The following is a 71,122-nucleotide window of genomic DNA, read 5'->3' as shown; positions in this document are numbered from 1 at the left end:
TGGTGACCATGGCTTTGGAGAGCTCGATCACCTCTGTTGTGTGATTGCGACACACCAGTCTCAGCTCCTGGTGGACACGCTGCTTTGGGTATTTCTCCTCAGCCTTCTTTACCCACAATTCTACCTCCTGCATCAGCATCTCGGCATTCACCCTCTTCTGACTGAACAGCATAAGTAGTGTCTCCATCAGGCACCGGAAACTCTCTGTGTAGGTGGAGCCCACATCGTCCAGTTCTATGGCTCGCTTGAAGCACCCAATGGCATTGGACTCCTCATTTTTAAGCCGCAGGCATTTCCCTCTAAGCAGCTGTATTTCCGGTAGTGTATCTCCCAGGTCAAACTCCATGGCTTTCGCAAAGAACTCCAAAGCATTGTCCAGTGCCGTCTCATCCACTGGGAATAGTTCCCGCATGGCATCAACACCCATGTAATAGTAGACCTAGAAGGACATGACAGAATGACTGCAGATTCACAACCATGGTTTACAAGGAAACTGCAGAGCCTTTTACTACTGCCTGAGATGACTGTACTACGCCGGGGTAACATTCGTTAGCAGAATCCACCAGTGGACCATGCAAAGTGGCCACAGCATAGTCGATGCTCTGGGCCAGTCTGCATACATTATACACAACCATCATTTGAGCACTCCAGTTCACCTCCCTCCACCTCCAGCTCTTAGGGTACGTCTACACAGCAAAAGCTGGGCACAGGCTAGCTTGCCCAAGCTAGCGTGAATCCAGCTAGCATTGGTAACAACGGCAGTGAAGACAATGCGGTGTTGGCTTCAGCAAAGGTAGTATAAGTCCAGCAGGGACCCTGAGTACATACATGGCTCGCTAGCTCACCCAGGACCCCACGCTGTGCTATCTTCACTGCTAATTGGATTCAAGCTAGTTTGTGTAGGCTAGCCCTTGTCCAGCTTTTCCTGTACAGACATACCCCAAGAACCAGGACTGAGCCTTCAATGTTTCTACATTCTATTTTTCCGCTTGTTTCTTTAAGTAGTGAATGTAAATAAAAACATGAAGACATGAAAAAAGCAGCAACTGATCTCACTGGGAGAGCATCTGTGTATTTACTCACCTGGCCTATCTCCAGGTATGTCTTCAAGCACGGACAAACCTTTACAACACTTTCAAGGTCCTCTTTAGCACTGGTGAGATTTTTCCTGTCTGGCATGCCTCCCAAACCCATCTTTGCACGTTCCAGATCTCGCAGATATAGCTTAATGTGGATCTAAACACAGGAGGAAACTCATTCTGGTATACATCCAGTTTCAATGTTATCCCTCCTGCCACAATATTTGGGGTTAGTTCATGCTTGTAGGGCTGTTTTAACATATATAGCACTAAGTATATTAATATTAGTAAAGAAAAAATGAAACACATTGGGCCAGATCCTCAGTTGGGGTTAATCAGTGTAGCTCCACTGCAAGCCAGGTTACATGAGCCCAGGAGCTATCTATCTTGACCATTACCAAAGTGTCTGAGTGCCTAGGACAACATAGTTCCACACACCTCCTGGAGATGTGTTGACCAGTTACTGGAATTCCCTTTCACAGTGATGAGGATGTAAATACCAATTGATCTAACGATACTATTATACGAATAGGAATTGGGGAGCACTACAATGCTTCTGTCGGTTGCACCACTGCACCCCATTGGCGACCCTAGGAGTTTTACCTGAGTAAGAACTGCAGAATCAAGCCCTTTGTTTTATATTGTTTTGTAGTCTTCTGAAGCTGAGTCTATTTAAGACACAGTCTGGCTTTTAGAAACCCCCTAATGCTGCATTTTTTGACCTCATACCTGCATGCAGCTGAGCTTCAAGAGAAATTAGAAACCTCCTTTGAAGGATAGGTCTAGTCACATACTAAAGATACCCAGGACAGCCTGAACATTCACTTGTGAGGCAACTTATTTCTTAAGCAATTGAATATTTCTTGTCTTAAAAAATAAATAAAGTGAGAATTAATCTCAGGTTTATTTAAAAACCAACCAATCAACTCCCATTTCAATACTTTGCTGCTGTTATAATAGGAAATAACCAGTAACAATACTCCTGGCTATTTGAGGTAGGAATCATGAACACCATTGTACAAATAAGGACACCCGGGTACAGACAGGTAGAGGGTAACACTTTCAAAAGATCCTAAGTGATTTAGGAGCCTATGTCTCATTCAAAGTCCATAAGACTTTGGCTCCCAAATGCCTGAAAATTAGACTTAGGTAGCTAAGTCACTTATTAACATTTGAAAATGTTATCCTAGGTGACAAGGAGCCTGAGCAGAGCCAGAACTGAACTCAGATCTCCAGACTGGCTCCTTAACTATAAGACCATCCTTCCTCCCCAGCTTATTTTCCCTTTGGGTGACTGCTTTGACTATCACATAACATAGCCCAGGACAATGATAGCCGAAGCTAAACACTAGAAAAGAAGCTATCGGGAATCCCTAGTGGAATCCCTTGGCACAGACAGAGCCATTTCCAGGAGCCATCTCAGTGAAAGGCTCCTCTGATCATGAAGAGGAATTTGACTCCTGAGTACAAGGCCAGGCCTGGTGAGCCCCATTTTCCAAGAGAAATCTCCCCTGGGGCCTGTATCCTGGGTGAATCAGCTGGCAAGCCACTCAGGGATGAAGATGCTTATTCAAATGATGCCTCCAATATTCACCAGTGGCACGGAGAGGCTGCAGATCTTGGCAAATGCCCTCTCCAGTTGGCTGACTGCACACTGAAAAGCAGATTAATGGTCTTACACAGGGATTCTGCATTTTGGAAGTTCATAGATCTTCTGTCAAATAAAGCCCTTAATGGAAACACACAGAGTCAGGCTGGCTCCTGGAAGGAGGGAGGCAGCGGTAGGTTTTTATTCTGGGTGGAGAGTGGCAGCAAACCAGCATTACCTTCTGCTGGAACTCAAGCACCTTCCTGAGATTTGGGGCCCCATCCGAAGGCCACTGCAGTTAATGGGAAGATTCTCATTGACTTCAATGGGCTTTGGATCAGACCCAAGAGTCCACCAACCTGCTCTTGTGTAATGACAGCGTAGGAGAAATGTTGATACCTTGATGGGCCAGATCAGTTTCCATAATTATTAATATTTACAGCAACAATGTACATCTCCTATGATGCCTTTTACCTAGAAGCAACAAACTAAACAGAGGGATCATTTCACCCACCACTGATTATACAGCCACCTCTGGGGTGGAACATGGCCGCTGTTTCACACCACAGAGCAACACTGTACAACAGGTTAGAAGAGGAAATGAAGGGTTCTATATGCACATGCTTACTTAGTTTCTTAAATTAGGCCCCAATTCAGTGGAACTTTAGGCACCTGCTTCACTTTCAGCAGAGCACATAAGCACATCTTTCACTTTCAGCAGGTGAATAGTTCCATTTCAGTCAGCGGCACTGCGCATGTGCTTAAAGTGATGAATGTGCCTACGCACTTTGCTGCAGCGGAGCCTTACTTTTTTAAGGTGAGGATGCAGTCCCTTTCAGAAGAAAATTGTATGTTCCAATGGGCTTCCCAGGATGAGCTGAAGCCTGTGCAAGGTGCCACTCCAGAAATCAAAACAACATAGACAGAAATGCGAGTTATTGCGTTTGTTTGGTAAGTTTAGCATAGGCTAAAATCTTGTGCAAATGACGAGGTTGCTAGAAATATTGCCACAAGGCCAGTCCCTGGCAAAGGTAGGGCTGCTCTGGCTCTGGTTCAGAATGTAGCATGGGCCCTTGAAGATTTGGTGTCAAAGACAAGCTACGTACCTTGGCCCGCGTGCAGTAGGCCTGCCAGTTGAGCTCTGGATCTTGTAGGACATCTAGCGCCATATTGCAGATTCCCATAGCCATTTCTTGCTTGCCCAGGAAGTGGAAAATTTTTGCCAGTCGGTTTAGTGTGGGAGGATTGTCATTAGCTATTTCTATTGCCTTTTGAAACCAAGAAAGCAAAACATATTTCCATCAGTGAACTGCCCATTACTGTACTGATCAAACATCCCTGAATTCAGTTGGACCGTCTGTGTTATTCACAGACTGGCTTTTGTGACTGACTGACTGTAATTTGTTGAGACTCAGATGATGAGTCAAAAGCTGCATGGGTACTGACTCACAATGGCGTGGTATTTTTAAATATGCAGATTCCTGCACTCTGCTTTACTGCTGTGTCAAGGTTCCTTCCCCACTCTGAACTCTAGGGTACAGATGTGGGGACCTGCATGAAAACCCCCTAAGCTTATTTTTACCAGCTTAGGTTAAAACTTCCCCAAGGTACAAACTATTTTACCTTTTGCCCTTGGACTTTATTGCTGCCAGCACCAAGCGTCTAACAGATATATAACCAGGAAAGAGCCCGCTTGGAAACATCTTTCCCCCCAAATTCCGCCCCAAACCCTACACCCCCTTTCCTGGGGAAGGCTTGATAAAAATCCTCACCAATTTGCATAAGTGAATACGGACCCAAACCCTTGGATCTTAAGAACAATGAAAAAGCAATCAGGTTCTTAAAAGAAGAATTTTAATTGAAGAAAAAAGTAAAAGAATCACCTCTGTAAAATCAGGATGGTAAATACCTTACAGGGTAATCAGATTCAAAACATAGAGACAGGTTTCAGAGGAACAGCCGTGTTAGTCTGTATTCGCAAAAAGAAAAGGAGTACTTGTGGCACCTTAGAGACTAACCAATTTATTTGAGCATGAGCTTTCGTGAGCTACAGCTCACTTCATCAGATGTATACCGTGGAAACTGCAGCAGACTTTATATACACACAGAGAATATGAAACAATATCTCCTCCCACCCCACTGTCCTGCTGGTAATAGCTTATCTAATGGCCCACCTGTTGATCACTTTAAATAAGCTATTACCAGCAGGACAGTGGGGTGGGAGGAGGTATTGTTTCATATTCTCTGTGTGTATATAAAGTCTGCTGCAGTTTCCACGGTATACATCTGATGAAGTGAGCTGTAGCTCACGAAAGCTCATGCTCAAATAAATTGGTTAGTCTCTAAGGTGCCACAAGTACTCCTTTTCTTTTTGCGAATACAGACTAACACGGCTGTTCCTCTGAAACCTATTTCCCCTTGTTTATTCCTCCTCCCTCCCCCCCCCCCACTGTTCCTCAGACGTTCTTGTTAACTCCTGGAAATGTGCTGGAAATGGCCCACCTTGATTATCACTTCAAAAGGTTTTCTCTCCCCCCACCCCACTCTCCTGCTGGTAATAGCTCATCTTAAGTGATCACTCTCCTTACAATGTATATTTTTTCATGTTCTGTGTGTATATAAATCTCCTCACTGTACTTTCCACTTTATGCATCCGATGAAGTGAGCTGTAGCTCACAAAAGCTTATGCTCAAATAAATTGGTTAGTCTCTAAGGTGCCACAAATACTCCTTTTCTTTTTGCGAAAACATAGAGAATCCCTCTAGGCAAAACCTTAAGTTACAAAAAGACACAAAAACAGGAATCTACATTCCATTCAGCACAACTTATTTTATCAGCCATTTACACAAAACAGAATCTAACGCATCTCTAGCTAGATTACTTACTAAGTTCTAAGACTCCATTCCTTTCCTGTTCCTGGCAAAAGCATCACACAGACAGAGAGAGCCTTTGTTTCTCCCCCCCTCCAGCTTTGCAAGTATCTTGTCTCCTCATTGGTCATTTTGGTCAGGTGCCAGTGAGGTTATCCTAGCTTCTTAACCCTTTACAGGTGAAATGGTTTTTACTCTGGCCAGGAGGGATTTAAAGGTGTTTACCCTTCCCTTTATATTTATGACAGCTGCCCTCAGGGCTTGGCATCCACATGCCCTCAACAAACATGGTTGCCTCAACTTCTCATTTCACCTAGCCAACAAGAGGAAGAAGAAAAAGCTGGTCATTTCTCCTAAATATTTAGGGGCAGATTCTGATACCCTGTCTTATTGAGTAGCACCTCTCTCCATGCATGATCCAGCCCCATTAAAGTCAATGGGATCATTGGCTGAGCATAAGCTACCCATTGTAAGGAGAGGCATTAGATTCTGACCCAGAATAGCCACCACCCAATGATTCCTTCTGCTAACTCAGAAGTAACCATAACCTGTGTCATAACCCCTGGTCTTCAACCCAGGCCCATGGGAGCAGCCACACTTCAACCCTCCATTTGGCAGCCTGCTGACAAGGTCTGACCCAGGAAACACAGCCCCAGTTTGAGGGCCCACCCCTGACATCCTATTGGTGGAGTCCCAGAGCAGCCGATTGGCCCGCTGGCCCTACTTAAGTCAGGAACAGGACAGCTGTCTGAACAACTGGGATTCACCTTTTACTGGATTAGGTGCTTCCTGCTCCCCTGGCTTGGCTCCTGACCTCTGGCTTGTGATTCTGATCTCCCGGTTTCCTGACCCAGCCTGACTCTCAACTCCTGACTTTGGACTCCAGCTCTGACCACTAGGTCTGGCTGCTTACAACTTGGCCTTGACACCCTGGACTAATAAACACCTCAGTGTCTGCATTATTTAAGACAGGACACAGCTACTACCTCAGAAACAGGAAGCACCTTAAAGTTTCCATATCATGTGCTCTTTTTTTAAAACTCCAAAGTAATTGGCTTAGGTTAATGCACCAGGCCCATTACCACAGCATCTTGGCGCCTGATTAAGGGCTGCACAGATACAGGTCTGGAGCCACACTATCCCAGCAAGGAACTCTGGGAGGCAATGCATGGAGGGTATGGTTGTGTATGAGGTGAGCTTTGCTGGCCATTGTGGAATGGGGACTGGGTTATAGCCCTGCCTCCTTGCCAGCCCTCGATAGAGTGGCACGTGCAGGCACTGGAATTGTGCCTGCACTCTGTATAGGGCATTGAAAGGGGGAGGAGACTCCTTCTTCCTCCCTCTTCATGCACTCCCATAAGGCTAGACCCAACTAATAACTGCAATAGCCTTAGCCGCTGTTCTTGGTAGAGGTGGATGTCAGCCCAAACCATGGCTCAAGCCACCCCTGAGTTCTGGGAGAGTTTAGCTCTGGATCCTGACTGGGTGGGTGGCTTGGGCCTGTACATGCCAGCACTGCCTTGTGTGATTATAATCTTAACTGAGAGCTGGCAGGACTACTGAGTTGCACATGTAACCCAGGCAGGGCTGCCAGTGGAGCATGTGGTTCCTCGGCTTCTGTGCTGCATTGGGAGCAGGGGTGTAGTCAGAGGGAGGCTCAGGTGCTTATATAAGGTGTGGAGGCTGGGAGGGGTAAAACAAACACCCGGCCTAATCCTTCTCCTTTCTCCCCATTCCTTGGGACTCTCCCATCCCTAGAACTTCTGCACCCTTAACAAAAATTAACTCCTGGATGCTTCCTCCAGCCTCATCTTACAGCTTGGGCCCCTGGGCTGCAGTAAGGGGTAGCTCTTGTTATCAGTGGAACAAGGCTGATTCACATCACCTGAGAATCTGACCCAGTGTCCTTGATGGTGAGGTCTGCTTGTGTAAAACAGAGATCCTAAGCTCTGCTGGCTTTGCCTGATACGTACTGCTCATTCTGGAGTGCCTCAGAGTAGGGAAAAGGAGGCATGAGGATGGAGTGACGGGGAAGGAGCAGATAAGAAGGGAATGCAGAGGAGAGAGATGGCAATCTGCATGGCTTATGGGGGATGTAGGTATAAAGGAGTGAGCAATGGGGACTTCCACAAGTCTTCTCATTACACCCTACCAATGAAGTAAAAAAGCACCTTGCCAAAGCAATCAAGGGGCCCAGTCCCAGAGTAACCACAGTCATGGATCCCCATTGGGGTGGTGGAAAACGTCTCTTTCCTTTCCAGCAGCATCCCGAGGTAGCACCAGGCCAGAGCTAGAGGGGGTGGAGAACAAAAGTCAGAGCAGGTTAGCAGTAAAGACACTAATATTAGAAGCTATCCATCCTGCACAATCAGGCTGAAGGGACATTTCACTTTGGCAACAAGAATTCACTGAGCCGCTTTGGCAAAAGATGCATTTCAAAGTTAGTTTAGTTTAGTGAATTTAGTGCTTCTGAGAAGTGCCCAGGAGCCTGGAGTACTTGGTTTATCTGCAGCATGAAGACTGACAGTGCAAACTGCCCACGCACTGCCCTGCCCATGTACTTCAACCCCACCCCAGATCTCTAAGGGGTCAGAGGTTAGGTAACTTTCCAGGATCTGCCTGCTCTCTGGCTTCTCTGCTGAGATTGCCAATAAGCTGCAATTGTGCTGCTGTTGAAAATGTTATTTCCCTGATCTCTGTTGACTAGGAACTGGACTGAGACCATCAGTTTATTTCACCCAGGCCACCCAACAACCATTGTACGATAACTTTTAGACCTTGATTCAGCAAGGTGCTTCAGTACGTGACTAACTTTAAGTATGCGACTAGTCCCATTTGCTTCAATGAGACTATTAATGTACTTTAAATTAGACACTTGCTTAAGCACCCTGCTGAATCGGGGCCTTAGTTGCTACCAGAAATGGGATCTGTAGGTCCTTAGCTCTTCTGCATATAAGGCCACGTTCATGTATGAGCCTAACCTTAGGCAGGCAGGTGTGAAAAGCTTGGTGAGTTGCGGTCTGAGCCCTGCTTCTCATGCAGAGGAATGGAGTGTGCCTGGAATGAGCTGGTTCTCATACCTCTGTAGTGAGAATTTGAGGACTTGGTCACTTGTCGAAGCAGAGCCAGCGTTCTGTTAAAGGAGGGCAGCCGCTTCTGCTCATCATTTCCCTTGTTCATCAGGATCCCATCTAATCTGTAAGAGCAGGAGCAGTTTGGTTACTGGATCCTAGCTACACAAACGCCTCTATCAATAGGACTGCTTTCCTTAGCAAATAGTGCTTTGATTGCTCAGTATTACGGTTCACTTCAGTGGGGGTGGCTTACTAGTCACAGCTCATGTATCACACCCCTAGAACAACAAATGCACGATATTAATTAGACTTTGCAGTTACACAGCATCCAAGGATCATAGAGGTGGATATTGTTCTCCCTGCTTTACTAGAAACCGAGGCGCAGGGAGGTAGAGCAAGTTGTCCAAGGTTACACAGCGAGTCAACAAAGAGTCAGGATTGGAACTCAGGGGCCTGATTCTCCACTGCATTGCAACTGTGGAACATAGGGAGTTGCCATACTGGATCGGACCCACAGTCCATCTAGTCCTGTATTCTGTTTCTGACAGTGGCCAGCACCAGACACTTCACAGGAAAGTGTACGAACCCTGCAGTAGGCAGATCTGGGGTAATCTGCCCCCCACAAACATCTAATCCTAATCCCTACTAGTTATAAATTGTTTTGAGCCCTGAAACATGAGGTTTTATCTCCCACCTGATGCTCTTTTTGCTAGTTGTAACTATAATTAAGGCTGTGAATCTGTCACGGAGATCATGGGTTCCATGACTTTCCGTGACTTCTGCAGCGGCTGGTGCTGGGTCAGCAGCAGCAGTTTGGGTGTGTGGGAGGCGACTCAGGGCTAGGGGCAGAATTTCAAGGCCCTTTCTTATGGGCTTAGTTTTATTTCTCCAAATCAAACAGCACAACGCAAATCTACTCATGAAATCAGGCCCAGACCCAGAGTCTCCCCTGGGTCTCGCTCTCAGCGGGGCTGCTTGTTTGGCCTGTTATCTAAGGGCCAAGGCCCAGAATTTAGGAGCCTAAATACCTTTGTGGATCTGGGCGCAGTGACTTGCAGTCTATCACCTGATCCCTGGCCTCAGAGCCATCACTGGAGAGGCAGGTAACTAGGCAAAGGAGGGCTAGGCCCAACTCCTTTAAAGGGCCAGCCACCCTATGCCAGGTAGAATGAACTCTGCCCTCACTATTCACTAATTCAGTGCCCATGGCCATGGTATCTGAGTTTCTCTATGAAGCCCATTCTCCTACCAGGCAGAAAGAAAGAACGAGTCTGATATAGGGTGAACTCCAGGCCCCACTGAGATAACTGGGAATTTTGCCACTGAGCTCAGTGGAACCAAGATTTCCCTCCCGGTCGTTTACACAAGTCCTCCTCTGTCTGTGGAATCCACTTCCCCCTGGCATTTGGCGCCATTGTACTGTGATGCTAAGTTGGTTTCAGTTCCCCTGATGCATTACCTGTTTTCCACCGCTTGCTAGCCCAGGCCTCGCTAGAGGGGTGTGCTTTGGTTTGCTGTGCACTAAAAAGAGAGTGAAAAAAGCCACTCATCTCTACATAGAAAATCCCTTTCTCTGCACCAGGGGCAAATCCTGATCCGACTGAAGAAATGTCTCCCATAGTGCACCACAGCCAGGGACACACCACCTCCCCTCCATGGTCACCAGAGAACAGGAAATGTTGGCCTGTGAGGAGTTCCTACAGGGAATCAAAGGTAAAATGCCCCTGAGAAACCAGAACAAATTAAACATGCTAGTAAGGAAACAACTAAGGAAACTCCCTGGCTTGTGGCTCAAAGAGATCGTTCTAGGGGATCTGTCACAGGGATTTTGATAGTGTCCTGAATGGGGTCTGAACAGACTGGCTGTTTAATTCACCTGGAGAGAGGTTAACTAGCACCTATCACCTGGGGCAGTCACAATCCATTCCAGACTGGAGCTATCGGTCCCTGCTCTCAATGCTTTTGCCTTGGCTGAGCCAGGCGTAGGCATCTCATAGTCCTTGCTACAACTTCCCAAGAAACAAAGCAGATGGTCTGCCAGGGTGCAGGCAAACTCCCCCATTCCAGTGTAATCTGCCACTGTTTATTTCTCATGGCACCCTCGGAGAAGGTGTTTGGTGCTGTTCCGCTCTCTTATTCCAGCTCCGCGCCAGGCACTCCCTCTCTTACCTGATGTACAGAGTGGCCATAGTGAAGTACCAGCTTCTCTTCTCCTCCAGGGGGATCTGAAATAGGGAAAGGTTTGTAGGAAAGTCATCATTAACACCTGAAAAATCGCCCTCCCGAATCCAGTGGCCTATGAAACTAGACATCCAGAGGCAAGACGAACGTGCACTTTGCCAGGAAAACAACACTCAAAACTTTCTTACTTCGCTACTCAATAAAAGACGCCGGGCCAGATCCTCACCTGTGTAAATCAGTGTAGTGTCATTGGCGCGCCATGAGTTTTTACCAAGCCAAAATCTGACACAACGGCTCCCTCTGAAACAGAGGCGGTCCCTTTCAAAACCCATTCAGTATGTCATGCAAACCTCTGCCCTTTCACGCTATCCTTTAAGTTCCACAGTAGACGTTGCACTTTCATCCAGGGATCTCAAAGCACCTTGTAAACACGCAGGAGTGAATCCTCAACCCACTGGGGGAGTACCCCACAGAGAGTAACAGCTGCAGTCTAGTGCCTTGAGCCAGAGCGGGTAGTCAGGAGTCTGCTTATGACTCTGCCAAAGACTAGCGGTGAGACCTTGGGCTTATGTGCCTCAGTTTCTCCACCGGTAAGAAGGGACAGTAATGCTTATCCACCTTTGTAAAACCTTTTGAGGTCTATAGTGTCAATGGCAATTGGTTCACAAGCAAAGCACTAATAATTCCATTTTATAGAGGGGGGAAAGGATGGTCTGAGGAGTCTGTGGCAGAGTGAGGACTAGAACACAGGAATCCCGACTCCCAGGCCACAGGGCTACCCATTAGAAGGCACTTCCCTGAATGCAGGTGTCCTCACAGACACATGGATTTCCTCTCTTCCCCCTATTTCTGCAGCCGGGCTATACCATTCCACTCAGGGTGGTTTATTAGTGCTTACTCTGTTCTGTGCAGATTAGAAGAGGGTTTCCATGAAGTGTGTGTCTGTATAAGTCTGCATCCTATGAGGTTGTTGTATACATTACTGTGTTTAAAAATGGTACATAGCAGAGCCAGTCTGGGCCAGCAACATGGAGATAAGGCTTGTCAGGTTCTTTGCCTGCAGCACAGTCCCCTCACTCTGCTCAGAGAAGAGAGGGCTTTCTGTTTAAATGGGAATTGCACAGGACAGTGCAATGGGGTAAGTCTTGGTGGACAGTACATAACGCAATGGGCAGAGGGATTGCAATATTAGCCAGGTTAGCAGTTTCCAAGAGGTGGATGCAGGTACAATTAAAAGGAGCAAACATTCTCAGTATTACTTATATTATTCACACTGCGCTCAGCACTGCATAGGGCACACAAAGAAAGCAAGCCCCTGCCCCAGAGAGCACAAGTCTCCAAGGCTGACACACAGAAGATGGCACATGCTGGGGGATCAAGGGGTGGGGATGGTTTAGCGTGTTCTTGTGATGAAAGCCGAAGGTTGAGGCAAAGCAATGCCTTACAACAATCCTGGCTCCCGCTTATCGTATCCAGAACAGAGCGATTCCCTACTGTAGCTGCTCACTGCGTCATTGGCATGGACAGCGGCTTAGCAAGCACAGGCCCAGCCAGCCAGTTGCACCAGTGAGGTGGAGAAACCAAATGGACAGTTTTCCCAAACAAAGTATCACCTTCCTGCCCTGTGCTGAGGATTCAGGGAGGAAGGAATTGGGGAGGTTAGCGAGGGTTACACACAGTATTTTTGCTGCCTCATGCAGGCGCACAGGGAGCAGGAGGTAAGGGCCGATTTGTCTCCACTCACTTTGCTGAAAGGATGGTCTCATGAGCACAACACAGTGCTGGTAATCAGGAGATTTTGGAGTTCTGTTCTCAGCTCTCCCAGAGGCCTTCTGTGTCGCCTGGCTCAGTTCAGAGTCTTCTTGGTAACTGCACCGTGCACGCAGTGTTGTTGGTACTGTATTAGTCCCAGGATAAAGTCTGTGCTTGTCTCTCTCCCCAACAGAAGTTGGTCCAATAAAAGGTATTACCTCACCCACCTTGTCTCTGCATTGTGCAGGCTTTCACTCTTGTGCAGAGTCACTATAAAAGTTACCAATCTGCTCCGATTGTGTTTGCACCCACTTTTCACTGGTGTAAATAACACACAAGGTGCAAGGCCCTGGAGCATCAAATCTGCAGTGTTAAATCCTGGCCCCCCAATGAAGTCAAAACTCCTACATACTCTGTAGGACAAGGATTTAACTCATGTGCCTCAGGTTCCCTATCTGCTACAAGGGGATAATAATAATGCCGTCCTCAGAGAGGGGTTGATGCTAAATTTATTCATGTTTGCAAAGTGCTTTGAGATGCTCAAACAGCAGCAGCTGCAGAGGTGCAGAGGGCTAGCATCTTTCGCTGGTGTGTAAGGGAAGGACAAATGGGGACGTACGACAGGAATAACAGACGCACAAATATAAAGCCTTCAAAATAGCCAGGAGATTCTGTGGTGAAGAGCTGTCGGCTTGTTGGATCTAATACCACGTAGGTGGCAGAAATATGTTCCAATGAAAGAGAATTCTCAGTGCACTATAAATATCTGAAAGCACTTGGCTGATATTTAGCCTGCTGCTGTAAGCAGAAACGCCAGCTCACTGCAGAAACGCCAGCTAACAGTGTTCCAGGTGCGTAGCTGCCCTAAGGGACAGTTTTGTGAGCCAAGCGACTGGTTCCAAATGTCTAAACTCCGAGAGCACAGCCCCACACCGTGCCTGCAATGACCCTCTCATCCTGTTGCGGCCAAGGAACTGACTGCCCTTTGGGAGGATGCTTAGACATCAAGGCTGTGAGTGTCGTGCATGGGCAGCCTGGGGAAGATGGTGCCGGGCAGGTGTGCAGAGGCGGAGCCTTTTCCCCACAGCATCATTGCAGTTTTTGTGATCTCCCAAGTCCAGAGATGTCTCTGGGGCACTAGGCTCCTGAGAGGAGATGGTGGTGGTGGGCAAGAGGTGAGGCCACTGCCCTGCCCACCCTCTGCAGCCAGCCCGCTCTGCTAAAACACAGAATAGCAGATGTGCTCACATTGTGTGCTGGGAAGCTCCAGGGAGCCTTATGTCTTCCTGCAGCACAATGCTTTCCCCCCGTGGGGCAGGAGGCTCCACAGCACCCCAAGGTGGGCTGGTGTCCAGGGGTATGTCTACATTGCATTGTACACCTGGGTCTGTGGGACCCGGGCTTGTGGACTTATTTCCAAGCCCATGCTGCATCCACACTGCATTGTAAACCTGGACCCAGCTCTCACAGCCGTGCTAACACATCCATACTGCACCATGTAGACCTTCTGACTTGGGTCTGTGGCTTGACCTGCATCCACACTGCAAAATGACCGCTTGGACCCAAGTCACAGCGGGACTCAGGCTCTGACCCACTCCACTAGGAGGGTCCTAGGACACTGGGTCCTGAGTGCTTGCTGACCCGAGTGTGCGTGTGGACAGAAAAGGGGCTTGGCTGAAACCTGAGTTGGAGCCCGAGCTTAGTATGCATTGTAGACATACCCTAATAGGGCCAACCCAACTTTAAACATCTCATGGCACATTCTAGTAACAACAGGAGTTTGCCCTGCGGACGGTTGTTGGCTAGCATTCCCCAGCCCAGCTGTTGTGCACCATGGTGTGCTCCAGCCGCCTGCCTGGCTGCCACCACTCCCCCAGAGGTGGCTGCCTTTCATTCACGGGAGAAGTGTTTCTGCAGACCCTCGCTCATTCAGCCTCCACTGATACCAACGTTAGGAATGCTGAATCAGGTGCTCCGCACCAGCAACTCCCTTGATTTCAATGGGATTCGTGGGTACTCAGCACTTGTGAAGGTCTTACAGATTGTTTGGGAAGCCTGTGGGGATCCTCTAAGGTTGGAGGGAGGAAACTTGCACTCCTAGTTCATTAGAAGAACTGAATACAATTGGAAAGGCTATTCCTCCTCCCTGGCTGAAGCTGAACCAAGCACTGTTCCTGGTACTTTGCCCATGATCTGTTGAAAGTGAACCAGCTTTGTGATCTATACTCCCATCTGGTGGCTCTGTTCGCATTTAATTGTAATGGGTTGTGGGCAAAGTGCTAATTGCTATTCCCTTTAGACCTGGCGGTGGAGCAGATTTTGCAAGTTAATGGGTTTGGAGAGCGCTGAGCTGGGCTGGATTGTTTAGAAGGTATTCCGTTTAAGTTTCTTTTTTGATTTCTTTGTGGGTTCATTTTATCTGTGCACATAAATAAAATAAACCCATACTTAAATGGCCTAGCAAGACTATGGATCATGATGCAGAAGGAAGCAGCCAGCACTAACTGAGAAAGGAATTCGACACATGATTTTGATGCCTAACTTTTTGGATGCCCAACTTGAGACATGCCTAAGGGGGCAGGGTTCTGTAGAAAGTGCTTAGCACCCAGCCCTCCAAAAAACAGGTCTCTTTAAAGTGGCTCAAGTTGGGTACCTCAAAATTAGAGCTGTGCGGAGAAAGGGAATTCTGTTCCAGGGAGGACTGAGATGTTTCAATTTGGAATGGAACCCAACAATTTTGAAAGTCTCCATGAAAGGGAATGGAAGCCCAGCTGAGGGACATTCTGCCCAGCGGGCTGTCCCTGAGCTGAGGACTCTGGAAGCTCTGGCTGCTGAGGAGCCATTAGCTGGCGCTCCGAACTTCCGGGCTCTTTGGCAGCCACCTGGTGGATTGGCAGGGAGCTGTAAGTCCGGGAGCCCCAGCTGAACAGAGAGCCTTAGAGCTTGGGAGTCGCAGTTCCCAGGGCTTCTTGGCTCCCCACCAGGCAGGCTGCCTGAGAGTTTATAGCCTGGAAACCCAGATTGCCCTGGTCAGCTGTGGAGGGCTGGGTGGGTGAGCTGGCAGGAAACCAGGCAGTTTTCTAAACCTGCCCGGCAGGGCGGGATCCATTGGAACTTGGTCAAAAGGGAGCCATCACCATGAAACTTTTCCAGTTTTACCACTCGGCATTCTAGGAGAAGCATTCCACTGGGGAATGTCTAAGCAGTTCTACTCAGAATCACTCATCACTCCTGACAAGCCGACTGGCTATGTTCTCTGGAGCCAGGTTGTGCCTGACCTTCAGTGGAAGAGCGAGAAAGCAGGAGAGGGCACCAAGACGCTGCCCGCCCCTTGTGCTTTGCTAAGTGCAAGTCTGATAGCCACCATTTTGACCAACACCCCAGAAACTGAACCAGGGATCACCAGCGTTAAAAAGCATAAGCAGCTACAACCTGAACTAAAGACCCAGCCTCTGCAGCTGGAGCTGTGACAGATGCACACCTGCCGTGGACTCAGCGCTGTGCAGAATGCACTGCCCGACAAGGCTCACACTCATGGCTCCAGAGGGGGCAGGTCTATGCCTCCACTCCCTTGTGCAGCAGAGCAGACAGTGCACCCTGGAACAGAGAGATGCCTGTGCTGACCCGGACCTCGGGGAGGCAGAGCACCTGCCTGAACAATGCCTCTTGGCGCTCCCACTGAACAGGGTGTCTCCACCACACAGTGCAGGGCTGGGGCTGGGGCTTAAAGTCTCACTTGAGCTTTTGCTAAGCTCTCCAGCTGGGAGAGCAGATTTGCCATTCAAATCCCTCATTTTTTAAACCGAAACCTGCTCCTTTCCCAACACTTCCAGAGGTGTTAGGTTGGGCTGCTCATCGGCAGGGACACCTACAGGCAGTTTAGACACAACCAGCACCCTCAGGTGCTGCAGAGTTCCTGCATGCACTTTCCCCGCGGCTGCAGGGCTTTAGTTTAGTTACAATTCCACTTGGCCCTATAGTAGATAAGATCTGCCTGAGATTATTCAAGTGAAGGGCATGAATGCTGCTGGACTAGATTTACTAGGAGCCCCTCAGAATCCTACAACCTGCCCACATGGCTCCAACATTTTTGCAGCTGTCAACATTGTAAACACCGCTCCCCTCCTAATGTCTTAAGGCTGGTGGCCAGCACGGGAATGGTTTGAGCAATCCACAGAATAGCTGATAGAAGAGTCAATTATTTTGTATATTCACAACCTTTTTCCTAGGCAGCGTCCTTGCACAGCGAATAGAGTGGCTGGCAGGGGCAGGTACATAAACTGGGTGGTTTGGATAAGAGGATCAGCAGTGCCAGGGCTGGATCTGCAAGTGATGCATGTTGGCATCACTCTCCTGAAATCAATGGAGGGACATTGATTTACTCAAGCTGAGAATCTGGCCCTTAGTGTTTACAAGGGAATAATGTTAGTGGAATCATTGAGCTGGGATTTATTGAGGGGAGAAAGCTCACACCTTTCTGATAATTGCTGCTTCGGTCTGTGTGGCTGCAGACTTGGGACTGGACACTGGTGAGGCTCCATCTACACCATGTATATTGCCGTGTTATAACAATAGTGCCCCATTCATTCTAGAGCATGGTTTGGCCTGGCCTGTGTGGATGGGACCAAACCATGTTAAGAGTCATGTTACTGCGCCACGTTAGAGTTCTGGGCTCTACCATCAACACAGGCAAGGCCAAGCTGTATTATCACCCAGTCAGCGCACCATCCTCAGCCAATACCCTGTGGAGTGGAGTCGAGCACAGTCCGGCTGCCTAGCCTGGAGGAGACCAAAGCACGTCTATGCAGCCTTTCAACCAAGGTTCAATCATGGGATCAACTTAACTGTGGCCGAACCAAGTTCCGACAGGATGAAGCTGTTTCATGGTGGTGTTAAATCAAAGCTTGTGCTAGCCAGGTCTCTGTAATGTTCACTAAGCACTCAGGGGTCAGGTGCGTTGCAGAGAAGGCAGCGCACTTTGACTGCATCAGTGCCCACTGCAGCCTGCGTCTGCTCAGGTGGCTGGAATCACCATTCGGGAAGGGGAGGAAGCTGAACACAGCCATAAGCATAACCAGCCCCACACTGGGAACTTGAGAGCCATTTCTACATCCCAGAGATGGTAGCTATGTCGGCAGGAGAAGCCCTGCTGTCAATATAGCACTGTCTACACCAGGAGTTCAGTCGGTATAACTGCATTGCTCAGGAGTGTGGATTTTCCACACCCTTGAGCAACGTAGTAATGAATATGACATAAATTGCTAGTGTAGACGAAGCCTCTGTTAAAATGTCCCCGAATGTAGGGACCATTCAGATTCCCATCCCAATACAAACCCACTAGCTGGGGCCCAGATACTTTTAATATTTATATTACAGTAGCATCTAGAGGCCGCAACCGAGATCAGGGCCCATTGTGCTAGTCACTGGACAACCACATAATGATAGAGAGCCCTTCCTCCCAAACTTTTAACACTCCAAATAGACAAGACAGTCACAGGATGGAGGGAAGGATGGATTCTTATTCTTCTGATTCTGGAGAACTGAGGCACACAGAGATTTAGGTAACATAGGGAGAACTAGGAGCGGAATCCAGATTTTCACAGTCCCAGTACTGTGCCTTAAAACTCTCCTTTGCCACGATCACTACAAAAAACTTGACACCCGTCAGGCTGAGACCACATTTACCAGGATGACCAATATTGTCTCCTTGTTTCCTTGTGCTCCCCTGTCTGTCTGTGACCATCTGTTGTCTCTGGTCTTATCCTTAGATTGTAAGCACCTTAGGACAGGGACTGTTCTTTTGTTCTGGGTTTGTGCAGTGCCTAGCACAATGGGGCCCTGGTCCTGGGCTGGGGCTCCGGTAATACAAATAAAATAAATAATTATAATTCACCGCAGAACCTTCTTGCTCTTTATACCTTGCCCTTCTAGAGGTGACAAACTGAAAAGGAGACGTTCGGTTCTGAGGTTACTCTCATAGCAGTGGAAGGCTGCAGAAGAGGATTTCCAACTCTGCCTGTGTTGATAGGGCGATTTCCCCAGCTGCTGTTTGCATATTCTTAGGCCCCCCTCTCTGAAACACACACTTGGCCAAGTCCAGCTGCTTTCTGGAGTTATCCTGCTTTCTGCCACTTCATACAGACCGGCGGGGGTTAACAGCAATATGAACAGAAAGCAAATTGTCTCCAGGCTCTAGAGATGTCTATAGCAAGGTGGCTGGGTATGAACTGACCACTGCTTGACTGATCCTGGAGAACCATCCTAAGGGCTAAAATAACATCTCTGTGGGTGGCCTGGGGCTTTGGTGGTGGGCTGGAACCTTTCACGTCTGTATCACTGGCCCAAGCCAAGAGTGTCTGTTTTACAGCATCTGCTGGGCCTGCTCGGTGGATAATCCAAGGATTGTTTATCTGGTGCCTTTCATAAGCATGGCTTTGTCACAAGAAACATCAGCCTGTCTACACTGTCAAGGGCCTCAGGAAAACAGGGCTAAGAGCTGTAATGCAGACAGGTCCACCCCACGTCCTGGGATCAGAAACCTGCCCAGCTATTCCAAGGTTTTCATGCGCACAGATCGCTTTGACTGTGTTACATGTGGCTGCTGACACCCTGGCAGCTCCTGTCTGCTCTGCAATGTTTAGCTGTGATGTCCCTCCATGTGGGGACAACTGTGCTGTCCGTGAGTCCACTTATGACAATAGCCTCAGTGATGCGCTAAATGACATCGCTCAGTGTTAGACCATCGCCTTAGTCACACCGAGCGGCCCTGCATCACTAACCCCCTGCTTTGTGCAGAACGGGGACTGTGAAAAGTTTAATGCCAGACTGCAGAATTTTAAATAGCCGCTGAATCCCCTATAGCGGCACTGCCTACCCACTCTGGCTTCAGGCTAGCGTCTGCCTCAGTTTCCCCCCTCTTGGGCTCCCAGTAAGCTCAGTATAGGCTTTCATGTGTCCTGTAACACCCCTTCTTGGGGTCTGGATACACAAGAACTCCCCTAGCCTTCCTAGGTGGCTCCCAACCCTTGGTGCAGTGATCCCAGGCTGGGCCCTGCTGAGTCTTTCCTCTAGCAGACTTCCTCTCCACCCGCCAGCCATCCTCGCTGGCTGCTGCTCCCTGCTGGCTTGAACCCTCCTGCCTGGGCAGTTGGGAGAGTCTCTGAGCAGCTCATGCTGCTCTCCTGCTCCTTTGAGTCCCTCCCTGCTCTCCATCTAGGAACAGCAGCTCCCAAGGCTTCCTACCTGGAGTCTCCCCTTTGATTCTCTTCAGGCTTCTCTGTTATCTCCACCCCCAGAAGGCCTGATTCTAGCCACACAAAATGTGACACTGCTCATCTCCACCTGGGGAGACAAGTTAAGTGGGTCACAGGTGGGGCCCTGGACCTATCTCCCCTTAAAGGGCCAGTCACCCGGTGACATCCCCCGCACCTAATTAAAATGAAAAAAATGGTCTGATAGTTTTCTTCTTACTGAAACAACAGAACATCCTAGAACAGGGGTTCTAGAGAATGATGCAGCATTTATTCTCTTACTATGCATTTTCATCTGCTTCTCTATCTTAGAGTTCTCTATCCTGCCCTTCACTGAAATGTTGCGAACTCTTGGGATTGTTTTTTTAAAGCCCCAGCTCCAGGAGTGATGTGATTCCATGAGAGTCTCAGCTTGCATTTAAAAGTAAAAGCAAGTTTCTAGCCCTCAGGGTTGCAAAGAAAAGGTTGAAAATGTACCCTGAGTGCAGCCTAAAGGCTCAGGAAACAGGAGGCAAAGAAAAAGAATCCCAGATTAATTAGCTGTACAAATCTCATGATTTGCTAAGTCTATCTCAGGATTTTCTGGGGCTTTACTCATGATTTTTGAATGTTGGGGGTTGGCAACACTATTTGCAGTGTTCCATGTTATTTCCATGATATTAGAGAGACAAGGTGGGTGAGCCAATATCTTTTATTGGACCAACTTCTATGGGTGAAAGAAACAAGCTTTTGAGCTTACCCGGACTTGAAGAAGAGCTCTCAGCTCAAAAGCTTGTCTCTCTCACCCACAGAAGTTGGTCCAATAAAAGTTATTACCTCCCCCACCTTGTCTCTCTGTAATAGTTATGAACTTCCCAGGTAACATGTCTGGGGTCAAGAATTTAAGGAATGAACTAAGCTGTAGCACTACTGAGCATTTTGATAGCACCTTCTAGCTGAAGGCCTTGAAGCCCTTTCCAAACACAGCTGGGAGAAGTATTTGCACTTGACACAAAGCCTTGAGCTGAATGGCTTAAGGAAGGACATTTTCTGCGGCTTTGCCAACAGAACACAGTTAGTGTCTTGAAGCAAATTCAGTGTGTGTGATACCCTGATGCTCCATCCGTTCTGATGTCTCAGAGAGCGTACACCGTGCAATTCTTATTCTAACGATAAACTCTCTCCAACCAGCTCTCCACCCAAGCGCTCCCCTTAAGTGAGCATACCAGCCACCTGCCTTTTATGAGCTCCCAAAGGGCAGCCACACACTGCGTGTGCAGAAGGACGCGCCTTTGTTTGAACAGCTAGAGAAGATAAGGCTGGAAGTGCAGAACACGGTTTATTCTGATCACGTAAGACCAGAGTAACTTAAAACGGGTTTAAAACTTTCCACAATCCCATCCAGCTACAGAATCGTGTTGCCTTTAAAGGGGCTGATCTGCATAGAGATCAACAATTTTAAGTGACACAGCACGAAGGAGGGCGGAACACTAAGATAGGAGCGATTCCCAGAAGCTTTCTCCTGGCAGGACTTTACTCCCTCAGGCTTATACTTGTCTGCACTGTCATACCCAAGCTCAGCTATTAGCTGGTAAATTAGTTCCTACTCTAGGTTCCTGCTATCATAATGAACCCATGATTGAATTGCTCTGCCCAAAGGGTAGAGGGCCTACAAAGACACATGGCAAGTACATCCGGTGATACCAGACAGCAATCTACGCATTGGTAGGAGCTGTGACTGACCTGCTCCCCATAAGCAAGAGCCTTGTCATAGAGCATGAGGCCGGCAGTCAGTTTCTCCATTCGGTCTTCTTCATCCACAAGCCCAATGTCAAAGACGTAAGCGTAGCCCTGCTCTGCCAGGCAGCGGGCCGCTCGGAGCCTGGGATCCCCCTGAGATGCGTCTTCTGAGCCCAGGCCCATTAAGTGGGCTAGTTTCTTGGTGCAGTCAGCCTCTTCCTGCTCGCTGTCCAGCCTGTCATACACACAGGCCAGGTTGGCCCAAGCATTGAGGTTGTCAGGGTCCTCCTGGGAGATGCTCAGGAAGATCTCCTTGGCTTGCTCCATCTCCTCCAGGTGGAAGGAGAAGACCCCAAGCAGGTTCCTGATGGCGAATCGCTGGGAGCCAGACTCAAGCTCTAGCTCATACATCAGGCTGTCTCGCTTAAGCTTCATGTCCCTCCCTCTGAAAGTCACAGCAGAGCAGGGCTCGAAGTTCAGGTTCATCTCCAGGTGGAAGTGACCAGGAATATAGTCCATCTCCTCAATGAGCGTGTCAATATCCACCTCGGCTTCCTCCGGGTTCTCCATGGGGAATTGCTGGGTATATCCCCACGCAGGGCTGCTGCAGTATCTCCCAGTCCCAACCTTTCCCTCCTCCTCTCTGACAAACCTGCAATTCTGCTCTCTCAAACCTGCAATTCTGGTTTAGCTGATTCACATGCAGCCTGGGAGGAGTCCTGAATGGAAGAGGCACCTAGCCACGCCTGTCATTCTTCAAGTGCCTGCTTGGCTAGGACTGTCAGTGAATCTCAAGAGTCCAAAACAGAAAAGTCTGCTGGGTCCATTCTTGCCTGTTGTCCTGGCAGGGGCAGGTGCAGAGGTGGGCTGCTCCTTGCAGTGCATGCTGGAGCGATCAGTCCCATATTCCCATTTCCCTTCTTTGGTTTGTATTCTGCACGGTGTTAACGTTTGTTGTGTATTTTGCTCCAGGCCATAAAACGCCTTTGACAATAAAAAGTCTGGGCCAAATCCTGATTCCCTTACTCCAAATCCCCATCAGAACGGATCGGTAGCCGAGCCTGATCATGGACTGCACAGCGGAGCCGCTTCTGGACCGGATTCAGGTGTTTGAAGCCAGAAGCGCTCCGCTGCAGGAGTGGAGGGGCTGTGCTGCAGTCACAGTCCCTCCCCTGGGGCTCTGCACAGGCTGACTCAGCTGGCCAGAGCAGAGGGAGCAGCCAGCCCAGGCTTTCCCCACCGGCTTCACCCCCACATGAGAGGGCACAGCAGGCTGGTTCAGCTGGGTGGTGTGAGAGAGTGGATCCGGCTCACCCTCGACCTTTCATCAGGGGGCGGGAGCAAGGTCGGGAGCATTGTGGCTGGTCCCCGTGCAGGAACGAAGGAGTGGAGGAGACTCTTGTACTCTTCTTCTCACCCCTTGGAGTATCCATTCTGTGCCAGCCACAGTGTATATTTAATGAGGATCAGCTGCACTCAACTAACACTGCTGCTGGGTGACCCTCGGATAGGCATCTCCGAGTTGGAGCCTGGAGCAATACCTGAACAGGCTACAAACCAGTGTTAAGAAATAGCAATTTGGTCCCAGTAATGACCACAGCCTCCGGCTGACAGCCAGAACCAGTCACAGGGGGGTGGACAAGAGCTCTGCTTTTCAGTCCTATGGGCTCTGTGGGGCTGTACAAGGATAATTAGGGGCTCTGCAACACAGATTTCCTATTAATACAGCTTTGGCTTTCCCCTTTCTAAAAAGGCCTTGTGCAAAGGGTCCATCTGCTCTCCGAGCCCCAGGCCCATCCGCCGAGGGATTCGTCTGCTCTCCGAGCCCCTGGCTCATCCGCTGAGGGATCCGTCTGCTCTCCGAGCCCAGGCACGTCTGGGCCAGGGGCACGTCTGCTCGCCAAGCCCGTGCACATCTGGTAAAATGTAGTGTATCGAAACTAAACAAGGATCAAACAGTGAGCTCAAAACAGCTGCATTCCTCTCCTCTCAGGCAGGGCCTGAACCTGAGCTGTAATGGGTACAGGAGGCATTGAGCCAGAGGCCCCAGCCCCGTGCAATGGGTTGCCTGGAAGCACCGCCTTCATGGGAACAGAAAGGCAACAAGTGTATGGGGTTGTCATGGCTGCAGTATTCCGGAGCTGCTGGGAGCGTGCCAGTCGAGTGGAGGGGGGGGGGGGTGTCCCTCCATCCCCAGGGAGCAGAGAATGGCAGTAAAGGGCTTTACAGGTGCCCCTTTTGGCACTCAGACAGTCAGGTAAGAGTCACCCAGAGGAGGCTCCACAGGGGACGGGCCTAGCCTGCAGCTGACCTGGCTTTCCAGAGTCAGTAGAGAAATGTGCTCAGCCCCTGTCTAACTCTTAGCTTCTGAATCATCTGCACACATATTCTCCCCGTCCCCCAAACACCCCAGCACACAGATATCACACACACACATTCCTGCAGACAAGAGATCACACGCCCCTTGGCATACAGATCACACACACCTGGCCATGCAGAGATCACATACACACATGCATTCACAAGTTCACATGCTTATTACACACGGAGAGTGCATGTACCCACATGCAGGACTGTCAAGCTGTGATACTCCGAATGGGGGAGTTTCCAAGGAAACAGAAATGAGATTTTACATGTCTCTGAAACACACAGCAGACTCCTTCTTCATACAAGGGATATACTTAAAAAATATCTTCATGTTAATGCAAAGTGAAGGAGTCTCTCTGCAATTTGATTGAGCCGGTGGCAAGTCTGAACACATTCATGCAGCTACTAGTCACACACACGCACACGTTCGTACCTATACATTACAAGCTCCTGCAGGATATTTTGCCTATACAGTAGTGGGTTACTGTAATCTGACTGAATGGATCCAACGAGCCAGGACTCCATTCTCTGAGAAGTCCTTTTCTTCAGAAATAAGCCAGCAGGTCTGGGGGGCCCTGGATTTTTGGCTGACCCTGGCTTTCTTTATGACTTCCCCCATTCTAGGTAAAAGTGAATTTCATTTCAAAATACTGCACGTCACACCTGATGTTTTAAATGGTCTGTCATATGACTGACAATATTTTTTAAAGTACACACGCTGATCTCTGCTTCCCAGAGGCTAAGCTTGAGCCGTTAGGCACAGCCACATGTAAGGGGTGGTGCTGAGCTGAGCCATGCTGCCCCAAAGAGCCACATTTCCTTCCCGCTCCCCACTTGCTCCTGCGGGGGAAGCAATCTGCAACAGACCCTTGCCACGTGCAGATCACTTCCCCCACATGCTGGCTCAGCTGTGCTAGCTGGTACCCAGGAGAGTGGAGTCAAGGCATTGCCCACTTCCCATGCATGTCTGCCCACTTCCACCTGCATGGGTGGGATCCAGTGGTCTTACAAAAACTCTGCTCTCTTTCTCTGCATTGAGACTAGTGATCTAGAGAGGCTGCACTGGGGTGGGTTTGGGGGATCATACTCCCCCTTATAGCCCTGCATGACTGCATCAAACTGCGCCACAGTGTGGCCCTGTGTTCAGTGATTTTGCTTTGACTACATTTTTTGAATCGGTACAATCATATGGTCTCCAGTATGTAGTGTATATTTAAGGATTTTGAATCCTGTTTTTAACAACACAATGATACATGTACTGGCTGAGATTTTCAAAGTCAGGTGAGGGACTGAGACACACAACTCTTTGACAAGCTCTGCCATAATATATTTTAACTGGGTCAATAAGCTTTTTAACCAGCTCATTAACCTAAAATACATTGATTGGGGTTTCTCCCTGCTTCTCCTCCTTATTTAAAATGACCTGTGTTATTTATTCAGAACAAACACCTATCCCTTAAATCACACTTAACCCTCTTGGAACTGTGTTGGCCTGCAGTGCCTTTACTAGTTCACAGTTGTTGAACAGCAGGAGAGAGAGATTTTGTTCATTTAGCTCACACAGCAGCAAGTTTTCAATCTGCTAATAAAATACAGAAACATTGCTAGCTCATGATAGTCCCCTGTGGCCTTGAAACCTATGAATCTGTATGCCTAATTCCTGTTTGGGGATTTTCAAGGGTAATACCTGGCACGAAGACTCTGATCCTGCAAACATCTACACAGGTGAGTAACTTGATTCACATGAGCAATCCCTTTGAAGTCCTTTGACTTTTCACAGCTAGGCATTATCGCATTACAGTTTGCAGGCTCAAGGCCTCATATACTGCTTTTCACCTGCAAAGTGCTTTATGAACATTAATTTATTTTAATTAGTTTAATTTGTACAATATAGAAATATCTATTTAAATGCAGAGGAATTTGGCAAGTGAAGGGTCAGATTTCTCAGCTGTTGTAAAACAGAGCTACACCAGTTTACATCAGCTAAGAATGTGGTCTGGATTTTTATTGATATAGTTTGTGTCAGAAATTCTACTGGGAATAGCTGTGTTACCAGGGTTTGAGTCCAAGTTCCCTTTGATTTCTTCAAGAGTGTTGGCTACAGGATTGGGCACTTGGAGGTGGCACCTTCCAGATGAAACAGAAAACCAAGGTTCTAATCATTTGTTGTCATTAAAGATCCCACAGAGAACAGTTGTTAAAAGACATTGACCCCAAACTTAGGTTAAATCCAATGGAATTTTAAAGAAATATTAACATTTCCTTATAGTGTTTGCAATCCAAACATCACACCATTGACTGCTCATTTTAGGGAAATTGACTAGATGCAAATAAAAATGTGGAAATGGCCAGTCTGTTTTCATTGTCTAAGTTGAGAGAAATGGAAAAACAAAAAGCATCCACAGTGAACAGTAAATTTGATTTTTAAAATTCTGTTTTAATAGCCTGAGGTTTTAATAACATTAGGGATGGATATTTGTTTGTTTGTTTTAAAACATGATTTTTAAACTGACAGTGGCCCTTAACTCTATTATCTTGGCCAAATTCCAATTTGGATCATTTGCTTCTGCCTACCTAAAAACTCTCTGTAGTTTCCACTGGAGAAACTTACTTCAATTCCTGTAGAATTACTCTGTGCTGTTAAACAGCTACCATGATTCACACTAGAGGTGGCTGCATTTCAGCAGTAGATAAAGTAGTGTCTCTATGTAATTTGTACAGTACATTAGCTTAAGGGCCTTGATCATGCAAACATTTAGTCTTGGGCCCTGTGCTTACTCTAGTGAGTAGTCATCCCATTCACATCCAGGAGATTACTCACTGCAGAAAGCGTTTAGGCCCCAAACCTGCAAAGATTTATGCATGTGCTTCACTTTAGGCATGAGTAATCCCTCTGAATTTAATGGGACTACTCACAAAATGAAGCACTTGTCTTTGCAGTATTGAGCAGTCCAGTACTAAGGGCCTGATACAACATCTATTGATGTCCGTGAAACCCTTTGTACAGACTACAATAAACATTGGATCAAGTCCTAAATGTTCACAGGACCAGGACCTATGTTTGTAAAAAATTAATCCTGTTTTAACTCAAAATTTACTGTATATTTACATCATCCTTCGCTAGATTTGATGTGTCAGCAGTTTATCCAAAGTGTAAGAAACCTGGTACATACACACAGGCGCCCTACTGCAAAAAGGTCTCTTCAGAGTTGGTGAGTCTGTCTCTCTATTTTATGTACAAAACAAACACCTTTTCAGCTCCATATGCAGAACTAAACTAAAAATTATATGTTTGGATTCTTTTTCCAGAATTCAATTTCCATGAAAAATCTGAATGGATCCATTCTGCTGCTTTCAAATTAATTTGATAATATCACTGAATCTAATCGAATCAGTCCATTTAATGTAGGTCCAATGGCAATTAAATCAATGGCAAAACTCCTGTTGATGTTCATGATATAGGATGAGGCTCTCTCCAATGTAATTTATTTCTCAGTGTAATGTGTACTTACAGAACCTTTGAGTAGATTTCCTGTGTCAGCAATTTATCCAACGTGCTAGGAATCTGTGGGTGCAGATCCTCAGCTGGTGTATCTTGGTATAACTCCACTGACTTTATCTCTCTCTCTCTATGTGCCTGTAGCAAGGAGAATTTGCAAACAATATGATTAGAATTCTTAGGGCCTGATTCACCACTGTAGCACTCCATTTTTCAATGGTATTGCATCACTGTAAAACTAGCTTAACTCAATGGTAAATCAAGCCTTTAGTTTTAACCTTACACTTCATTTTAGGGCAGAAAGGTAGGCCCAGGCACCTACAATATTGACCATGGAAGCTTTAGCTCCTCTGTGCTGCATGAGAAGGCTTCAAATTCTGGCTGGGCCAAAGCAGAGGAAGCGGCACGTCTCACCCAGATGCCCCATTTTAATTTTAAGGAGACATTGAAGAAACGCAAGTATCTGGTGAGATCTGAATTTGACTTTTTTCCCTATGTGTGGACGAGAAATCTGACTGTTTCTTCTGGTTTAATCTTTCAGCTGTTAAATGACACGGGATAGATTGAACTAGAGGTGCTGTGATTTGCATGGGTAAATTAGAATCCTGGCTTTGTTATTAAACTTTTAAAATCTTTTTCTCAATAAGAAAGAAAAACTGGGCCCAGGAACTTACAACATCAAAGATTTTCTGCAAGAAACCCGACCTGCAAGCATCAGAGGTGTTTGTGACACTGGAGAAGAGAGGTTTAGAGACTTCATTAGGGTATGTATCGGATTCAAGCAATAGATACTGCAGTACCTTGACAAGAAACATGTAAGGCAGATAATCTGGTACCTCTTGTTGCAGAGCTAAATATTATTATTGGATCACCTAATAATATGATGTACACTTTTGGGGGCCAAAACAAGTCCCTTTTACAGCTGTGCAAAATTTAAAAGTACAGTAGGTAGTGCAAGAAATAATAAGGGCCAATGCCTGGCTATGTTTCCTGATTGCTGTTCAATCTCCCAGTTGCTTGATTTGGATGATGTTACCACTGATAGGGTTAAAGAAAGCTGCTTTCTGCTCATTGGTGCCTGACATGGTCTGTTGATAGCCGAACCAAAATCATCCTAACTAACAAGGGAGTTATTCAAAGGGAGCAGATCTAGGGAAAAACTGAACCACAATATCAGTGTTTTCTATTTCACATTATTTAGGTGCCCTATTTATGTGGGACCTACACTGATTTCACTGGGGAGTTCTGTGTAAGGTATAGTTCTGGGATTGAGCCCATATGCTTGTGTGTATATACTGCAGGCTATCCAATCAGTGTCTATCGTAGATATTTCTCTAATGCGCACCATCTTACTACCTAAATATTGAATCGATATGCAGTATCAGTGTGTTAATGTACATGGGGCATACACATTTACATATATGTCCTATCCTCTGTGAATCCAGAGTATACACAGGATAGTGATAGTTAATTTTTAAAATAGCTTTTCTATAGAATAATGCTCTGCAAATATTCTACTAGCCCCAGAACTCCCTAATAAAGACTTCTAGTTCCACCAGGATGTGGGACAGAATGCTGGTAGGCACTGGCCGCTTTCTAACCCTTCAGGCTGGCCACTTTTGCCATCCCACCGCCTGCACTGCCTGGTAGAAGAAATTAAAAACTGTGTCATTTTAGTGGAGCATGACTCCTCCTTTATATAGGGCCTGAACAACAGTCAAATATCCTGTGTCGCCCTCACCACAGCCATAGAATGTTGTGTTAACACTCGGATCCGTTGCATAGCCACATGACTGCTGATTTTACAGTCGTATGTGTGAATCAACAGTGACGCGCAGTGGGAGCTTGCATGAATCACAGCTTACTGTACTTGCAACAGATCTGCTGGTGCTGGCCAGGCATCGGGTGGCCAATGAAGTCACAGACTTCCTAATTTCATAGTTAGAGATTTCATATCTAATTCGCTTTAGTATCTTTTCAGGTTTTTTTAATCAAGAACCTTCCAAGAGGCCAGATTTCCCTTTATTTGCTTGGACAGATGCAAAGATTGTACTTGATTGCTACATTCTGTATATGAAGGATAATCTGTACCTGGCCAGAACTGCCAAACTGTAGAGAGGCAGTCTGAGCCAATGCATTGGGAGTGAAGAGGAGATGTGGGGGTGAAATCCTGCTCCATTAAAAAATCAATGGGACTTTTGCCATTGGCTTCAGTGGGGCCAAGATTTCACCCAGAGATTCTATTCTGGGCTCTGCCATACACTCACTTTTTGTCCTGGGACAAGTTGTGTCACTGCTCTGTGTCTCAGTTTCCTCACCTGTAAAAGAATAATCCTCTTTGCAAAGGGCTTTGAAATCTAGGGATGAAACATTCTGACTAAGTATTGGGTAATGGCTGAACTTAGAACCAATTCTCTTTTTAGAGTTTTACCCATAACCCTCATTGATTCCAATAGGAAAGGAGTAAAGGGCTGTATTCACCCCAGAAATACAAAGAGGGTGGCATTTGTACAGGCATCATAAAGATCCAGAACTTAATTCTGTGCTGTAGGCTTCACGGCCTGGAGGCAAGTGAGATTTGACTCTAATCTAGAATTGGGGAACAGCTGCCCTCCAGGTCCAAACGGAGCCAGTTTGCATGGAGGGGATGTGGTACGGCAAGGGAATTGCTGTCTGATCTGCTCTAAAGGGGGAGCTTTGGTATTCCTTACTGGGATTCTCTTTAGGTCATCTAGAGCATAGTGTGCCCGGGGAACACCCCCATGGAACCTTCCTCTCCTTGTATTCCTTCACTTGGGGGCCATGGCAGGAGGATTGTCCAGGGTACTAGGACTTGGGAGACCCAGGTTCTACTTCCTGGTCCTCCACAGCCCTTGGGCAAGTCTCTAGGCTTTTTTGTGCCTCTGTTCCTCATCTGTACAATGCAGATGACAGCCCTGTCCTGCCTCACCGGGGTGTGCTGAGGACATTAAAGACTGAGAAGTGCTTTGCGCTCACCTGATGCAAAGCGCTGTCTAAAAGCTAGGTATTGTTAGTATCACCACCGACAATTGCAGTCCCTAGGCTCCTATGAGGCACAGTGCCTCCCTGGGGCAGCACGTCTCCACAGAGAAATGCCTAATGGAGAGGAAGGTCTGCAGGGCAGAGACTGAGGCTTTGGATGTTTGTGCACTACCTAGCTCCAGAGGGCCCAGATCTCAGGGTACGTCTACACTAGCCGCCGGATAGTGAAAGATCTATCAGGGATCGATTTATCGCATCTAGTGTAGATGCAATAAATCGATCCCTGATCGCTCTGCCGTCGACTCCTGTACTCCACCCCAGGGGAGCAGCGGCAGTCGACCCCGCACCGTGAGGACGCGAGGTAAGTCGACCTAAGATACGTCGACTTCAGCTACGCTATTCTCATGAATCTTAGGTTGATCCCCCCCCAGTGTAGATCAGGCCTCAGTTAAGACCTCTGGGCACTACTGAATTACAAAGAGTCACTGCTTTTAATATGCTTGAAATGGCAGAATCTGGCTCTTTATTGGCAGAAATCCATTTTTGTTCTTAATCCTCTCCCTCTTCTTTCTGCAGGATTGCCATCCTGGCCCTGGGACTTACGGCAAGAATGGAAACCCTTATGCCCTGATTGAGGAGAAGGAGAGACACTCGGCAAACTCTCAAGGGATAATGGACAGCAAAACCGAAAAATCTGTCTTACCTACTGCTGCGGCAAGTCTGCGCTATTTGTTTTTCATTTAGCTCCCTTATTGACTTGCACACCAGCCATTGCCCAGGGCTTGAGTGACCAGGAAGAATGAAAGTGAGGGATCTGTGGGAGCAGACCTCTCAGGGTATTTTGCTGCCTTGTTCATTACAGTGGACCACAGCAGCGTGGTTATGGTCTCCGTCTCTTGGCCAATCAGGAGCCCTCAGGTGTCTCTGAAGGCTCAGGGAGGCACCAGCATTTGCTGTTCTCTCTAGAGAGGATGCAGCCAGCTTGCAGGGGGGACGGGGGAAAGGAGGCGGGTCAAGCAGCTTCCGAAAGGGAAAGAAAAGTCGGTGAGGTTCATCTGAAGAGGTGGAGGCTTCCCAGCCTCACAGGATCTGTAGAGGAGAGAGCCCCCAGAGGCTGGAGCCGACCTGCATCAATGGCTGCTCCACGGCTCCCTCTGGTGGTACTGGCCCTTCAGGGGCTGTGCTGCCATTGGTGGAGCCTACCACAGCTGCTCAGTGGGGGAATCCACAGGAGATCTTGCAGCCGGCCTCAAGCTTCAGTGGAGCATGAACTCGTCTAGATTACTGCCCAGAGCCAGTGGGATGGTGCAGGGGATGGTGCCACAGAGAATGGCTGCTTCCCCTGCTGTTCACTTTCCCACTCTCAGAGGTGCACATGCAGGATCCCATGGAGATGGCACTGTCCCCATTCTGGGTCTCTTAGGGGTGTTCCACCTCCATGCCATGCGCAGTGGAGACTAAGCAAAGGGGATGGTCCAAGCCACTTAGTTTAAAGGCTGCCATGCTGAGGGACCACGCTTTGCATTCTGATGGTGAAGCTTTTAGTTGAGGGTACAGAGAGCAATTTGTAATGGATGATTGAAACAAACAGGCGGCTACTCGTTTATTATTTGACCACTCAAGAGTGAGCAGCATGGGTGAGAGGGAAAAGTCATGGGCAGAGCACAGGACATGGCTCTTTGGGGCAGGGTCTGCCTCTCACTAGGTATTTGTACAGCACTAAGCACAATGGGGTCCTGATCTCAGTGAGGGCCACTGGGTGCTACTGTAATATATAACAGCAATGCTGTAACTGTCTAGCAACTAACCCGTAGTTAGTGTCCGGCTTCCAATTGAGCACGACCCAGGACTCTGCTCCCTAACAGAGCGCTCACTAATGGTTGCTTTTGCTCCCCGTTGACTTTAGGGAAGTGGTTTGGGGCCAGCCACCTACAATCTTAAAAACAGTACAGATGAGATGTTGAAACGTGTGGTCAGTATTCGCGGCCCATATGACACCTTCACAGGAGACAGGTCAAAGCCTATTATCTGTGGACATTACGCTGTGGAAGTACGTACCCTTGTAAGAGTTGAGGTTTTAGTAAAACACCCTTGCCTTGATTAATAACGCAGGAACTCGTCCTGCGGGTGTGACATCTCTCAGAGTGCTGCCAGGAGAGGGGTGCTGTCAGGTTAGAGAGCATAGTTTTAAAACCCGTCCTTGCCGCTATTATTGACAACTTAGATTATTAAAACTGAGGGCCAGATCCACGGCAGGGGTAAAGCAGCACAACTCCTTTGAAATCAGTGAGGCTACAATTTATATGAAAATCTAGCCCTAAAAAACGAATTTCCTTTTTGCGACCTAGGCTGTGTCTACACTACGGAGCTCGCAGCGGCACAGCGGTATAGCTGCAGCTGCGCCGCCGTAAGGTCTCCCGTGTAGCCGCTCTTTGCCAGTGGGAGACAGCTCTCCTGCTGGCGTAACTAAACCGCCCCCAACAAGCGGTGGTAGCTAGGTTGTCAGGAGAGCCTCTCCTACCGACATAGTGCTGGCCACACCAGCGCTTTTGTCGGTGAAACACATGTTGGTAAGGGGTGTGTATGTTTTTTTCACACCCCGACCGACAAAAGTGGTAGCATAGACAAAGCCTTAGTTTGCTTGCTGTTTGCCCTTCATTTGGTAGGGACAATGAAAAGGACTCACGGCTTCCTCTCCCTACTGGCCTGGGACTGGATTCAAACCAGAGACCTAAAATGAACAAGGGTGTCTATGAGCAGTCTTTTTGCCTTGTTCCGGATGGATTCTGAGGAGGTATTCCTTTAAGAACCTCTGTTTGGAAGTTGCCTTCCTGCCTGGCAGCTTGGGGGATACCTCTCACCTGCTGGGGTGCGGAAGGCAGTGGAGTACATTTGTTACACTCTGGAAAGATATCTGCCCTAGAGAGCCCAGGGTGGGGCAGAGATTGTGCAGGGAGGAAGGAGGATGTGATCGATGTCAGTGACAAGGGAATCAAGTAGTCAGTGGACTCTGAATGAGGGTCTATGGACCTTATCCAGCTCCACTGAAGTCCATGGTCTCTCCCTGCCAGGCTTCACCTGGGGGCTGGATTGGACCCGTGAGCACAGAGATACAGGAGAGCCCCTGTGGCTGGCACCAGCAGGGCCTTGCTAGACAACTACGTCACATTTTCTCCAGCAGCAGCAGACGTCCCTTCCTCTCTTTCATCTCTTTAGAAGACATGCATCGAGCTCGGCCCCAGCAACGTCAAGAGCTTTGTGGAAGAGCTGGACACCAAGGACAGAAAGAAAAATGGTGTTTTCAGCACCCTCGCTCGGAACCCCGGCTGCCCCACGGAGCGGATCTTCTGGACCACACTCAGCCAGTGTCCACGCGCCACGGTCAGTGACACCATGTTCCTTTCCTCTCCTGTCTCTGCTGCACATGTTACTGTGCAGGACGCCATCTGCTGCAAATACACCACATGGCACTGAGAGAGACTGTGAGGCTAAAGGGGAAGGCGGGAAAACCACCTGGACCCTAGGACTGGGACAACCCCAGGTGAAATGTGCAGCTGAAGAGCAACCTGTCTGGATTGGGACAAGGGGTGATTGTGCTGGATTGGACTGCAGAGCTCTCACATAAAAGGATGGTCAGCCATTGCCAGGGCTTCCCTTTCCTGGTCACCTGCAGAGGATTCTCCGTGCAGTCAAAATTTGCCATGAGGAGGGATGGGGCAGAGCTGTCCAAAGCCATGGTCTGATTGGCCTTTCCTCTTGTGGGGTCACAGCCATGCACCATTGCCCTGCTGATAGCTCATCACCAAAAGCACCAGGGAAATCCCTGTGCCCATGATGGGCTGGAGCGGGAGGAAATGAGTAGCCTCATGATCTTTCCCTTCTACTTCTCAATTATTATTAACAAAGGCAGCTGAAACCTTTATTCCTCCCCCTTCTCTCATGCCGACTCCTCTCAGCTCTTTGAGTTGGAAGCCAGTTTTAAGGCTCCCAACTGAGTACTTAAACTAACATGGCAATTTTAAAGGAGCCCAGGGGCTGAGGAGGCAGCTGTGGGGAAAACACCTAGAGGCATTCAAAGGCCTCCCTGTCTGCACACACGAGCCTGGCTGCCTTTCAACCTCAATCTGCAACCTCTGGAAACTTTACACTAGTTTAAAAAAATAAATGGGGTTGTAAAATAGCTCCCAGGTGAGTTATTACCCAGGGTGGGGTGAGCGTGATGTGGCCATTATCCCATGAAAGAGAGCACTAGGGCTAGTTGGGGTGGCAGGGAAAAGGGGGGGGCAAATAAAGGGGAAACCTGGAGGTGTGGGTACATTAGAAGACAATGAAAGAATAACAAAATAGCCAAAGGAGCCCTGGAAAGGTGAGTCAGCCCTTTACATTCCCTCCTCCTCCGACAACCAGCTATGGTTCATTGTGGAAGGACTCATTGCATAACCCCCCTAATATTTTTTTGAGTAAAATTTGGAATTAACAGGTAGTACAGTAACAATAACCACACTTGGAGAGCAATAAGCCTCTCCGGGTTGTGTGTTGCCTGGCTACAAGTAAACTCCTCGGGCAGCAGCAGGCATCTGGCAGAACATAGCACCCCTCTACGTGCACTGGTAGCCAACCCCGCTGGGGCTCTTGGAGCTAAATTAAAATGACGGCATCCATTTGCTCAGCCACGCATTTTGAAAGAAGTGCTTCTTAGCATCTATTATTTTTATCACAAGTTATTTGAAAATTTAGCTCTTGTCATTACAATTGGCATTTTTATGGTTCCGGCTGACAGCATCTTGCAATGTGCTCTCATGTTGCTCAGGTAACTACTTACGGCCCCGATTCAGCAGCTTTAAGATGAATTTTGAGTAATCCCAACCCAGTCAGCAAAGCACAATACAACATGCATAACTTTAAACATACGCTTTTCATGGGATTTAAGCATGTGCTTAAAGTTATGCACATGCTTAAGTGCTTGCAGCATAGGAATTAAAAGTAACATCATGGGGTTCAATGGTTAGAGGCGCCCAGTGATTCCAGATCAAATGTGCTTAGATTATAAGTGAAAAGGTAGTTTATCTAACCACCCACATTGCAAACTCACTCTGGGACCTGAAGGTCGAACTGGGTTCTTTCTTCTTCATATATCATCAACAATAAAGATCTATCACTGGACTTTAGCTAACGGTTTTGTTCGTTCAAGAGAAGGATTAGAATTCAGATCACTGTCTCTCAGCTGTGTTGGGTCTTCAGGGCTAAAAGGATTAAAGAGTAGTTAACAATTTGACAGCCATAAACATCAGCAAATATAATTCTGAATTCAATTCACATGGGGAATAAATTGGATGAAGTAAGGAGAACATAAGAATATACATAAGAAAGGCCATACTGGGTCAGACCAAAGGTCCATCTAGCCCAGTATCCTGTTTTCTGACAGTCACCAATGCCAGGAGCTTCAGAGGGAATGAGCAGACCAAGTAATCATCAAGTGATCCATCCCGTCACCCATTCCCAGCTTTTGGCAAACAAAGGAGGTTTTTTGCATAATCCTGTTTCAGATTCAGGCTGCATTGCAAAGCTCCCTCTGAATTCAATGGGAACAGAAGGGTCAGGCCCATACCATGCCTGTATGACAGGATGTTGCGTATCAGTAAAGGTGGATATCTACACCACAGTTGTTAACAAATGAGTGGTGGGTCACTCTATTGAATTCCAACTGCAAATAGCAGGTTGGAGGCTTAGCACAAGCGAGAGTCTCATTTCCAGCATGCTGCTCGTTTTGTCTTTCATGTTTCTGGTGTGCTTATTCCCACCACTGCGGAACAGCAATGACTGTTTCCTGCATTTAATACTTCTCATGAAGCAGCCTCTCAGTGCTGTGGCTACCAGAATACAACAGAATTAACTGAGGCCCCAATTCAGCAAGATACTTAAGCAGGTGCCTAACTTTAAGCACGAGTTAGGTACCTATATAAGTACATCAATGATTTACCGGTTGTCACTTTGTTGTAGTATGCTGTAGGGCCAGGCTCACATGATCCAAAACCCGTGGAGCGATCGGAATACTTCAATCAACCTCCATTTTGGTCATCTGCAAAAAGGGTTGACAGGAAAGCATATCGCCTCTTTATTGGAAACACGGTGAGTGGAAAAATCTATGGTAGGAATAGATGTAGGTGCATGAAAATGTTCATGCTGTCTGCTTCTTCCATGTCACACTCACGCCCTTTACTGATCTTTCCACTGGCGGTCCAAATCCTTCTAACCCAAACAATGCTGCTCTACAGCTTTGTCCATAAACAGGTTTCAGAGACACAGACAAGCTTTCGAGCTACACAAGCCTCTTCTTCAGAGCTGAAGAGCTCTGTGAAGCTAAAAAGCAGGTTCAATAAAAGCTATTACTTCACCCACCTTGTCTCTCTCATATTCTGGGACCAACACAGCTACAACAGCACTGGAAACAACATTGCTGGAATGGACAGTAGAGACTCTGCGGTACTTTTTATAAGAGAAAGCGGTTTAGCTCTGCCTCCTTAGCCAAAATTCCCGGGACACCCTTCTCCTCCCTCATCAGTTATGCCGTGTATCAAGTGGTTACTGCTCTCCAGCCAAGTGATTGTATTTCAGGAATGTTCTAAGTTACGCTGCACATTTTAATCCTTTAGGGGGCAGGGCAACATATACACTCATAAAGTCACATTTCTATTATTGAAAAAACAGAATTTCTTTTAGCAGCAGAGTGCTGAAGGGATGGTGCTGGTAACTGCTCCTTCCCTTAATGCCCTTTCTTATATCATCTGTAGTAATAATCTTCTCAAGTTTCCCTTAGTGAAGTAGAACAAAGCCTGAAGGGCTCAAAGAAGCCAGGAAAAGCTTTAATGTGAAGTAGTCCCTATGGTGAGGGATGAGGAGCAGACTCCCTTGCAGTTTCCTGCCTTTATGCAGAAGAGTAGGCAACAGGCAATTTGAAAAAGATCAAGAATGAAGACTGCTTTGTAATTGATACAGGAACTCCAAAGATTAAATTACAGGGGTAACATTGCTATAACTTGACTAGAGCTAGTTCTAGGCTGTTGGGGAAATCACATTTCAAGGGAATGGTGCCCAAAATCTTCAGGGAAATTGGAACTGTAGGATCTGATTATGATGGTTGTTGTATAGACTCTGAACCCAAATGGAAGGATCCGGCCCTAATTCCTCCATTCTCACGTACAAGAGGTGGTGGTGGTGATTGTTGTTAAATATTCCAGATTCTTGTTTTCAAACTGAGGCCCCAATCCTGTTGCCACTGTAGTCACGGGCAGAACGTCACTAGCACATGTATAATTGCACCTTTAACGATGCAGAACCATGTCTGACTTCCTTTTTTCAGAACCCAGTTGGTGTTGGTCGCTATGACATCACAAAACAAGAAAAGTGCAAGTGGAATACTAGATACCGGTCACTTTACCAGTGTGAAACACACCGTTATCTGAGTAATCTGGAACAGGATGCATACTTACTGTAAGTGAAATGTACTATGGGTAGCATGAAGTTAGTAATGTTACACTGGTATGTGGTAGAACCTCACTAATTCTCACCAGTGAATGCAAGACCCAGTATAAATTACTGACTCTTGAAGATTGTTAAGTGAGGGCCCAAATCCTGCCTCCTGGGAAGGAAGAGATGAAGGCTGAAGCCTGGACTTCGGAGAACTGGGTTCAATTCCCTGTTCTGCCACAAATTTTGGCAAAGTCACTTAATTAATCATTGCTTCAGTTACGCATCTGGGTTCTAGTCCCACCCCTGTTGCTGGATTGCTGGGTGACCTCAAACAAGTCATTTCATCACCCCGTGCCTCAATTTCCTCCTTTTAAAACAGGGATAATAAAGCTTACCTCCTTTGTCAAGTGCTTTGAGAGCTGCGATTGAAAAGCATTAAGAGCTAGCCTGGTATGTTGTACAACTAGGGCACCCCCTGAGGGTGATGGTTGGTGCCTCTGTTGCCCCATATGTCCTTCCCTGGCTATGGATGTTGCTACAGAGCTGGTTCGGAATTCGGGGCGTTGCCCTCCCGCTATCCGTTTTAGGAAGGATGCACCCTTCCAGGGGGCTTAATGCAGTCCAAATGAAAAAAGCAAACCAAATAGTCCTGCAGCTCACAAAACAGTCTGGGCTCACCCTGTAGCTCCAAAAGGTCAGTAGGCTCTGTGGAGAGGACTAGGCTCTTAACTTCTTATATGGCCAAAGGACCTAGTCCGAGGGCCCTGAGCTCTTAAAAGAAAACCTAAGCAAATATGGCCCCTCTACTTCTTTAGAGGGGACCAGACAGAAGAGGCACTTCAACACCTTTCCTGATAAACAGTACCTGCATGGTAGGGGGGTTAGGGAGCTCCCTGATCAAGCTTTAGTCACTTCAGTGGCAACCACAGTCTGGGTTTGGATCCTCCTTTTTAAGATTCACCCCTTTGCAGGCTTGACAACCCTCACAGGTGTACCAGGTTGAGGCTGATTATGCCCAGAGGAGCTTTTTAACCCTTCCTGAGCAGGGTGAGGATCTGCCCCACCATAGGGAGGTATTATTAGTTATGAGACCTCACTGCAGTAGTTCTCTGCTTTGGAGTGAGGATTAGCAAGGTTCTGTTGTAGGACGGAATAAAGGTCTATCATAGTTCTGTTAAGGTTTGTTTACGTTTTCCTCTCTTGATCTCTAAGAGTTGTTTGACTATTGTCTGTGCTGGGGTTGCAAAGATGTAATTGAGGGCAGCATTTTGTGTTGCTGCAACTAGAGTTCGCTAACACATCTTGAGATGATGTAAGAGAATCCAGCTTTCACGCTCTTGTAGCTGTTCACTCTCTAGTTAACAGTCAAGCTTGTAATAACTTCATTTTTATCAACGCAAGCTTAGACTAAAGAAAGATTAATACAGTCAATAATTTGAGTCTACTTGTTTTTTCCTCCCCTTTTACAGACAGCGGATCAACCCTGTTAATAGAGGGCATTGGAACAATTTGGTTTCTGCTGCAAATGATCCAGATACCTCTGCACAAGCTATTGCTACTTCAAACTAAGTGCATGCTGTAAAGCAGCAGGCAGGTGGAGACACTGTTAAATAAAGACTGATTATAAGAAGGACAATACTTACAACGTACAATACAGCTGCACACAAGTCAAGATAGTCTAAAACGACCTACAGTTTTGCTCTGCAATAACACACTTAAAACCCACCAGCAATCTTACTTTTTCTTTCTGTGATTGCAGTTATTTTCACTTTTGGTTGTGTATACATGACATAAATTTATGAAGAGGATATTTGGCAGAATTTTAGATAGGTACATTTTCTTCCCCAAAATAGGAGTGCTGGTGGGTAACTCTTTGAATGTTAAATATTTCCTTTTCCATCAAATTGCTTCATTCAAGAAATTGCATACATATTTTTTGTAATATAAATGCAAAGTTCTGTACATTGCAACTGATGGCTTTTGTTCTCACACCAAGCAAAAGAATTGGCTAAAGTCAGTACAAATCAAGTGGCGCTGCATTCTCAAAGGATGGCGGTTACATTGATTGAAAAAGGAGAGCCCTTTTGTGGCCAGAACACCAGATCTAGATTTCAGTGACATTACCCAGAATCTGTGTAGTTTAAATAGATAAAGCATACTTCAGAAGGCAAAGCTAAAATCATCTACTTTATCAGCAAAATACATTTTTTACATTGTAAACTTGCCAACACAAAGCAGTAGTTTTACACAGATTAGAAGTGAATATATAACAGTACTTCATTTCATTTTGTCCTTTTTCTGAAAATAAAGATACTTACCATTGCTTTAAAGCAAATAAAATATTAAATATATCCTTGTTTTACATATAAGGTAACAGATGGAGAAGCAACATGACTGACCCAAGTCACACGGCACATCAGTTTCAGAAGGGAGACTAGAAGCCAAAACTCATGCCTTCATACTCTAACTACCAGACTAGTCTGTATGCCAGCAATTGCAGCCCTGTTAGAAAAGGGCTGGCAGTCAAATCAATAGGGCTAACTGCTAATCCCTCCAATTCAAAGCTCACAGATATGAATCATTGACAGGGAGAGGGGAGATCAATGGTTGTGTTTTTTAATATTTCTTGCCTGGTTTTTATAGGTAAGCGCTTGGTAGAGGCTGTACTGCTCTTCCCAACTTGTCGAGACTTTTCACATGCAAAGAGTTGAATCTACTTGTCATCCAGGGATATTGGTAGAGAGTGTTTGCAAAACACTTCAGCTGAAAGGTTTTACATAAGCATAAAATATTATTTTATTGTATGACTGGCCTGTCCAGACAAGGTCTGCTGTGGAGCCAGTGGATTAGGGAGAGCACAGTGGCAGGAGGACTATGCTTAGAGGTATCATTGGATCCCATAAGAAGTTAACCCTAGAGGCTATGAAGAAGGCCAAAAAGGTGGTTGTTGGTTGATAAGTAAGAATGAGTATGGGTAGTTACTGGAGAAAGTGAGCAATAATAAAAATATCTGGGCTGCTCAGGGTTAACCTTTGCAAAGTCTAATAATGATGTGTATACCCAACTAGAATAATTAAGTTTAATTGTAATTAGATGTCAATTGTGGCTGATTAAATATACTTATTAGTCTGCAATTACTCTGTGGTGTAAGGCATAACTGAACACAGGTAAAAATAGGGTGAATGAAAGAAATGCAGATTCTTGTAATAGAAAGAGTGAGTTAAGGAAAAGGTTGGTCCTTGGAGGGAGAGTAGGATGGAGATATCTGTATTATTTGGTGGGCAAGTGCAGGCGAAAGAAGAACTGGTGGTGTAACATAGGAATCAAGGCCCAGATCCACAATGATACTTAGGCGCCTAATCCCCATTTTTAGGCACCACTGTGATCCACAAAATCCTTGCTTGGCTATGTTCAACCCTGTAGGCACTTAAACTCATTTGGCACCTAGGTTTTTGCGGTAGAAGTTCCCTAGGTGTCTGTTTCTGCCTCTGGACATGCACACTTCTGCCTTGCTCTAGGTGTCCGGGCACCAACGGCAGCCTAAGCTCCAGAGTGATGCACAAGGATCGCAGAGGAAAGATAGGTGCTTCTTCGCCTAAGTTGTGTGTGGGGCCTGATCCAGTAGGCAAGCTCAGAAGCTGCCCAGCTCCACCCAAAATGGGGTGGGGAGTATCTCCCTTGTCACCTTTAGTGCAGTGGTTACAGCACTCACTCAGGATGTGGGAGACCACTTTCTAGTTCTCCCTTTGCATGCGGAGAAGAGATTTGAACAGGGACCTCCCCACAACTCTCAGCTGAGTGGCTGAGTCATTGCACTATGGAATATTCCAATGTAGGGCTCCCTAACTCTCCTACTCAATAATTGCGTAACTAAGTATTAATTGGGCCAGAGTAAGTGAGAATGACTCTGTAGCCCAGTGGCTGGGGCACACCCCTGAGAGGTGGCAGATCCCTGTTCAAATCCCTTCCTATCAAGCAAAGGGGCAATCTGAACCAGTGGTCTCCCACATCCTGAGAGAATGCTCTAACCCTTAGGCTAAAGCTTATAAGGGAGGTCCTCCCTCTGCCAGCTGTTTTGTATAGTTAGGTAGCCAGTGAGCATGGCTACCAGATCAGGCCCCACACATGACTTAGGCAGAGGAGCACCTAGCTTCTTCCAGTTCATGGATCACAGACAGAGACAGACACCTATCTCTGTGAGAGGAGCAGGGTTTAGGACACACCCATCTCATCAATATCTTCCTTTGGCTAGCTTAGGTAGTTCTCCGCCCAGCATGCTGGCTTTGCGGATTGCATTCTAAGGTGCCTATCTCTCGCTATTCCTTCTATAGGAGCATAGGCACCTAACATGGCTTTTCTAGGTGATCTTCTAGGGGCCTAAGTCCCTTTTGTGGACCTGAGCCCAAACGTTATCAAAGATGCAAGTCCGATCCAAAATAATTTAGATTGTTCAGGTGACTGGGCCAGCAAATGGCAAATTCATCACAGTTCAGAAAAATTTAAGTTCGGTAGTCTCGCAGCCAAGACCCAGTGTAACAGCTACATGTCATCCTGATCAAGAAAAAGGTCTAAGTTAACAAAAGAAAGTCACTGAAGCCTTCAGTCCACTGCAATGTTTAATTAAGGAGTATATTAAGAAGACAGAATTAATCCACCACCGCAGCCCTTATTGGACCCCATTTGGAACACTGGTCACACTGACAAAGAAAGGAGATTGTCCTGAAGACGATGCAGAGAGGGAAACAAGAAAGATGACTGGCATTATTATATCTTGACTTTAGTAAAGCTTTTGATACTGTCTCCCATGAGCTTCTCATAAACAAACTAGGGAGATGCAATCTAGATGGAGCTACTATAAGGTGGGTGCAAAACTGGTTGGAAAACCGTTCCCAGATAGTATCATCAGTGGTTCACAGTCATGCTGGAAGGGCATAAGAAGTGGGGTCCTGCAGGGATCAGTTCTGGGGTCCAGTTCTGTTCAATGTCTTCATTAATGATTTAGATAATGGCATAGAGAGTACACTTACAAAGTTTGTTGATGATACCAAGCTGGGAGCCATTGCAAGTGCTTTGGAGGATAGAATTAAAATTCAAAATGATCTGAACAAACTGGATAAATGGTCTGAAGTAAATAGGATGAAATTCAATAAGGACAAATGCAAAGTACTCCACTTAGGAGGGAACAATCAGTTGCACACATACAAAATGGGAAATGACGGTCTCGGAAGGAGTACTGTGGAAAGAGATCTGGGGGTCATAGTGGACCACAAGCTAAATATGAGTCAACAGTGTAACACTGTGCAAAAAAAGCAAACATGATTCTAGCATTAGTATTCTAGTATTAGCAGGACTGTTGTAAGCAAGACACGAGAAGTAATTCGTCCACTCTACTCCATGCTGATTAGGCCCCAACTGGAGTATTGTGTCCAGTTCTGGGCGCCACATTTCAGGGAAGATGTGGACAAATTGGAGAAAGTCCAGAGAAGAGAAACAAAAATAATTAAAAGAAAAGATAAGCTATTACTTGTGGCACCTTAGAGACTAACCAATTTATTTGAGCATAAGCTTTCGTGAGCTACAGCTTACTTCATCAGATGCATACTGTGGAAAATACAGATGTTTGCTTTTATACACACAAATCATGAAAAAATGGGTGTTTATCACCACAAAAGGTTTTCTCTCCCCCCACCCCACTCTCCTGCTGGTAATAGCTTATGTAAAGTGATTACTCTCCTTACAATGTGTATGATAATCAAGGTGGGCCATTTCCAGCACAAATCCAGGTTTCCCCCACACCCTCCCCAAACAAACCCACTCTCCTGTTGGTAATAGCTTATCTAAAGTGATCACTCTCCTTACAATGTGTATGATAATCAAGGTGGGCCATTTCCAGCACAAATCCAGGGTTTAAATAGAACATCTGGGGGGGGGGGGGGGAGGTTAGGAAAACAAGGGGAAATAGGTTACCTTGCATAATGACTTAGCCATTCCCAGTCTCTATTCAAGCCTAAGTTAATTGTATCCAATTTGCAAATGAATTCCAATTCAGCAGTCTCTCGCTGGAGTCTGGATTTGAAGTATTTTTGTTGTAATATCACAACTTTCATGTCTGTAATCACGTGACCAGAGAGACTGAAGTGTTCTCCGACTGGTTTATGAATGTTACAATTCTTGACATCTGATTTGTGTCCATTTATTCTTTTACGTAGAGACTGTCCAGTTTGACCAATGTACATGGCAGGGGGCATTACTGGCACATGATGGCATATATCACATTGGTAGATGTGCAGGTGAACGAGCCTCTGATAGTGTGGCTGATGTTATTAGGCCCTGTGATGGTGTCCCCTGAATAGATATGTGGGCACAGTTGGCAACGGGCTTTGTTGCAAGGATAGGTTCCTGGGTTAGTGGTTCTGTTGTGTGGTATGTGGTTGCTGGTGAGTATTCGCTTCAGGTTGGGGGGCTGTCTGTAGGCAAGGACTGGCTTGTCTCCCAAGATTTGTGAGAGTGTTGGGTCATCCTTCAGGATAGGTTGTAGATCCTTAATAATGTGTTGGAGGGGTTTTAGTTGGGGGCTGAAGGTGACGGCTAGTGGCGTTCTGTTATTTTCTTTGTTAGGCCTGTCCTGTAGTAGGTGACTTCTGGGAACTCTTCTGGCTCTATCAATCTGTTTCTTCACTTCCGCAGGTGGGTATTGTAGTTGTAAGAATGCTTGATAGAGATCTTGTAGGTGTTTGTCTCTGTCTGAGGGGTTGGAGCAAATGCGGTTGTATTGCAGAGCTTGGCTGTAGACAATGGATCGTGTGGTGTTGTCAGGGTGAAAGTTGGAGGCATGTAGGTAGGAATAGCGGTCAGTAGGTTTCAGGTATAGGGTGGTGTTTATGTGACCATTGTTTATTAGCTCTGTAGTGTCCAGGAAGTGGATCTCTTGTGTGGACTGGACCAGGCTGAGGTTGATGGTGCGATGGAAATTGTTGAAATCATGGTTATCATACACATTGTAAGGAGAGTGATCACTTTAGATAAGCTATTACCAACAGGAGAGTGGGTTTGGGGCGGGGGGGGAGAAAACCTGGATTTGTGCTGGAAATGGCCCACCTTGATTATCATACACATTGTAAGGAGAGTGATCACTTTAGATAAGCTATTACCAGCAGGAGAGTGGGGTGGGGGGAGAGAAAACCTTTTGTGGTGATAAACACCCATTTTTTCATGATTTGTGTGTATAAAAGCAAACATCTTCTGTATTTTCCACAGTATGCATCCGATGAAGTGAGCTGTAGCTCACGAAAGCTTATGCTCAAATAAATTGGTTAGTCTCTAAGGTGCCACAAGTACTCCTTTTCTTTTTGCGAATACAGACTAACACGGCTGTTAGTCTGAAACCTGTTAAAAATGATTAAAAGCCTAGAAAACATGACCTATGAGGGAAGATTGAAAAAACTGGGTTTGTTTAGTCTGGAAAAGAGAAGACTGAGAGGGGGACATGGTAACAGTTTTCAAGTACATAAAAGATTGTTACAAGAAGGAGGGAGAATTGTTCTTCTTAATCTCTGAGGATAGGACACGAAGCAATGTGCTTAAATTGCAGCAAAGGAGGTTTAGGTTGGACATTAGGAAAAACTTCCTAACTGTCAGCGTGGTTAAGCACTGGAATAAATTGCCCAGGGAGGTTGTGGAACCTCCATCACTGGAGATTTTTAACAGCAGGTTAGACAAACACCTGTCAGGAATGGTTTAGATAACACTTAGTCCTGCCATGAGTGCAGGGGACTGGACTAGATGACCTCTCGAGGTTCCTTCCAGTCCTATGACTCTATGATTATTTAGACTCCTAAGAGAAGTTTAAAGATAGTTGGGTCAATATTTACCCAGAGAGCAATTAAAAATCTACGCCCCACTCCTGCATGCTGCTCTGCATGGGTGGGCCCCTGTGCCAAGGTGGAGCCCCACAGATTTCAAGAGGTCTTCACACTAAGCAGCTTGCAGGACTGGGACCCCAGTCTCTCAACAATCTCACTGCACTCTATCCTGTAATTTCCAAATAGCCCTCCTTTTCACAGAAATCCCAGTAACAGTGCCAAAAGCACAGCAGAGAACAAATACATTTTTTAAAACATATTTTATTTAGTCATCCATAAAAAAACATTTTAACAGTACAACTGGTTATATTTTTAATTGTAATAGCTCATACAGCCAAGAATTTCAAACTCCATCAGCAACGATGTGCATATATGAGAGAGAGAGAGAGAGAAAAAGAGTGTGTGTTCATGATAACCATAGTTACACATTAAAATTATGTTGTACCAAAAATTTGCAAATGCAAATTATGAAGTCACAAATACAATGTATAACAAAAGACTATGAATACACAAGTTAGAGACATACTATTTTGATTTAATATCTTTGCATATCCTTTTTTTTTTTTAACATTGCCTTTTAAAAGCTAAGTGAACCAATTCTCGCTCAGTGCAGAGTATCCTACAGATAATAGGTGAAATCATGGCTTTACCATGAGAAAGGGGTAGTCATTATTGTGCTGCCCCAGGAGCAGACTGGAAGGTAGATTGTGACGCAATCACAATTTGTTTTCCCAGTAACCCTTGCTCCAAGGTCTATACCTGGCACAGCACACATCCTCTAGAGCACTGTGCTAGTCTGCACATTGGAGTGGGAGCTGAGCCTTGGCCCCACCCATTCCCCACCCTGTTGCACTCATGTATGTGGATGGAGCGGGATGTACCTGCTCTGCATTGGTTAGGTCTCCCCCTGGACTGACACACACAGTATGGGCAGCATACATAGGGCCTTAAGGGGATGACTTATATCCCTTTACTCCCCCGCATGGCAGCACCAGCAAGGTTGCAGTCTGGCCCAGTATGCATCACAGAGAGTGAATGACCAAGTTTATTTTTCATTACTGCCTTATCAGTGGTTTAATCTGCATCATAAATGTCCATCTATCAATAAACAATAATTGGTTTAGCATTGAACTAGAACAAAAAAGGAACCCCCCCCACTAGCAATTGTTTTATAACTGTTTTCACATTATGCAAAATGCAAGAACATACATTTCTCTACAAGCCCAACAAATGTTAAAATAATAACTAAGTAGTTTGGACCAGATGTGAACTCAATTTAAAAAATGTTGTACCAAATGCAATGTCAAAATTTTTCCACGCTCATGAAACACACAGTTAGAAAAGGGGCTTGAATAGTAAGCACTCTGCAGATTTTTCTAATGTTATTTCTTCTCCAGTTGGTTGAAGGATCTTTTTTTTAAACCTATCAAACTAATCCAGCTAAAATGGAAAGCAAAAAGTCAAAGCCATGTCTTGTGTATTTCAAACTTCCACAACACAACTGGGTTTTAGGTTGTCCCCTACACTTATCACCAATATTTATTCAAATGGATCTTATATAATTAAAGCATTAATGTTGACAATAGGTCCTTTAATTTCCCACCCCACACCCAAAGCATAGAACGGTCTGAAGTGGCCCATATCTTCTCCAACTGAATACTTATAAGGCACTAAAATTAACCATAATAAAAAGTAAAACAGACCCCATGACAAGTAACAAATTGTACTTAATACTAGTCTATATGAAATAGCAGCAGAGATTTTCAGTAGTCTAGGAAGCCAAAATGTTTCCTATTCCAATCATATTAATTATATACTGATAACCAACCAACCAAAAAAAAAACCAAGAAGATCCCTAAAACTCATGACCACTTACACAATTATAAACAGAATCAGTACAAATGAGATAGGCACAAGCAAAATGGATTTTCTTCAAACTTTGATATTCAGGTCTGACCAGAAGATATTTGCCAATGACCATTTATTTACCTGCATTACTAATGTGAGTTTAGTCTGAAGATTTCAGTAACCATCTCTAAATTGTGTTAACCTTTAACTTCTCTTAAATTTAAATCATGCACCAGTTACCGATTTGAAATAGACATTTTTAAAGTCGTAATTAATTTGAAAATAATTCTCTTAACTTTGGCACCTAACTTTGTGACCTTCTTACCTGTCTCAGATGTACACTGCAATAAATAACCGATTTACTTAAGTATCTTTGTCTTTCCAAATTTTTTCCCCTACCGGTTAGAAATATGTAAATTGACATCTACATCACTATGTCTGCAACTAAGCTACAAAGAGAGGTGGCAGGCTAGGACTTTGATTCCTTAAATGAAATTACTATGAGTTGGGGAAATTGTTTTCAAAACATACTAACAATTATTGAATGTGAATTTATAAAATAGAAATCTGTATTTTTAAACATCAACATGAGCTTATTTGGACAGTGATAAAGCTTTTATAAGGATATACTGACTACTACAGGTAAATCCATCCTTCCCTGATTGCTTGCTTAGGTTAACCAGACTCAGTGTCGTGCTGCTTTGCAGATTTTATCATACACCTCTGGAAAAGCATCCTTGCAATTCATTTGCTCCCTCAGCTTGTGGTATAGTGAACCATCAAACATATCCCAGAATTCCTCACGGTTCATATAGCAATCTGCATACAACATCTGGAAACTGAAAGAAAAAGAGGGGATCAGGAATTAAATCTTAATACTGTTGCAAAATTTCAGGTAGAAAAAAAATGAAGCAATTGAGGATGAGCTATACATTGTAAGGATACACTGCAAAATATTTTGAAATACTTTTTTAAAAAAAATGTACAGATTAATTACCATAAATTATATTGGATAATTATTCAGCCACTCTGATGGCTGAACATTGACATCTCTTTTGAAAAAGCGGTCATGATGTACAATGGAAAAGCCAACAGAACATTCCATTATCACTGTTTGGTGAGGTGGGGAGATAAGTTAAATATGAAAATATGCTTTTAAAATATATTAGTGTACTTCAAATTATTTCTTTCCCAGTTAGTTTCTTGATTTTTTTTTTAAATTAGTTTTGCTATGACACTAATACAGAGAGGTAAATAGCAGATACATGAAATTTGAATATGTTTGGGTAAATTATATTGTCAGTTTAAATATTGTGGAATAGGTTATTTTTCTGAAAGATAGGCTTCATGACTTTGCTACCAAACCATAGAGAACTGGATTTGGTATCAGCCTATGCAAAATTGTAGGCGAGGTCCCCAGCTCCGCTCTGGCTCCTTTACACCATGTAAGAGGACTAGTGCAGCACAAAGAGGCTCTAAAAATCCCATTTGTGGCCCAGCAAAAATTTCCTGGTGCATGACCTACAGAGGGTAGCCATAAAGCTTTTCCTTCCAAGGTGATTCCAATCAGTGCTGCAGTCTACAGGGCAACCAGCAGAGGCTGCTGTAATGCAGACACGCCACTAAATAGCAGACAGGCTGTTTAATTTGCATGCAAGGCCTTTCCAGCCCCTGGAGCAGCCCAATATCGGGAGGGTGCAAAAACAGTTTAAAGCCACCTTTAGCCACCACTCCCTCGGGGATGCAAATTCTATGCTACTTAGAGGCATTGCACAGAATCTCAATCAGCATGTGTTTTTGTATGCAAGCAATGATTAAAATTAAAAAAAGACAGTCATACTGAATATATATAATCAGAATCAGTACTTAAATACTGTAATAACTGAAAGTTAATTAAATCTGATTAAGCTGCAAGGCAATAAATTATATGGTGCTCTCCTGAAGACGAGGACTCTTACCCATGCACATTTCTTACAAACTTTTCCATTTGTCTCATAGATGCCCTGGCTTCAAACTGTTTTGTTTTAGGCTCTCCATAAGCTCCTATATCTACATAGAGCTCCATTTCATCTCCTTTCGGGTGGACCATGCCAGGGTTATTGGGTAATATGAAAGGACATAACCACAGTGGGTAAACCTGCAAAGATAATTTTGTATCACCAATTTTAACAGTACAAAATATCAGTTATCTGTTAATAAAGCATGAAAAAACGGAGTGAGAAAATTGCACAACTCTTCTCCAATTTTCAGTACAGAACTTATACAGATGCTCCTTTTCAATTCTGCTGTTCCAACTAGTTTCACCTTATAGTAAAACTAACATAAGTTGAATAAGATACCAAAAAGCAAGGAAGAAAATCAGAAAATGCAACAAATTAGTGCACTATCTATATCAGTGTTTCTCAACCTTTTTGTGCTGGCGAACCCCTTTGGACTTAAAAAAAATAAATCATGATACTCTCCTCCACTCCCCGAAAAAATTGTGACCCCCCCCCAACTTAAGCTTGTGGCGCAGGGCTGAGACATATAAATTAGCTTTATGGAGCCCTCTGTGGCATGGGGCCCCATACAATTGCCCTGATTCCTATCCCCTAACGGCAACCCTGCTTGCGACCCCCCTAAACTTCTCCCACAACCCCCCGAGGGGTCATGACCCCCAGGCTGAGAAACACTGATCTAGATAATAAACAGAATAGCTTTAAAACACAAATGAAAAACTGTCTCAGATCCCAAGTCATTAACTGAACTCATATTTAGATTTAAATTACAAGTAAAACTAAAGGAGTGAAAGGCATTTTACTGGTATCCGCTAAGACCAAAGTTCAAGTCCAGAAGTCTGTATTTCTTGAAACAACTGAAGTCAATGACTTGGAAAGCAAGTGTTAATTCCCAACACTCTTTTCGGGGCTCAAGTGATTTTGCAGAAATAGAAATCTGATTTCCAATTTTGCCAAGTAAAAAAGGATAAAGTGATAGAATTTTCTTTTAAAAATTGTGAGTTAAAGCTACAAAATCAAGTATTTCTGAATATCAAGTTTTTCTTGCTTCTTTTTGTTAGAGCATTTCATTTTACCTGCCGCCTAATAGTATTTAATTAGTTGGCAAAATTCTCTCAAATTTAGCATACTGATATATATTTTCTGCAACAGGCACTACTGTGTACTAATGCCAATAATCACCATTCATAGGGCAATCTTCCATTTACCAGGTTTTAGAGAAATGTGTTCTTACATTCAGGTCGCTGTGGAAGGTACGGATAGATTTTTCAAGGATTTTCATAGGGACCAGCATGTCTTGTACAACATGATGTTGCTCATACAGCTTTCGAATAGCTTCTCCTTGTGTCAGTTTTAATAGTGAGATTTTTGGAGGAACCATCCAGCCAAACAGGTAACGAAAAACAGGGTTATTGCCAAAGGGAATGATATCCTTTAAGGGAAAATGGAAAAAAAAAAAAAAAAAAAAGAAACTGGTAGTAAAATCAAGTGAGCTGAAAATCAATATTTCAGAATTTGGATTTTGAAAGCAACATTAAATCATATTTTCTTTCAATAGTTTTAACTGCTGATAGTCACGTCAGGCTACATTAATACAGGTACGAACAACATGCAACCCTAAATTCAACAATGGGGACTTATGTAGTGTAAAATTCTACACTAATGCTTATCATGACAATAATTTAGATGATGAAATTCAAAGTGGTGGTTCCACAGCAACCCTGGGCACAGCTGGGCACATGTAGGCAGAGTAAATTCTCAGCCATAAGTGTGCATTCGTGTTTTTGCACTGAATTTCCTGGTTTTATCTTTTTAAAGTCCCAGTTCAGGAAAGTACTTAGAACATGCCTGATAAAAGCTAAAATAAGTTTTTTAAGTGCTTTCCTGAATGTGGGCCTAAAAGAGAAACTAAAAAGGGAAGGTGCTGGCAATATTATCTTTTACAGTCATACATACATATAAAAAAAGTCAGAAAGGAATGCAAAAATAGACATTGTCACGAGAGAAATCCCTAAATCTGCCACCACTTCATTTGGATTTCTGTCTTAAGGAAAGGAGTTACTCACCTATGATGGACATAGGTGGCTCCCAAGGGAAAAGAACATTGGCTGTGCAGTGAGTATGTACAAAGTACCCCAAAACAAATATTAAAATCTTCTTTGTCTAAAGTCTTACTTGGAGTTCCCAGAAGATACTCCTGGTATGTCGGTGGTAGTAATGTCTTGAGGGAATGTACTCTATTCCAGTTTGATTAGCCTTCAGATACTTCTCCCCATGCTTAAAAAACCATGGTTTGTAGTAGTTACCAATTCTGTTTATCTGAAAATAAAGATATATTACATATCAGCAAACAAACACCAATATAAAGAATAAATATCCCTTACTTGAAAATTCAGTAATATAAATGTTCATGGTGCTCCCAGATTTTTTCACTTTGGAATTACACTAAGGAAAGAACAGTCTTAATGCTAAGAAAGCGTTTGGGACTTTTTAAACATGGTTTTCATATTGTAGTGTGACCTTGTGGATAAAGCACTGGATGGGCACTCAGAAGACCTATATTCTACTTCTGGCTCTGCTGTTGGTCTGCTGAATGGCTGTGGGCAAGTACTTGTGCCTTGGCTCCCCCATCTGTAAAGTGGGAATTATGATGCTAATCGCCTCTGTAAAGTACTTAGAAAGCTACTGAATAAATGTTCTATTTAAGAGCTAGGTATTATTAAGTATTATTTACTCCTGGGGAAATTCTGTGCCAAAAATTTAAAAATTCTGCACACAATATTTTAAAATTCTGCATATTTTATTTGTCAAAGTAACACAATATAATCACGCCAGTTTCAATTATTTTGGAAATTTATTTCAACATACCTCCAGCAAGTATGTTTGTAACAATACAAACAACAAAAAAGATTCCCCCAGGAGTAGAGAAACCCCTGCACTCACATGGATCCTCACTGCAAGATCAAGTTATAAGTTACCAGATGGAGAAGGTGGCAGAGAGCAGGTTAGTCAGTTGAGAGAATGCATTAGCTTAATGGGGTCTGTCCCCAATCTCTTCCCAGGAAGAGGTGAGGGTGCTCCCTGTTTCTCTGAGGGCAAACAGACCCCAAGACCCACTTAGCTGCTCTTAGCCTCCCACCCTTCTTCAGCTCCCCATCCCTCAGGATCCTTGCCCCAGGGACTGTTCCCCCTCAGCTGCTTCTCCCACACTCACTGCCTCCTCCCTCAGGAGCATGGTCCTCACCTCTCCTTCCCCTGGCGCTTTACTCCTCTTTCCCACCCCACTGCCCCCTCCCTCACCCCTACCCCACTGGGAGCTCTGTGGTCCCACTGCTTCCCCCCCATTCCCCCCAGCACTGGGGCCCCTCTGCTCCACCCCGCATCATTGGGGCACATATGCTCCCACCTACCCACCCCCTCCACAGGGTACCCTATGCTCCCACCACCACCACTGGGGACCCTGTGCTCCCCCTTCACACCCTGACTGATCCCTTCCTTGCCAGCCCCACCGCCAGAGGCCCTAGGACAGTGCAGAAAACTGACTGCGGGAGCCGCAGCCGGAGAACCCCAGCTCCTGGAGGAGTGAACCTGCCCGCACATTGCTGCAGGTAAGAGTTCTGCCTGGAGCTGGGGTGTGTGCCATGAGCAGAACTCTGGTGAGAAACTTGGGGGTGGGAGGGAGATGCCCCCCTGCCTCCCTACATGGTGCTCCTGGCCAAGGCTCCCCACAGTTTCCCCACTGCTGCTTGTGTGAGCCCCATGCCTCTGCAGGATGGGGGCAGCGATGGGGACATGGGGTGTGCACTGAGGCTGCCTCCCAGAGAGGACTACAGTCAACTGGCTGTATGGAGGTTTGCGGCAGAGGGCCGGAGAGAATCACCCTACAGTCCCCTAGTTTTCCCCGCCCCAGACATGGACTCAGCCGTGAGGCTGCACCCGACCCTGCCACAGCGCAGGGGCTGGGACTGCCACAGAAACACCACAGGGCCCTGTCCCTTTGCGCCAGGCGCACCGCGATAGTGAGCGAGAGGGAGTCTCGTGCGCTTGCCCAGGCCTGCCCCGCCAAGGCAGTGATTTACGTCTCTCTCAGCTGCTTGAGTTGCGCTCGCTCGGGACTGCTGCCCATGAGGGGTGCATGACCCCTCTCGCGGCTTCTCTTTGCTTCCCCATCAGAATCTATTATTCTGCAGAGAAAACAAAAAAAATTTGCAGGGGATATGAGTTGTGCACGTCTGCAGTGGCACAGAATCCCCCAGGAGTAATTATTATAGTGTGCCAATGTGTGTGTCCCATAAGCTTTCCTCATTAAGGATGAATTAAAATAAGGTTTGGCCTGCCCAAAGAAAGTTGAGTATGGGAACTGATGTCAGTACTCTAGGAATGTTACTCTGTTCTCAAGCCAGTAATGAACTAACAGCCTCAGTGTTTCTGTAGAGCGGTCAGCATTTCGGAAGAGCTGCCACAAAAGAGACCCACGGCATGTTAACGTTAACCCTGATTTTCTAGTCAGATGTTAGTCTGGGTAATTGCACTGTGACTACATCTCCCTCCAGATGTGTTTCCTATCTTAAAGCATTGTGTTGTTCCTATATACTGTTCAAGTTGGTTCTTTTCTTCTTGGAGTTGCAAGGCAGCGTCTATTATGTATGCTAGAGATGGGAAAAGACCTGTCACTTTAGGAAATATATGAGCTTACAGTCTGAATTGATAGTTACCTGCAAAATTCTAATGTTACGTATATTCGACCATTCAAGCAAATTCAATATCCATTAAAAATATACCTCTTGTACTGATCCTATTACTGTTTTCGTTTTACTGTCATACACTGGAATATTTTACATGCAAGAGAACTAAAAATCTTATTTAAGAATAGTATTCCTTTTAGTTACCTGGCTGTCTTCAGCTTCGTCAGTCAAGACTCCCGTCATAATGACTGCTTCTTCCAAGGAGTATACCAGTCCTTCCACAAAGTTATTATCTTTCTTTTTAGATTCCTCAGTAAACTTTTCACAGATCTTTTCCAAACCTCTCACAGGCTTGTAATGTAATTTTACATATTTCTTAGCAGGAATTATTTTTATTTCCGCAGCAACAAGGAATCCCAGAGTACCACAAGACCAAGGCACTGCATAAAATAGGTCTGAGTTTTCAGCCTGCAAAAAGTACGTCATACTAAATCATACGTCCATCCACACAACAACTGATAACATTGTAAATCATAGCAAAATAACATTTTATCTTACTGGTGTACATCTCACAAGGCTTCCATCAGCAAGAACAAGTTCGTAGGCCAAACAGGTATGTTGAAATAGTCCATAGATATGGGATGAAGACTCAATGCCAGTTCCCATGATCAGACCACCTTAACAAGAGAATGTAATCAATTGAAACATATTTCCCTTTAAAATGAAAATAGTCTGAGAACAAAGACGAAAAAAATTAAATAGGGCTTCTGGAAAATGAAGTCTTTCATGTTGTTCCTGGTAGCAGTTTTAAAGAGCAGATGCATGTCTAAAATATATCATATGCAGTGTTGTTGTAGCTGTGTTGGTCCCAGGATATTAGACAGACAAGGTGGGTGAGACACAATCTTTTATTGGACCAACTTCTGCTGGTGAGAGAGACAAGCTTATGAGAAGAGTTCCATGTAAGCTCAAAAGCTTGTCTCTCTCACCAACAGAGGCTGGGCCAATAAAAGTTATTACCTCACCCACCTTGTCTCTCTAGATAATGTGTGATAGCAGAATACAAAATTCAGCAAGAATTTAAAAATATATATATATATTTCTGAGAAAACCGAGACTGAACAACATAGTAAACTGCATAAACAGCTATTTAAAATACAGCAAAAGTCATGCTTTTTAACCATTATAAACAATTCTCACCTACTGTGAGATCATCGAGTTCTGGTACCACTGGAAGAGTCCAGCCCATAGGATTCAGGTGAGCTGTCAACTGCCCCATGGCGACCAACGGTTCCACACGGACAACCTAAGAGAGAAAGCATTCAAGTATTAATGCTGACACCACACAAATGTTAATCACACTTCTTATTATCAATTCTGCTCTTTAATTTAGACACTCAAGAGTGTAACGAAAAATAGTTAAGAGACTGTTCCCCCCTCCCACCTACCACATCTTGAAAAGAAACGTGTGGTTCAATCTCCAAAACATAAGTCAAACTGATCTTTCAGAGCTCAGCTTGTTAAACAGATGTTACATGTTTAAAAAAAAAAAAGCACTACGCAATCCTTTCAAAATCTGATATTCATAATGCGTTTACTATTTGTAAAACTACTTTAAGGCTTAAATTTCATGGAAAAGTGTGCGCACACTTGGCAGGATCATGTTAGTTGCACAAATCCTGCAATATGCATGAAGCTGGGGTTATGCAAAGGTGTACCTATGGTTGTACAACTTCAGTTTGTAACTACCCACAGGATTTGCACAAATCAAGTACGTGCATTATTTAAATGGAACCATTTTGATGTGTTGACTTGACACTGGTGCCTTGAATCAAGGATTTACCATAACACTTCAGAACAGGCAGAAGTGTCACCATTAGTGAGGAGAGGAAAGTATTCCAAAAAGTTTCATAATCTCTAACATCAGAAATCAGATGCAAAGGTGTCACAAAGGTGTACAACACCAACTGATGTGAATGGGCATTGAGTTTTCTGACACAACTAGACCTTGTTTATTAAAGGATAATAGTTTAATTTAAGATATTTTAAAGATCTTCCTCATAATATATACCACACTTAACAAAAAGCCCAAATAGAGCATTAAATATATATTAGTTAATTTTACCATTATATTTGGAGTTTCCCCAAACCCTGTCTTCAGTACCTGGTGGAAAGTTCAGGAAGGATTGCTCTCTGATGATGTGAGGAGGACATGACACAGAATACCGAATAGTCACAATCAGTGCTCCAGATCCTATGTTATGAGATTACATTCATCCGGTACAGATTCCTCCCTCTGCCTTTGTCTATACTAGAAAATTTTATCAGTTTAACTTGAAATCAATTTTAGTTAATCTAGCTAAACTCATGAAAATACTCCCTTCTAGTATCCAAATATTTCCTGACCACTCAGAATATGGGTCTATTAAGATTGTCTGTTTCCCATGCAGAGGCACAATGCAGATGTGTTTGGATTTCCAACACTGTAAGGGAATATTTAAGTCCAAAAGGACAAAAAAAGCAACAACCCTTTTCACATTAAAAAAGGCTGACATGAGAACATTCACTCTTGGATTTGTATCATTTTTTAAAAAGTGGGTTTCAATTACCTTCAGGGAATTTAGTGTCCTTTTAAGCAATAATCATAATAAGTGTTGTAAACTTTAGTACTAAATGTAAAAATTTTAGTATTACCTGTCTTTCAATGTCTACCTCTAGAATGTCCATTAAGTTGATCACTATATTCTTATGAGTCTTCTTGTACTTTCCAACACGAAGTGATACTGTTAGCCAGCCAGGTCGGCCAGTACACATGTATGTTTTCCCGCCTTCATTTTTCCATTCCTGCACCTGTAAAAGGTTATTGTCATAGTTCAGGGCAATTCCTCCTTGTGGTCCAGCAAGGGCAAACACTCTTAAGCTTCCAGCCCCCCCAGCTGTTGACTCCACTGAGCAGAGACATGTATCTCTCTCTCTCCTAACCAGGATGTTTCGAGGCTGCGCATCTCCCAGCCTACACTGTGAATTTCCCAGCAAAGTTAGACTGCCTCTGCAGGCTTGCTTTACTTTTCTCCTCAGAGACGGTAAATAGTGTAATTGCCACAATTAAGTTATCACATAGCTCTTTCTAAGCAAGCACATTTATTATTAAGGAAAAGCATTAACAACAGAAGAACCTACCATCATGGTAATAAGCTTACCAGAGATCACCCTGACTTCAATAAGGGCTCCAGCCAGCGAACAGTTGTTAGCTCACAGCAAGCCCACTCACGTATCTGAATGTCCCTTCTTTATATATATATTTTTTTAAATCTGTCCTCATGCAAAAGGTGATCAACAGATAAAAAGGTTCTCTCTCCCCTTTGCCCCGACATCAAGGCAAAGCTTCAAAAGGCTGAGTTCTTCTATAACCAGAGTAATTGTATCTGCATACCCTTTCTCCTAGAGATTTCCTGGGAAACCTACTTAACTTTAAAAGTTCATTATTGTCTTGGTCCCTTATTTCGAACAGTCCTTTAAACCTCATAAATAGGGCTCCATGTCTGTCACAGAGGCTGTGAAAGTCACAGATTGCGTAATTTTCCGCGACCTCCGTGACTTCTGCAGCAGCCGATGCAGCTGACCCCAGGGCTGCCCAAGCAGCTGGCTTCGGGGACCACCTGAGCAACGGTCCCAGGGGGTGGCCGGAGCAGCCACTGCTCAGTGGCCCCAGCAGCTCCTGCCGCTGGCCCCACTCCGGAGCAGTGGCCCCCACGGGACCCGCTCCCTAGCAGCACTCCCCCACAAGATTTAGTCAAGAGTATTTTTAGTAAAAGCCATGGACAGGTCATGGGCCGTGAATTTTTGTTTATTGCCTGTGACCTGTTCATGACTTTTACTAAAAATACCCATGACTAAATCGTAGCCTTACTCGTAACACTTCCCAGGGTTTCAGATATTACATACAATACCACAATAATATATAAACATTTGCATTTTTAATAACATGAACTCCTAAGATACTTAAAGCTACTTCAATAAGGTATGTTGGGGATATTGGAGGAAACTGCCATCTCTGTCACAATTATGATTAAACTGACGCTGTGAAGTACAAAAATCTATAACAAAACTGTAAGTAAAAACCTCCCCCTCACCCTAATTTGATAGTGTTTAACTATATTATTCTACATATAATAGAATCATAAAAGTGTAGAACTGGAAGGGACATCAAGAGGTCATCTAGTCCAGTCCCCTGAACTCAAAGCAGGGCTACGTAATAACTAGACTATTCCAGACAGGTGTTAGTCTAAACTGTTCAAGAAAACCTCCAATGACGGAGATTCCACAACCTCCCTAGGCAATTTATTCCAGTGCTTAACTACTCTGACAGTTGGGAAGTTTTTCCTAATGTCCAATCTAAACCTCCTTTGCTGCAATTTAAGCTCATTGCTTCTTGTCCTATCCTTAGAGGTTAATGAGAACAACCTTACTCCCTCCTCCTTGTAACAACTTTTTATGTCCTTGAAAACTTATCACGTCTGCCCTCAGTCTTCTCTTCTCCAGACTAAACAAACCAACGTTTTCAATCTTTCCTCATAGGTCATGTTGTCTAGACCTTTAATCTTTTTTGTTGCTCTCCTCTGTACTTTGTCCAGTTTGTTCACATCTTTCATGAAATGTGGCACCCAGAACTGGACAGAATACTTCAGTTGAGGCTTTATCAGTGCAGATTAGAATCAGGGCTGTCCTTAGGCATACACAGAATATGCAGCTGCGTAGGGCACCTGAAAATTTGGGGCACCACTGGGTATTAGTGTTCACCCTCCCAGCTCTTCCTTTCCCTGTTCTGACCCTTCCTGCAGGCTCCCACAGCTAGCTGCTGCAGTCTGGTGACTCTTACTCTGGAGGGGATCTAGTACCTTAAAAGTGAAAAAGTCTTCCAGCCTGCCAGACCTATTAGCACAACATTGAAACTGTTAAAGAGCCATTCAAGTGGTAATGAAGCCATTTAACAGGCATTTGCCAACCCTCAGGTGTGTATATATATATATATAGGGTCAGTTTCTGAATTTACTGACAAAAACAGTTATGCATTACTGTAATATTTACTCAGAATATATTAGTCTACAGGACCTTCATTTAAAATTTGCTTTAAAAATATTTCATTAGTGAGTTGGTGAAGATTATAAAATCACATCTCTAAAATATCCTCGCATAGATTTTTAGATGTACAGTCATCTTTAGCCTTAAATGCTTGGATCTTCAGACATAGAGTTTTTTAAATAAATCCTTCAAAAGACCACCCTTACCTAAAATACACATTTTTATTTTAATTACTATAGTAAAAAAAACTTGCTTCCAAAGTCTTTCTGTTCTTTCTGTCCATCCCTTTCTTCCTTCACCCCCTCCCCATCCCCACACCCCCGTTGAAGAGAGCCCTAAAGGAACAACACCCCTTTCCTTCCAGATAGCCTGACAAAGAGTTTCCCTTTCTTTACTTCTGTCTGATGAACTAGTTTTAAGAGAACCCTCCAGCAAAATCAGTACCTAGTAAGATATAAAATCCTTTGTTGTGCCTAAAATATTTGGAAACGTATTTTTTAAAGTTGGTGAAATTTCATAAACATGTCTATTGTTATGGAGATCACATAAAGTAAATTAGTGTTCCCTTTTTCTAAAAGCAATGAACATTGTTATAAACACACTAAACCTCTGTGACTGATTAATTTAAAATAATGCCTTTGTTTCAGTGAGTTAAATATGTAGTAATCTGGAATGATTACTTTATGAAGGTTTAAGAGTACATTTAAAATATAAAATCAGCTGAGAAATACTGATTAAGAAAATGTAAAACAGAGAAGAGCTGCATCATGTATTCCATAATATGTAATGTTGTATTCAGCACGACAGCTGACTCGCCCTTACTGCAAAGTTTTTGCAAATAAATCTCTGACAAACTTCAGGGCATATCAAAAAACCTGTGACTGACATTTTTTATTCCCAAATTTAGTGCTTTTAATTTATGTCCAATCTTCATCATCTGGCATGCAGTGGAAAACATGCTCCGTTTTCTTTAGAAAGAAATTGCAGAAGAGGCTTTTTTTCAAATGTCATTTGCTTCATTTGGGTTCATGGATTTGGCTGGAAGGGGGTGAGCAGGGTGGGGGAGGGAAGAGAGGAGGGAGACAGTGGGGAGAGGGCGGGGCCTGGGCAGAGTGGGGCAGGGCCTGGGGCAAAGCAAGAGTGGAGTATGGGTGGGGCCACAGGCAGAAGAGATGAGCTAGGGAGCTAGCCTCCCCAGGCGGCAGCTTGACCCACTGCCCATGACAGCAGGTAGCGGGGTGGCTCCTGCACACCCAGCATGTGCTGCAGTGTCCTTAGGCAGGGGCCGTATTCACAGAGTTGAATGGGCTGGCGCCACGCATTCTGCGTAAGGGAGAGGGTACTGGGGTCTCTGCGGGGAACTGTGACTCTCCGCTGCCATGAGGTGGGCCGAGCGTCTCGGTATCCTTTGCTGCCTCATCCCTCTCCCCCGCACCCAGACCTGGGCTGCAAGCCTGGGCTGCCGTCGGGCATAGGGGCACCAGTTTAATAATACTGCGTTAGGCCCCATAAATCCCAAGGATGGCCCTGAGTAGAATGGACGAATTACTTCTTGTGTCTTGCTTAAAATACTCCTGCTAATACATCCCAGAATGTTCATTTTTTTTGCAAGTGTTACACTCTTGACTCATATTTAGCTTATCAGTCCACTATAACCCCCAGATCTCTTTCTGCAGTACTCCTTCCTAGGCAAAAAGAAAAGGAGTACTTGTGGCACCTTAGAGACTAACCAATTTATTTGAGCATGAGCTTTCGTGAGCTACAGCTCACTTCATCGGATGCATACCGTGGAAACTGCAGCAGACTTTATACACACAGAGATCATGAAACAATACCTCCTCCCACCCCACTGTCCTGCTGGTAATAGCTAATCTAATTGGTTAGTCTCTAAGGTGCCACAAGTACTCCTTTTCTTTTAGCTTATCTAAAGTGATCATCAGGTGGGCCATTTCCAGCACAAATCCAGGTTTTCTCATCCTCCACCCCCCCACACAAATTCACTCTCCTGCTGGTGATAGCCCATCCAAAGTGACAACTCTATCACCAGCTGGCTATCACCAGCAGGAGAGTGAATTTGTGTGGGGGGGTGGAGGGTGAGAAAACCTGGATTTGTGCTGGAAATGGCCCAACCTGATGATCACTTTAGATAAGCTATTACCAGCAGGACAGTGGGGTGGAAGGAGGTATTGTTTCATATTCTCTGTGTGTATACAAAGTCTGCTGCAGTTTCCACGGTATGCATCTGATGAAGTGAGCTGTAGCTCACGAAAGCTCATGCTCAAATAAATTGGTTAGTCTCTAAGGTGCCACAAGTACTCCTTTTCTTTTTGCGAATACAGACTAACACGGCTGTTACTCTGAAACCTTCCTAGGCAGTCATTTCCCATTTTGAATGTGTGAAATCAATTGTTCCTTCCTAAGTAGAGTACTTTGCATTTGTTCTTATTGAATTTCATCCTGTTTACTTCAAACCACTTCTCCAGTTTCTCCAGATCATTTTGAATTTTAATCCTATCCTCCAAAGCACTTGCAACCCCTCCCATCTTGGTATCATCTGCAAACTTTATAATGTACTTTCTATACCATTATCTAAATAATGGATGAAGATATTGAACAGGGACCCCACTCAATATGCTCTTCCAGCCTGATTGTGAACCCCTGATAACTACTCCTTGGGCATTGTTTTCTAACCAGTTATGCCACCCACTTATAGTAGTTCCATACAGGCTGTGTTTGTTTATGTCTTTCTGTCACTAGTGTGGTTTGAATATTCCTATTTAAAATTTTAATAGCATTTAGCAGACATGTTCCAAACTGATATATACTAGCTTGTGAACTTTTTAGTAGAATACCTCTGGTGGTTCTAGTTATCTGAATGTAGCAGCAGTAATAAATCCATATGCCTGAGCGTTAGTCATGAGAGTCAGAAAATGACTAGCAAATAATATTTTAAAATCCACAGGCTAGATAGCAGGGGGGCAAACCATCACTGGCATAAGTAGGCACCACTCCATGAAAATCAGTGAGACTGCATCTGATCATGCACAAAAAATCTGGCTTATAGTCTGAAAGAGAACTGACATGGGGAGGGTGTAGAGGGGGAATCTACATACCACATGCATGTATCTAAGTGTACATTTACAGATCTAGTATGATTCGTATTTAGAGAAAAAGAATCACAGGCAATATATTAGATAATATAGCCCACTCCTGAGGACTAAAGAGCTTGAAGGATACACCAAACAGACTAATATCCGGTGTACCTATCATATTTGAGATGAGTGTAACAAACAGGAAAAATAGAGCAGTCAAGAATGACAGAACTGCCATAAATATTATGCAACAGAAATAAAATTCCAAACTCCCTTCTAGAAATCATGGCAGAAGTCACAGCAGAAGAAAAACAAACCCTACTGTGATGTGGCTGACCAGGTGCCCGCTCATGCCAAGGGACCTAGGCCTCAACTGACACTGACAAATGCATAGCTGGAAACAAGTCTGGTTCAGCTGTATGTTAGTATTGTTAAAATAGGTATTAGGTTTATGAAAATATGCTAAGTGTTTACACTCTATGAAATGCTTTTAAGTGGCTGCATGCAGTAATCTCTCTGATATCTGTATCACATGCTATAATATAATAGTTAAGTGTTTGCTCTGTATCAGTAAAAGTTTACACTCTGAAACTGTAAACTGCCACAGTCAGGAGAGAAGCATTACCAAGTGTGAAATACTAATTTACCACAGGAGTTGTTATCTCCTGCCCAACAAAAGAAGGCCCACAGATGCCAGACAAACCATTGTAGAACATCAGAGGACAAAAGACTGTTGATTGCTCTCCCCAACAATGAAAAATGAAAAGGAGACATGCATGGGGGCTTGTCCCACCAGTGTGGACTCTAGGAGAAGGGAATAAAAATCCCTGATATGAAGGAAGTGCATCTCTATGCTGCTTGGACTTGGGGCAGGCAAGATTTTCAAGCATAAGCAAGGGATCCCCAGGTACTTAGCCTGGTTTAGCCCTAGATGACACATGGAGCTTGCATATTACAGCAGCTTCTATTTCCTTTTGGAACCTAAGACCAATGTTCCCTCTAATTTTTGACAGGCCGTGTGTGCAAAAAATTTCTTCTGTGCAAATTGTTGCTCTTCTGTGCAAATCTTGGTGTGTGTGATTTTTCACCGTGTGCGTGAGGTTTAGGATACATGTGCGTGTGCACACACGCAGAGCTTAGAGGGGACAGTGCCTAAGATGAACTCATTTGTGCATGTATGTTTACTTGCATTAACCTTCTAAATAACCCTTATTTCTTTTACTTAGTTAATAAATCTTCAGTTAATTTATTCTAGGATTCGCTATAAGTGTTGTCTTTGGTGTAAGATCTAAAGTGCAATTAACTGGGGTAAGTGACTAGTCCTTTGGGATTGGGAGTAACCTGAATATTATTGTGATTTTTGGTGCTAAGAGACCATCTATCACAAAGGTAAGTTTGCCTAGGTGGCAAGATAGACTGGAGTATCCAAGGACACTGTGACTTCATGGTTAGGCTGTTATAGTGCCTGAGAAGTTTACACTTGATACTTGGTTGGTGAAATCTAAGTATAGAACTCACAACCAGTTTGTGCCCTGGTTTGTAATGGTCTGCCCTGAGGTTAGCTCTCACCCTACTTAGCCACTCCAGACATCTTGACTTACTTCCATTCTCAATTATCTATTTGAACTAATAATGAAATGTGGGATGTTCAGATATGAAGAAAAACAATATTAATACACAATATTAAATAAACCATCCAGCAAGGGATAATATGCATAGTGATTTTTATAAGAACTGTATTAATGAGACAACCAGATTTTGAATGTTCAGTTATTCATACTACAGTTTATACAAGAGCTCCCATACAGAATCCCAAACCCAAAGCACAGAGAAGGAAAGAAAGAAATGTAATGGATTTTAGCTAAGAGTTGTGTAACCTATGGCCCCAGCTCTGCAACTGCATCAGCACAAAAGGATGCAATTCTGTAATCAAGTACTAATTTCATACAGGAAAAGAAAAGCAATTGGTGGGAGTGTCGAAATCATCTATACAAACATACCAAAGACAGACTTCAGCATGGAACAAAGAGACTGTACAGGGTTATTCATTTTACTGTATATGTATTTATTAAGACTAGTAATGTATCCACAGTGATTTAAAAATGTAAAGTACTATATGAATAATATATGTTACTGGCAAGGTAAGGATATGTAAATATATATTCATGTTATTTTAGTAACAACAACAATGTACATTTATTGTCAGTAATATAACTTTTTTGCACACCCATAACTAAGGCTACAATTTTGTCACGGAGGTTGCCAAGTCATGGAATCCATGACTTCCAGAGATCTCTGTGACTTCAGCCAGTGGAGGCTGGGAGCTGCAGGGTCTCCCCACCACTCATAGTTGATCAGAGCTTGGGGGCCCCGCGCCTCGGGCAGTGGAGGTACCCCACAGCTCCCGGCATCCATGGGTGGCGGTGGCCCCTAGGAGCTCCCAGCTGCCGTGGGCAGCAGGGGGCTCCAAGCCATGTCAGGAGGACCCCACAGCTCTTGGCTGCTGTGGGCTCCTGCAACTCCCAACTGTTGCAGGGAGTGTGGGCCCCCGGAGCTCCGAGCCACGAGTGGCAGGGAGACCCTGCAGCTCCAAGCGGCGGGGGACCCTGGAGCTCTGAGCCGGGGCCCATGCAGCTGCCCAGCTGTTGTAGGCAGTGTGGGGACCCCGCAGTTCCCCATTTTGTCACAGATATTTTTAGCAAAAGTCACAGACTGGTCACAGGCTTCCGTGAATTTTTTTTTTTATTGCCCGTGACCTGTCTGTGATTTTTACAAAAAATATCTGTGACAAAAATCTTAGCCTTACCCATAACCTAAGGTCAGTTGCTTTAGTAGGAACTGGGGAAGGATTTAGACAAACAGTAATCTGTGCCCAATTTACATGTTACTCTTATATCTAATAGAGAAAGAGCAGGGAGACAGTCTTTTGTTCTCACAGTTATGGGTATGATGGCATATTGCATTGTTTTGTGCTGCAATGTAAACTGCAGAGTAAAATACAGATGCATTGATACAATTTCATTGTCTTCCTTTCTTTTTTTCTTAATATCCTTTTGCTGTAATTGGGCACCAAAGACTGGATTCAAATCTGGACTTGCAAATGAACATTACAGAAAGAGACAGATAAGCAGAGAAGTATTCACCAACTCCAATTCATAGATTCCAAGACCAGAAGGGACCATTGTGATCATCTACTCTGATTTCCTGTGTAACACAGGACATACAACCTCCCCAAAATAATTCCTGCAGCGTACCTTTTAGAAAAAGTTCAAATCTTGTTTTAAAAAATTGTCAGGGATGGAGAATCCACCTCAACTCTTGGTAAATTGTTCCAATAGTTAATTAACCTCCCTATTAAAAATGTATACCATATTTCCAGTCTGTATTTGTCTAGCTCAGTGATATTCAGAGTGAGGCTTCCAAGCTCTTGCTCTTTAATGTGTCACATGAGGTTTTTGCAGCACATGATATTAAAACAGTGTGATTTAATTATTAACCAGTATGAGTTATTAACCAATCAGGATGCTTATGGTTATTAACCAATTCTAGTTGATAAAATAATAATACTTGGTCAATCATTTTGCTATGCAAATCTTTATATATAAACTAAATATTTCCCGTCACACTGTTTAAATATGAGTATAGAGTACTATAGTAAATGAAACAATGAATTCACACTGCTGTGGCTCTTTTGAGTAATGCTGATCGCTAATTTGGCTCCTGAACCACTGAGGTCTTTGTTAAACCCTTTGTTAAAGCTACTACATAAATGACACCATCCCCCCTCAGCAGGAAACATATCAAGCTGAAAAAAACCAATAAAACCATTATTATTAGTGTTGTGCTATCTGGAGCAGCTCATGACTGAGAGTGCCGACCTCAGGGCAGGCTGTCAAAAAGCAGGGCATACATCCCAAACTGGCTGTATATTCTATGATTAGATTTTCCCAACCCAATAACAAATGTGAACTCTGAAGCACTATAACGATCTTACCATGGGGTCCCAGACAGTCCCCTTGGGCACTCCAGTCCATCTTGACACCCACGCAAGCTAGACTTAGTGATAAATGCTCACTTATACCAAAGACCACAAAATATTCAAGTTGCTCCGAGTACCAAGAGAGACACTTACCCCACATCAATTTGTACCTCAGATCTCACACTAAAGACAACCCTATACACTCCTAGGGGGATTCTGCGCCAAAAGATGTAAAATTCTACAAAATTCTGCATATTTTATTTGTCAAAATAACACAGTATAATAATGCCAGTTTAAATTATTTTGGTAATTTATTTTGAAATACCTGTCAGCAAGTATATCTGTAATAATAGAGACAAAAAGATCCAGGAAATGTTTTTTTGACAAATAGATTCCTTACAAGGCAAATTAATACAGAACTTTGAGCAATTCATTTAAACTACAACATAGAAACATATTTCCTGCACCCCCCAGGAATAGTGCAAAGGCTTGGGGGAGTCACAGGTAATGGAGGAGCTGAGGGAGAGGGAAGGAGCCTGGGAGTGAACCGGGAGGGTTGTTGGGTGTGCATGGGAGAAGTATGGAACAGGTATTTGGGGGGGGGGGGGGATTGGTAAGGAATTGGAGAGCCTCCCCCATGCAGACCATGACTGAGCCTTAGCCTCTTCCATTCAGTCAGACATATCTGCCCTCCCCTGCCCCCGTGTGGCCCCTGGCTCAATGCTGTCATCCCACTAGCTTCTGAGCCCCCGGCCCTGTCTGTCCCCCCATCAAGTTTTCTGAACCCCAGTCTGTGACCCCTCTCAGCAGCTCCATGTGCCCCACTCTGTCTGTTACCCTCCCCCCTCCCATATCCTGTGCCTCCCAACTTTGCTCCATCATGCTGTGATGAAGGTAGTGGGCTGCAGGCTGTTACTGCCAGTCAGCTGCTGCTGTCTGTTCTGGCGCCACAGTGGCTTTTGAACTGCAGCACTTCTCAGGCAGAATGTATTTTTTGAGCAGAAAAAAAAAAATCTGTGCCAGACATGAATTCTGCACATGTGCAAAATTCCCCCAGGAGTATCCTATAGTAAAGTAACTCAGGATTTATTAACTAGGAAAAAGAAATGAGAGAGTTATTTACAGGTTAAAGCAGGCAACACATATATACAAATGAGTTACAATCTAGTTCCAAAATGTGACAGAGTTGTAGTATAAATGTCTTTTAAGGCTAACCAGGTTGACCTTGGGCATCTCTGCTTTTGTTTCCTAATTCCGGCCCAGTGAGAGTCCAAACGGCAAAGAGATGAAGAATGTTCATGTTATTTTGTTCATCCAGAATTCAAGCTGATGGCACAAACTTCCTTGCACAAAGCACCTTTACCATTAGCCCAATCTTTGTATCGAGATGCTTCACACTGGCCCACTTAGGTTTGATAATCCTTCTTGATGGCAGGGGAACCACTCCTCCTGCCTCAGTTCACAACTTCAGAGCAGGCATTTTTACAGACGTAAGTTTCCTTTTACAAATTACCTTATAGCCTGGGATACAGACATTACAAGTAAGATTAATGAATGCAGCAACTTACAGGCATTGTAGAGTCTAAACACAACCTTGCAAGTCTAACGCTTATCTTGAACAATACTAACATATAGGTGACCTGGTCTGGTTTCCGGCTATGAATTTGCTCGTGCTCAACTGATAACTACAGCCTTGGCATTAGCTGGTACCTGATACACCAGAATCACAATTAGATTTATAAAAATGGTGCCTATCCAAACACTTGGGTGTCCTTTCTTAAAAATGCACCCAAAGTGCTACAGTACAATTTAAGATAGCCTGACTCTCTGATGCTAGGTTATTTCTGAAATGTCAGACTTCCCTGGGAAAGGCTTGTGTGGTCTAATGACCCTGTTGTGAGCTAGCCAGTGGGAGCTTTAACTCCTGGTAGGGCTACCTCACCTGGACAGATCCCAGGGTACGGACCAGATAAAAAGCAGTCCTCTGGTCCTCCAAATTGGGGTTTGAACAGTCGGTCAACAAACTATTCTTGTAAACAAGTTTAAGAATTAAGAATAAATTTAATTTAAGAATAAACAATTCCCTACCTTTGCAATGGCCCTGCTAAGTTTTCAACTGCCTGGGAAAAATGATAAGTTTTGAAAGATGCCCTGAAGATCATCAAATTCAGGCTGTTTTGGACCAGCAACACAAGTAAATTCCAAAACTGAGGAACTCTCACAGAGAACACCCTATCAGCAGCTCCCTTGTTTATATCCATAAAGCTCCAGTTTGAGCACCGGTGCTGACCTCAACTATGGCAGTATGTCATGGAGAGAGACAGTGTCTCTGAGTGAGAAGGTAAATGGCTTAGGGCTTTGAAGGCTAAAACCAACAGCCCAAGTTTCACATGGAAAACCACAAGCAGTCAAAAAGAAAAGGAGTACTTGTGGCACCTTAGAGACTAACCAATTTATTTGAGCATAAGCTTTCGTGAGCTACAGCTCACTTCATTGGATGCATACTGTGGAAACTGCAGAAGGCATATATACACAGAGACCATGAAACAATACCTCCTCCCATCCCACTCTCCTGCTGGTAATGGCTTATCTAAAGTGATCATTCTCCTTACAATGTGTATGATAATCAAGTTGGGCCATTTCCAGCACAAATCCAGGTTTTCTCACCCTCCGCCCCCCCCCCCCCCCAAACTCACTCTCCTGCTGGTAATAGCCCATCCAAAGTGACCACTCTTTTTACAATGTGTATGATAATCAAGGTGGGCCATTTCCAGCACAAATCCAGGTCTTCTCACCCCCCCCCCCCCAAACTCACTCTCCTGCTGGTAATAGCTCATCCAAACTGACCACTCTCCTTACAATGTGTATGATAATCAAGGTGGGCCATTTCCAGCATAAATCCAAGTTTAACCAGAACGTCTGGGGGGGGGGGGGAGGAAAAAACAAGGGGAAATAGGCTACCTTGCATAATGACTGCAGTTTCCACAGTATGCATCCGATGAAGTGAGCTGTAGCTCACGAAAGCTTATGCTCAAATAAATTGGTTAGTCTCTAAGGTGCCATAAGTACTCCTTTTCTTTTTGCGAATACAGACTAACACGGCTGTTACTCTGACACAAGCAGGCAGTGCAGATTGCAGAGCATTGCTCCCAGCAAGATCCTTTACTCACAAGGAGGCAGCTCCAGGCTGCACCAGCTTCTAACAGAAGCCAGGCCAGCATGTGCCTCTCAGGCCCTTTCTTAAACCACAACAGCTAGCTGAAGTTAACTAACATGTTCTAAAAAAAAGGATCTTATAATAATCTCAGATTGAGTTTACCACCAAAGCCAGACAGGGTCTCCTCCCCCAGCGCTCCAGCTTTCTCCTCCTTCTTGCCATCCCTTGCACCTCCTTCCCCATCAATGTTTCCCCTCACCCCGAACCCCACCCCAGGGTCCCCTTGATCTCACCTGTGCCTGGATGTGGCGGACACGCTGGCCGTGCTGCCGGGGGGCGCTGTGCAGCCTCCACACGGCCCAGGCCCGCAGTTGGTAGTAGATATCGAAGAGGACAGAGAGGGGCAGCAGGAAGAGACAGACGAAGACCCAGCGGTGATGGACCAGCAGGTACTCCAGCCCCTTGTGCCGCACCCACAGCGCGAGCAGCAGGAGCCCAGCACCCAGCGATAGCAAGGGGTCCATCCCAAGCCCCTAGAAGTCCCTGCCTGCGCCCTGCAGCCCTGCCCCTCACCAAGCCCCTCCCTCACCGACCTCTGCCCCCACCCCTCGCAGAGCCCCTCCCTCGCCCCCGACTGACCTGTGCCCCCACCCCTCGCAGAGCCCCTCCTCACCTTTTTACCCCCCCACTGACCTCTGCCCCCACCCCTCGCACAGTCCCTCCCTCGCCCCCCTGACTGACCTGTGCCCCTGCCTCTCGCACAGCCCCTCCCTCGCCCCCCTGACTGACCTGTGCCCCTGCCTCTCGCACAGCCCGTCCTTTTCCGGCTCACCGACCTCTGCCCCTAGCCCCTCACCCTCCACCCCTGGCGGAGCCCCGACTGCCCCTGTCCCCTCTTTGCTCCGACCCGTTCGCGCGCTGCTGCCCTCGCGCTGCCAGCCGGCTGCCGCCCGTTACTGGCGGGGACGCAGCACGGCCCACTGACGCCCCTACCGCCACCCTCCGGTCCGGCCCCTCGCCAGCCCCTTTCGCCTGATTGGCTGGGCCGCCGCACTCAGTGGTGAGGCGAGGAGAAGGCATCGGCCAATGGGAAGATAGGGAAGGGATCGGACCAGGCGCTGCGCGGCGGGATTGGCTGGAGGCACAGCCCTCAGCCGCCTATCGGGGTGGGACGCGGGCACAGGGGTGGGAGGGGAGAGGAGTATTTGTGAGAGGGCGGGCGCGGGTGGGATGGGGAGAGCCGAGGGGAGGACTAGGGAGGTTGGGGGATGGGGAGGGCCAGGGGACACGGGGATAGGGATAAGGGATGGAAGGGCCAGCAAGGTTTGGGGGATTGCAAAGGCCAAGGGCGGGTTGGGATGGGAGGATGGGGAGACAGGGATGGGAGGGCAGGGGGGCTTGGACAGGGTCAAGGGGGCTTTGGGGGACAGGGAGGGTTGGGGGGGGGGTTTGAGTGATGGGGAGGGCAGGGATATGAGGATGGCGACTGAGGAGGCTGGGCTGGCATCAGCTCAGGGCGAGGTGCGGTGATGAAGCTGTATGGGGGCAAACTTGCTTCATGTGCTCCT

The 71,122-nt window shown here is 45.2% G+C and overlaps 3 protein-coding genes across 3 annotated transcripts in view; 1 reads left to right on the top strand and 2 right to left on the bottom strand.

Moving 5' to 3' along the window:
* The window catches only part of TTC22 (tetratricopeptide repeat domain 22), a 23,034-nt gene extending 397 nt beyond the window's left edge, over positions 1 to 22,637 (bottom strand). The window contains exons 1-7 of the mRNA XM_048862130.2: positions 21,517 to 22,637; positions 10,781 to 10,836; positions 8,618 to 8,733; positions 7,709 to 7,827; positions 3,774 to 3,935; positions 1,084 to 1,236; positions 1 to 439 (exon numbers count right to left, since the gene is read on the bottom strand). The exon at positions 1 to 439 is cut by the window's left edge and continues 397 nt beyond it. Of these exons, the coding sequence (XP_048718087.1) occupies positions 1 to 439; positions 1,084 to 1,236; positions 3,774 to 3,935; positions 7,709 to 7,827; positions 8,618 to 8,733; positions 10,781 to 10,836; positions 21,517 to 22,083 (1,612 nt within the window). The 5' untranslated portion in view covers positions 22,084 to 22,637. The remainder of the gene's footprint in view (positions 440 to 1,083; positions 1,237 to 3,773; positions 3,936 to 7,708; positions 7,828 to 8,617; positions 8,734 to 10,780; positions 10,837 to 21,516) is intronic.
* Positions 22,638 to 26,863: 4,226 nt separating this feature from the next.
* CIMAP2 (ciliary microtubule associated protein 2) lies at positions 26,864 to 40,099 on the top strand. The gene is made up of 9 exons (XM_075131991.1): positions 26,864 to 26,881; positions 27,675 to 27,845; positions 28,027 to 28,143; positions 30,959 to 31,096; positions 32,289 to 32,432; positions 33,599 to 33,763; positions 36,383 to 36,511; positions 37,743 to 37,873; positions 39,322 to 40,099. Exons 1-9 carry the CDS (start codon positions 26,864 to 26,866, stop codon positions 39,419 to 39,421), a joined length of 1,113 nt encoding a protein of 370 aa, XP_074988092.1. The 3' UTR covers positions 39,422 to 40,099.
* A 5,856-nt stretch (positions 40,100 to 45,955) lies between these two features.
* On the bottom strand, positions 45,956 to 70,130 carry DHCR24 (24-dehydrocholesterol reductase). Its single transcript, XM_048861306.2, has 9 exons — positions 69,848 to 70,130; positions 56,939 to 57,094; positions 55,445 to 55,550; positions 54,803 to 54,921; positions 54,449 to 54,712; positions 51,735 to 51,878; positions 50,794 to 50,991; positions 49,521 to 49,699; positions 45,956 to 48,401 (listed from the first exon to the last, which is right to left on the bottom strand). Exons 1-9 carry the CDS (start codon positions 70,076 to 70,078, stop codon positions 48,248 to 48,250), a joined length of 1,551 nt encoding a protein of 516 aa, XP_048717263.2. The 5' UTR covers positions 70,079 to 70,130; the 3' UTR covers positions 45,956 to 48,247.
* Between the last annotated feature and the right edge of the window lie 992 nt (positions 70,131 to 71,122).

This window comes from Caretta caretta, chromosome 8, assembly GCF_965140235.1.
Source record: "Caretta caretta isolate rCarCar2 chromosome 8, rCarCar1.hap1, whole genome shotgun sequence".
NCBI classification, from domain to species: domain Eukaryota; kingdom Metazoa; phylum Chordata; order Testudines; family Cheloniidae; genus Caretta; species Caretta caretta.
The sequence above is the reverse complement of the archived record's forward strand: the minus strand, read 5'-3'. Positions and strand labels throughout refer to the sequence as shown.

Excerpts from the sequence above, each read along its gene's own strand:
- CIMAP2 (XM_075131991.1), top strand. Across the intron at positions 36,512-37,742 it reads GCCTCTTTATTGGAAACACG|AACCCAGTTGGTGTTGGTCG; the intron begins GTGAGTGGAAAA and ends TCCTTTTTTCAG. Across the intron at positions 37,874-39,321 it reads GAACAGGATGCATACTTACT|ACAGCGGATCAACCCTGTTA; the intron begins GTAAGTGAAATG and ends CCCCTTTTACAG.
- DHCR24 (XM_048861306.2), bottom strand. The coding sequence starts at position 70,078 with ATGGACCCCTTGCTATCGCTGGGTGCTGGGCTCCTGCTGCTCGCGCTG. Across the intron at positions 54,713-54,802 it reads GCCTTGTGAGATGTACACCA|GCTGAAAACTCAGACCTATT; the intron begins GTAAGATAAAAT and ends TACTTTTTGCAG. Across the intron at positions 49,700-50,793 it reads CCTTCCACAGCGACCTGAAT|GTTTACCCACTGTGGTTATG; the intron begins GTAAGAACACAT and ends TTATCTTTGCAG.